The sequence below is a fragment of the Miniopterus natalensis genome, chromosome 9, assembly GCF_054644295.1.
Source record: "Miniopterus natalensis isolate mMinNat1 chromosome 9, mMinNat1.hap1, whole genome shotgun sequence".
Taxonomy (NCBI): domain Eukaryota; kingdom Metazoa; phylum Chordata; class Mammalia; order Chiroptera; family Miniopteridae; genus Miniopterus; species Miniopterus natalensis.
Genome location: NC_142089.1, coordinates 9,325,766 through 9,376,422, shown reverse-complemented (window position 1 = coordinate 9,376,422; position 50,657 = coordinate 9,325,766). Strand labels below are relative to the sequence as shown.

General features: G+C 57.3%; 1 protein-coding gene across 1 annotated transcript; it reads left to right on the top strand.

Moving 5' to 3' along the window:
• The first annotated feature begins 17,788 nt into the window (after positions 1 to 17,788).
• EPHA8 (EPH receptor A8) lies at positions 17,789 to 47,986 on the top strand. Its single transcript, XM_087820799.1, has 17 exons — positions 17,789 to 17,882; positions 23,100 to 23,164; positions 27,957 to 28,620; positions 35,368 to 35,523; positions 36,963 to 37,298; positions 41,689 to 41,813; positions 41,886 to 42,048; positions 42,898 to 42,991; positions 44,093 to 44,160; positions 44,998 to 45,162; positions 45,358 to 45,543; positions 45,797 to 45,858; positions 46,395 to 46,604; positions 46,846 to 46,995; positions 47,085 to 47,275; positions 47,559 to 47,732; positions 47,872 to 47,986. Exons 1-17 carry the CDS (start codon positions 17,789 to 17,791, stop codon positions 47,984 to 47,986), a joined length of 3,018 nt encoding a protein of 1,005 aa, XP_087676925.1.
• Positions 47,987 to 50,657: the final 2,671 nt, after the last annotated feature.

Here is a 50,657-nt window from a genome sequence, read left to right as displayed (position 1 = left end):
ACCAGGTACCAGGTATCCATTTGGTATCTGGTTTCTGTCCTGACCGGGTCTGTTGGAGCAGAGAGCCCTCCCCCACCACCAGTGGAGCAGGGCTCTCAGCAAGGGGAGCACAGAAAGGAGAGGTGGTGACAAGTACTCGGCCCACATTGGCCTCCCTCACCTCCCCGTTTAGGTTCTGGTAACCACAGTCCCACAAGCCTTACTCTTGAGTACCACTCTGCTATTTCCAGATCACTGTCATCTACATTATTGATCCCCACGGTAACATGAAAGTTTAGAGTATTACCTTCGCTGTTACCTCTTTCAGAGTGAAGGACTTCAGACGCGGCCTCCTCTGTGGACTTAAAGGTCCTCCGCTCATGAGAGGTTGATAGCGGCCCAGCTTTCCATCAGCAGATGCATGCTCTTCCCTCCGCTCCGTGCCAGCCCTGTGGTCCCCATATTTCAGAGCACTTTTAATCGTTTACTTGCTTGACTCTGGCAGCAATGTTCTGAGGCTAGAGGAGTGTGAATTGTTATTTTGCAAATAAAGAAGCTGAGGTTCCAGGAGGCAGCACCACTCAGTCACATGAGGAGTCAGTAGCTGAATCGCAGTCAGAGCAACTGGCCCCAGCATTACGGCCACTTCACAAGGAAAAGCACAACTCAGGCCAGGATAGCCTGAAGGCTGAGAGTCGGGGCTATAGAGTTGCTCGGACTAATGTCAACTGCGACTGCCCAGTGCTCTGGCTCTGGGCAAGCCATTTAGCCCCTCTGAGCCCTACTTTCCTTACCTATGACACGCAGAGGATAGCAGTATTCACCTGCCTCTGGATTATAGACTAATACCCACGAAGGTGCCCACGTGACGCAGGCAGAAAAGGGACTCAGTCGGGTTAGTATTAGCTTCCCTGGGCCTGACCCCAGGAAGGCCAGCTGTTGCAGGAGGAGGCTGTGCTTCGAGTCTGGGCTCTGGTGCCACAAGGCACTAGAAGGAGGTAGTCTGTGTAAGGGTTCCCCTCCTGACCTGTTGAGGCTGTCACCTCAGAACTAACAGGGAGAGTCAGGGCCTGAGGCTGCTGCTTCTGTGACCAGAGTCTCCCAGGTTAGGCCTGGCTGGGTGATCAAGACCAGAACCCCAGGTTTGTGGGGGCTTCCTCAACCCACCACTCAGGAAGCCTGAGGAGAGAGGGTCCCCTGGTTACCATGGGCTGCCCCGTATTTTCTGATCAGAAGCTTTTTCTCAAGGCTTCCTAGGGCTCGGATCCAGGCTGCCAGGGGCGATGGGGAGGTGACAAGGCCAAAAGATTCCCAATGAGATCCTGTGGACCCCAGCCAAGCGCACCTACCCAGGGGCCAAACTTCCCTGTCAGCCTTGGCCCGTCCCATCCTCCCCCTGCCCTCTGCACATGCCCTCTGCACGTGCCCTCTACACGTGCCCTCTGCACGTGCCCTCTGCATGTGCTCTCCCCCCCCCCCCCCCGGCTTCTCCCCATCCTCCAGGGCCCAGCCCAAAGGTCTCTCGCTCCAGGGAGTTGCCACAATCTCTCGCTCTTGTGGGTGCCATTGACAAGCAGAACACGTGTTGAGGAGATGGGCTCGGGGGCAGCTGGAGGCCCTGGAGGCCCCAAGCTAGAAAAGGAAGGCCCAAGGGGCTCTAGAGCTGTCTTCACAGACCTTCCAACTGTCAGAGGGCTCTGCTGAGGATGCGGATCCAACTGCATCATGCCCTGGCTGCAACCCCCACGGCACCGAGGTGAAGTCCTGGCGGCTTAGTTGGCCAGGCAGGGCCCTCCAAGATCTGACCTCTGCCTTCTCCTCGGCCTCATCACTCACGGCCCCCGGCCTCATACCTCACTCTCCGGGTTAGCAAGCTGCTGGGAGCTCCCACACTCTGCCTGGCCTTACCTCTTACCTCTGGGCCAGGAAGGAAGAGCGCTGCCTGCTGCCTGAGCCTCTGATGGTGCTGTCCCCAAGGCCTGTCCTTCCCGTTTTCCCCGGCAACAACTGCTTATGCTTGAAGACATCTTGAACTTCGACTCAGATGCCACCTTTTTCAGGAAGTGCTTCTGCTAAATTCCCCATCCTGGGATTTGGTGACACAGCAGCTGTCTGTGTCGGCCTCGCCAGCACAGGGCCGGGTCAGAGTCGGCATCTGTTGGGGACCGACTGCCCGGCTGGCCCTCACAGTGGGGCCAGAGCAGCCTCGTGCATTATCATCACCACTATACAAGTGAAGAAATGGGGTCTCGGAGAAGTAAAGGCACTTACGGGGGTCACGCAGCTGTAGGAGACAGACCTGGGACGGAAGCCTGGAGTCGGCTGTCAGCCACAGCTGTGCGGGAAGGCTCGCCAGTGCGGGACAGGGAGGTGGAGGGCTGAGATCGGTGGCCTCTGTAGACCCTCCCACACCAAGATTCTCGGATTCTACCAACATTCGTAACAGTTCAGACGTCACCTTCTCGGAGAGCCTTCCCTGTCCTTGCCACTCTCCATCCTTTTGCTCTCAATTTTTTCCTGCACTCATGGTCTAAATAAATTACTCACTGGTCCGTCTCCTCACCTGCGCCATCAGCGCTGTAGGGCGGGGACCCGGCCTGTCTGGTTTGCAGTTGGAGCCCCAGAGCCCAGCAGCAAATGTTTGCAGAGCCCATGGTACTTCCCACGTGCCCAGCAGGGGCTGAGCACGTCACGTCTGCCCCCAGCCCCACCCCCACCATCCTTCAGAGGAGGAAGTGTGGCCCCAGAGAGGTTAACTGGCCCAGGATCCCTGATAAGTGGCAGCCCGGTGGTTCCAAAGCCTGCACTCAGACACTGAGCCACAGACGAAGCTGGCACCCAGAGAGGCTACCGACTGGCCCAAGGTCACCCAGCCAGCTTCAGCCCAAGACAGGGGCTTTGTTCTTCCTTCACAGGGCGCTCTGCCGGTCCCTGAGGGCCTCAGGTGAGGAGCGGGTCAGTTTCAGAATTCCGCTCTGCCCTTCGTTCAGCACGTAAGGACTGCGGCCTTCATTATTGTCCAGTTGAGCTCGGCTTTTTTTTTTTCTTTTTAAATGAGCACACTCTTCAGTGGCTGCGGCATCATTAATTCTCTGGCCCCCGTCACTGTTGAGGGCTTTAGGCCAAGGTCAGGATCCTCCAACAGCCCTGGCAGGAGCCTTTCAAGCTCCTAACCCACCTCGCCGTTGTTTGAACTCTCAGAAACGATGCCTTCTCACCTGTTTGTCTCCCCAGCCTGTCCCTGAGACCTAGTTCACATTTCCCGACACTTTCTAGCTGTGTGACCTGGAACAAGTCCCCTCTGGGCCTCAGTCTCCCCACCTGTACAAGGGGGGGTTCAGAGTCCTGAATGTATTATGGCTCTAGAACAGCAAAGTCTGATTAGAAATATAAGATGAGCCCTGGCTGGTGTGGCTCAGTTGGTTGGGCGTCATCTCGAGCACCAAAAGGTAGGGGGTTCACTTCCTGGTGAGGGCACATGCCTGGGCTGTGGGCTCAGTCCCCAGTGAGGGGCAGGTAGGAGGCAGCCGGTCAATGTTTCTCTCTCTCCCCTTCTCAAAAAAAAACACTTTTTAATAAAGTATAATGAGCCACATGTGTAATTTTAAATATTCTAATATCCACATTAAAAGGGTAAAAGGTGAAATTAATATAGTAATATGTTGTACTTAATCCATTACATCCAAGCTATTTTCATTTTCACTTGCAATCGGTATAAATACTAATGAAATATTCACATTTTTAATACGACGTCACCTCAGTTCAGACGACCTGCATTTCATGTGCTCAACAGCCACACGCTACACTGGGCTGCAGTTTTCATCTTGTCCTACCCCAGCCTTCACTCCCGCATCCGGGAGAGCCCAGGCCCAGAGTCACCTCTCCCCCAACCCCTGCCACCTGGCTGAGTGCCAGTCTGCGCCACAGCTACAGGGCCTGTGACACCAAGGGTTCGCTCCCAGGCTGGTGGAGTCCTGCGTGGCCTTGAAGGTACACGCAGCCGGGTAAGGCTTCCCTCCCTGTCAGCTGGGGAGGAGACGGAGGGGAGAAGGCGCCGCCTTCCCCTTCCCCTTCCCCTTCCCCTTCCCCTTCCCCTCCCCCTCCCCTTCCCCTCCCCCAGCAGGGCGATGTGGGGAAGGGCGTGGGGGGAACAGGTGTCAGAACCCAGCTGCATTTTATCGGGTGGGTGTCCCTTCAGCTCAGATTCAACTGAGCCAGGTGCTGGGCTCAGCCCGTTACACGGTCAGCCCTTTTTATCTCCCAGGAGCCAGGTAAGATGTGTGATATTCTGCTCCTGGTTTTTTACAGAGGAGGAAACAGGCTCAGAGAGAGGAAGTGACTTCTCCTTGCTCCTAGGTCCCTCTTTCACGCTGTCTCCCCTCTCCTGTCGCCATCCCAGCCTCATCGCCTGCATGTGCGTGCGTGTGTGTGCGTGGTGAATGAGCTACACGGGAATGAGTCCCCTTCCCGCACACAGCTCTGGGGTTGAGCATGAAGCTCCTGTTGCAAACTGTCCCATTGCTGGGGGTCGGGGCAGGACTCAGATCGGGGAGACTCGGGACTTTACCCCTCACCCTGGGACAGCCCTATCAAGGTGGGAGGGAGCTGCGGGAGGGGGCTGGGGCTGGAAACAGAACTCCCTTCTCCCGCCCCACCCAGTGCGCTGAGCCCAGGCCTCTCCACGGCCCTTGGAACAGGCCTGTCCTGTTCCCCGCTGGGCCCCCGCCCCCCCAGGCCTGGCATCGGGTAGGTGCTTGGTAAATGTGGGTGGACCGTCTTTCTTGGGGTCTCCTCACCCCTCTCCCTCAGTGTGTGCCTGTCCTCCCACCCTCCCCATCCCCACCGTCTTTTCCTGCCTTCCTCTGTCTCACTGAGTCCCTGTCTCCACCCCTGTCCTTCGTTCTTAGCGGTCCCTCTGTCTGTCTGGTCTCTCCTGCTCCCTCCCTCAGTCTGGCCTTTGGCCTGTCAGTCTCTGCCTCTCTTTCTGCCCTGCCTTGTCCCCTCTGGGTCTTCTTACGGTTCCCCTCCTGTCCCTGTTGTTCTCGGTGGCTCTGTCTCTCCCCAAGGCCCCTAACCTCACCTCATTCTCTGACTCTTTCCCTTCTCCAGTCGCTCCCCCTCCCTCCCTCTCTGTTTCTGTCTCTGCTCTGGGCCCCCTCCCTTGTCCCCCCCTCTCTCCCTGTCACTTGTTCATGCCTCTCCTCCCTGAGCTTCAGTGGAGGCCCGGCTCCCCTCAGCCTCCCATCTCCTCCTCGGGAAGGCAGGCGGTGTGAGGCCCCACTGGATGACAGCCGAGCCCGAGCATCCCTCGGAGCTGTCACCGAGGACATCACACACCAGCGCCTGAAATTCAAATTAGAGTTTTGCTGAAGCTGCTAAAACTCATCAAATACTATCTTTGAAGTTCCCGAGCAAGCTGGTCACTGCTTTTAAACGAGTCCCTGTTGGAAATGAGATGGTGGGCAGAGGGTTTGGGCGGATCACCATCCCAGGGCCTGGGAATGGAGGCCCCTCCCTCCATACTCCCCTCCCGCTGACCTGCCCGGCCACCAACGGTCACCGATGGCTCCCTCAGAGCCCGCTCACTGGATCAGCACCTGCCTCACCAGGCCGACATCCGCTCCCCCCACCTCTGCCCAGCAGAACTGGGGACTTAGAAACAGACGCCTGGGTGGGTGGAGAGCCTGAGGCCCGGGGAGAGGCCTGACTGTCCCTGCCCTGTCCCTCTGCTGCTCCCTAGCCGTGTGACCAGAAGCCCTGTCCTCAGGCCTCCTCTGGAAGCCCCAGTGAGGGTACTTACCCACAGGCTATGGGAGGATTCAGTGAGCTACTGTTCCTGCTCGGTAAGCAATCGCCGTTACTATAATAGTAACAATAGCAAAGGCCTGTGTGCAGTCAGTCACCACCACAGCTAATCCGCATCAGGCACGGCTCTCAGGCTGCATCTGTGTCCAATCACGTCATCCCCAGAACAGCCCTATGGAAATGCTACCAGCATCGTCCCCCCCATTTTACAGATGGAAATGGGGCCAGAGAAGTAAAGCAGCTTGCTCACAGCTCCTCCCCACAGACGGTCTTTCCCACCCTCCAAACCCGGGGTCTGGAGTTTGTCCTGAGCCTGCCCTTTGCCATATGCTCGCACTTAAATTTCTCCTGGCAACACTGCCCACCGTCCTGGCAGTCCCTTCTGGCGGAGGGAGGTGGCTTGACCCGCAAGGGCCCGCGGGGCCGTCACTATTCCCCCTGCCTGCCTGGAGTCACCTGTACTTGCAGCAAGGCCTGCCTGCTTTTCCACCATTGCCTGTCCCCTCCCCCCAAAGGTGCCCTCTGACATTCCCCACCACAGATAAATCCTTCAGGGTTTGGTCTTGCTACAAACTGCCACTGGGCAAGTACAGTTTTCCGCTCAGGTTCTTTAAAATAAAAGTCCTGGGCACCTGTTTCCTGTTGTCAACCCTTGGAAAGGGCAAAAGTAACAGAGACGCGGATGGAAAGATTGAGCCTGAGGCCCTTAGGAAAGGGAGAGAGGGGCCTGCTGGCTTTGGGAAAGGTGCCCAGGAGAGCATAATGGCCTTTGTCAAGCTGGCCCTGTGCCTGGCGCTTTAGAAGGATGGTCCCAGCTGAGCGTGCCTGTGGCACAATGGGCAACGCCCACTGTGTGAGAGCAGCGGCCCTGGGCTCTCCAGGATGGGCAGCCCAGCGGGGGCTCTGGGCCCCAGAAGTGGCTGTGTGTGGTAGGTCCTCAGGCGCCTGCAGAGCCAGGAGGGTGCTGAAATCATGATGGGAACCAGTGGGAGCCACAGGATGGGCCTCAGAACCTGCCAGCCCTTAGCAGCCCTCGGACCATCCATTCATTCAGCAAGTCCTCGTGGATGCCCACTGTGTGCTGAGCAGCTGAGGACACACCCAGTGCTGACACGGAGAACCAGGGAAATCTTTCCAGAGACCTGAAGTTTAAGTAATTTGAAGGTGAGTTCACCGGACAAAGGGATAGGGCAAGGGGCAGAGGAGTGTGCCAGCCGAGGGACTGACAGAGGGAAGCCAGAGACCCACTGGGGAAACTGGAAGTCAAGAGTGGTTACAGCTTAGAGTGGGGACATAGGAGTGGTGAGATCCGCAGCTGAAGAGGTAAGCAAGAGCCAGGACACAGAACTCTCCGTGGGGAAATGACCCAGAAGGGATTTCTGAATGCTTCCTGAAAATTCACACTTACAGGAGTTGACAAGTCCAAACCAAGCTTCCTACTATGTGAGCACCTACTACATGCCTTGTGCTTAGTGCTGTGTGAAAAAATATGATGCCCACAAAGGAAGGACTCCTAACAGAGCCTCTCAGCCCTGAGTGCTCAGCAGGCTCTGAGCTCCCACAGCTGCCAGGCCACCATCCCCACCAGGCTGCAGGGACCCCAGACGGGCCAGCATTCACCAAGCGATTCAGACAAACCCCACGGGCTGCTCTGGTAACTAGGGCAGGGCAGGGGCTTTTCAGATAATGACACTGACACCAAAGAAGGGGGGCCTTGCTCACACAGGAGGCGAAGGTCACACAGGAGTTAGTGCCAAGGCCAGAACTCAGAGCCCAGGCTCCCCAGCCGGGGCTTTGAATTCCACCAAGTAGGCCTCAGACAAAGCACAGGGTCTCACCTGGGAGCCTTCCTTGATGGCTGATGCAGCTGAGTGTATTCGGTGACCACACAGCTCTGGTGCCTGCTGTGTGCCAGGCACCGAACCACATGTTTGAGGCTGTGCTGGGGGACAAGGGGCCGGGCAGATATTAAATAGGACCTGACCCTCATCAAAGCCATTTCAGAAGGATGCAGGGGACGGGTGAGTGCTCTGCAAATAGAACATGCAATCTGAGACGGGAAGGCCCTGAGGGATGCGGACTTCAAGGGAGCCTGGGGCCCCCACCCTGGATCCCAGTCCCCCATCCTCAGGCCAAGGGAACTGCTGGAACCACCCCCCGGGGTCCCTATCCCACCCCTCTGTGCTGCTCACTGAGCTTGGGTGTGCGTGCTCACGTTTACAGGCGTGTGCACGGCCCGCATGTGCATGCGTGATGAGCAGCAGCTGCTGACAAGTGCCCCAGGTGTATTTCGGGGGCCGTTAAAGCTCCGTGCTTAATGGCTGGAGCCGCAGTGGTCACGGCTGTCAGGGGTGATTTCATGGGCTCGTTTACATCTTTAGCTTCCTTCTTCGGAGATGACTTCATCATCCCCAGCCCCCCAGCCCTCAGCCCCTCAGCAGTGGTGGGGAGAGGAGGTGGGGCTGGAGTGCTGAGCTCACATGTTAGGGTTCAAAGCTCGGATGGGAGGACAGGCTGACAGGAGAAGCCCAAGCCCAGATTGAGGACCAGGGCAGGGCCTCAGGTGGGGTCCAGGGTCGCCCACCACCACATGGAGCCAGCAAGCTGGAGGCGGGTGGGGCCAAGAGGCTGCTCTGAAGTGTGGAGATGGGCATCCGGGGACTGTCGGGGGGTGAGATCCAGGAGCCAGGGGGACAGGACTGGGGAAGGTCAGGAACTCGAGAAGTTGAAGACAGTTCTAGCAGCTCTAGCCGAACCCTGAGCAGCCCCCAGAAGCCGAGGTACCGAGGGCGGGATGTGGGATGGAGTGGGGGTAGTCAGGAGCCCTGAATCCTTGGCTCATACCAGCCACACACCTGCTGGTACCTTTGAGCACATGGCTCCCCCTTCATAAAGTGGGTGACCATAGGGCATCCCCTGGTGGGTGAGATGGACACAAGCATTCACCACACTCTGGCCAGTGCCAGGGTGGAATGAGGCAACATGGGCACAATACTTAGCACATGCCCCGCATGCCTTCAGAGTCTATCACAGCGAGCTGTGGGGGTCGTGAGGATGACCCAAGGGTGAGTTCTGGGGGCACCCAACACAGCCTGCACGGCTTTAGCCTAGGGAAGGCTTCCCAGAGGAGGTGACTTCCAAGCTGAGACCTGTGGGAGAAGTGGCAGGTGAGGGGAGGGTGCCAGGAGCAAGGAGTGGCACGTGCAAAGGCCCCAAGCAGAGAAACGAGCACCAGGTACAGCCTCAGAGAGAAGCAGAGCCAGACTATGAAGGTCTTCGCTCCTCAGGACGAGAAGCTGGGCTTTCTCCTGGGACAGTGGGGTCACTGCAGGTGGTGAGCAGGGTGTGTCGTGCTTTAGAAAGATCATCCTGGCTAGGGGTGAAGGTGGGGTTGGAGGTAGGGCACTGGAGGCAGGGAGGCCCCCCCGAGGCTGTGGCCAGGAGAGAGGGAGGCGAGAGAGTTAAAGAGGGGACGGATTCCGTTCTATGGATGGCGGTGAGCTGGTTTCTCAGGGGGAGGCAGAGAAGCTGAGCCCCTGCCCTTCGCTACCTCCAGGCTGGGGCCCGGCTGTCTGCACCTCATCAGCACTCCCTCCGCAGCCCCGGGCCTGTCACCAGCAGCCCCAGGAAACATCCCCTCTGAGAGGCAGAGGCGAGGGCCTGATGGACCTGTCACCACAGTGCCGTCCAGCCCCGCCAGCCCCCTCGCAGGGTAATCTGCTTTCCCCAGGAACACTGTCCTTCAGCCTCCCCAGCTCCCAGCCCCGAGCAGGGCGGGCGGGGTGCGCAGGGCTGAGCAGCTGCCTTTCTTCCCCAACAAACGACCTTGGGCCAGGCCCGAACAGCTTGGCCGGAATTCAAACCTCCCGGCCCGCAGCCCTGGGCTCTCGGCCCCAATTCCACTCTCATCCCAGGGAGTAAATCTGCATTTGGGACGATTCCAAATTCAATTGGACTGTTGGGAGCTCCTTCTAGGTGACACTGGTCCACTGAAGGGTCTCCAGCTTCCGAGTTACACTCTGTCTCCTTTCGAAGAACACGCCCGGCCGAGGGGGACACACATGGTTTGAGAGTCAGATATCCTTGGGTTCACATCTCAGTTCGCTGGGTGACCTTGGGGAGACCACCTGCCCTCCCTAGGCCGCGATGACTCCCCTCCTCCCCACGTGCACACATCGCCACCCTGTTTGGCTCTCCCTCCTTTGGCCCTGCAGTAGCTTGGGTGTTCCCACCCGCTGCCGTGAGATGATCTACTCTAGGCCTGTCTGTACCATCAGACTAGCAGCTCCTGGAGGGCAGGTGACGTGTCCCTGGACCCAGCGCAGCCCTCCATCCCGACTGCTGGGCCTCAGAGAACGTGGGTGGATGGCATGGGATGGGGGTGGGACAGGGACTCTTCTTTCCCACACGTTGGAGGAACAAATGGGCCAAGAGGCAAGGCAGGGGGGTTGCCCGAGTGGAGCCCAGGGGTGGCAGCCCTCAGCCTGCGGCGACAGTGACTGAGGCGGCTCCATGAGCAAGGTGGCCTAACACGGGACCAGGGCGCCCTCCGTGCTGTGGAGACTGGTGATGGGAATGGCGGGAAGGGGGCTGCAGAGGTGCGGTGGGCATGGCCTCGGAGCTGGTTGAGACCCTGGCTCTGGCTCCTGCGACAGACCTTCCAGGCGGTGATGGAGCCACCACCCCTCCCATCACACCCTCTGCCTCCGCGCTTTTAATGAAAAGCAGACAGAGATCTAGAGAGCTGCTTAGCATTTCAATACATTCGATATTGGATATTACCAAGTCACCCTCCTGAAACTACTCCCCTGCTCGGGAGAGGTGCCATCACCACCCACCCACCCACCTTCCCACCCATACACACCCCCACCCCCGGCGAGTCACTGTCACTCAGCTCTCCCTCTCCTACACACACACTCACTGTCTCTCCCTGCCTCCCTTCCTCCCTGCATCTCTGTCTGTCTGTCTGTCTCCTGCAAACATGGAGCTGCTCCCCATCTGTCAGGATGCTGGGGGCTCATCTCCAACAAGGTAGAATGACAATAAGGTTATTTTTTAATATCAGGGATATTAATGCTCCTCTTTCTGATAATGAGCCACTGCCTGATCTCTCCTGCTCTCTGAGGAAGGTCTCGGGGCTGGGTGGGGAGAGCTGGGACACATAGGGCCTACCATGTGCCAGGCACCCTTTTAATCACCAAAACCCTAAAGAACAGGTGGTGGTGTCCCCATTTTACAGACCAGACACCGAGGCTCCGAGAGGTAAAGTGACCTCCCAGAGACACAGCACACAGGCAGGGTCAGGCCTGGGATTTGAACCAGGTCTGACTTTGGAGCCCAAGGTCTTTGCTGCCTCCCAACGAATCTAGAGACTTTCCCCCAACTGCCACCCAGAAGCCCAGTCCCCTGACACTCCCGAGGGAGGGCCCCTGCTCTCTCCCATGGTCAAGGTGAGAGGTAGAGCCCAACTCTGGCTCAATAATATAGCCAAGGGCCAGGCAAGTCCTTGAAGACCCTGGACTTGGCAGACCCTCCCTACACTATCCCCTGCTGTAGCCCAGTGGTGGTCTGTCCTTGGGGCCCCGAGCTCCTTTACCTCCCCCCCCCCAGGAGTCTGAGGGGCTCAGAGAGGGTCAGCACACCCACTAACCCGCAAATCAATGGCTCGCTGTGGCACCTGCTCTCTCCCTTGCCTCTGACCAACCCGGAGTCCCAGGCTTCCCACTCCTCTGAGCGCTCAGGGCTCTCCCCCCTCCCGGCCGCCACAGGGGTGCTAGAACCACAGATCTGAGTTTGAATCCCAAGCGGGTCACTTCAATAGCTGTGGCATCTTGGACAAATCATGTCGCTCCACCTGGTTCCCCTCATTTATGAAATGTAGATAATAACAGAACTTGCTTCAAAAAGCTGTTATTGAGATTAATAAGAATAGTTGGTATTCTACCATATTATCCTAGATGCTGAGAGCCCTAGAGGCCTTCCCTGCCCTGAGCAGCGCCCCGGACAGGTAATGACGTTTGTCTGGAGTCACTCAGGCAGGTCGTGGCAAAGAGAATCTAGCCCTGGTTCCAGGTCTGGGCCAGGCCTCAAAGGGAGCCCTGGCCAAGGCAAAAGTCCTATGGAGGGAGAGTCGCCCACATGCAGACGGGGGGTGGGGGGAGTGGGAACTGGTGCCCAGCAAGAGCAGAGGCTGTCCGGCTCTCACAGGAAGGTGTGATTCAGGTGTGAGTCAAGGATTCACACACAAGCAGGTGGGGTTCCACGTGGAGCCCAGGGTGCAGAGAGGGGGCAGGCAGTGACTGGAGGGTGGCAGGGTCCAGACCACTTGGACAGGGACTTGCAGCATGGTAAGGATTCAGACCTTTATCCAGAGAGAACAGGAGGCGGCTCTGGGGGTCAGGGGAGGGGAGGGCCCTGGCAGGAGCTAACCATGGCCTTTCCCACTGAACGGGCTTTCTGGCTGCTGTGCGCTGGGTGACCGAAGGACCCGAGAGTGTGCAGGGGGGCCCGCGATGTGGCCGGCGCAGTTGCCCCAGTGAGAGGTGATGGGGACCCAGAGCAGGCTGGGGGCCGTAGCAAGGAGTGCATACATTCAATATAGGCTGTGGTGGTCAAATCAAAGGACTTGGGGTGTCCCAGATACACAGCTGGTGGAGAAGGGACAGGGACAAGCTTCCTGACATACAGCTGGGTGGAGGGCGGTGCCCAGTGAGGACCAGGCGTGGGACAGAAAATCATGGAGTGGGGTTGGGGTTGGTGGTGTTTAAGGGACTGTGGAGGTGATGGTGCAGGAGGGGAGGCTGAGAGAGAAGGGAGCCCATGAGGAGAGCCGGTTCTTGAGAAGGCAGTAGGCAAGGGGGAAGGCGCAGAAAGGGGTAGTTTGTTTTTTCCAGGACAGAAAAGACTTGAGCATGAATGACGGTGGGGCAGCCAGACCTCTGAGGCCCGTGGCATCTAGTCCTGTTCTCCCTCCACCCTGCTGCTCACCGGGGGTTCCAACCTGTGGAAGTGATTGATTAAATGTAAACCGGAGGAAGCAATTAGTCTGTGCATGCCCGGCCATTAATAAGCCTCTTATGTATTTATAACAACACCTCACTTACCCTCCAACCGGAGAACAGATATCCTGAGGCCAGCCAGGAATACGCAGAGGGGACCTCTGGGCGGCCACGATCTGACCCTAACCTCACGTTCCTTAGTCCTGGGGAAGCCCCCCACCTGGAACCCACTGACTCTCAGTGTACCGACTACTCTAACAAGCACGCGTTTTGTACAGTCTGCAAGGGCTTAGCATCAGCACCTTAGGAGGCAGCGGGGGCTGTCAGAGCAGGAGCCCTGCAGTGGAGAGGAGGCAGCTGGCAGCTTCAGAGTGAGGGGAGACAGGTGCACTATTAAAGCAGAGAAGCCCAGGGTCCTTTAGATGACAAGATCCGCCCGCTTCTAGGGCCCTGAAGGCAAGCCTGGCTCATCCTGTCCCCCTCGCAGTGGTTTGGACTGGCGCATCTCTCGGTCCTCTCCCATATCAAGAATCAATGACTCTTTGTTCACAGTGATGACTCCAAGCCACCGAGAAAGAGCTAAATTACATTTGGTATTTCCTGCTTAAAGAGGACTTTATATAAAAAATATTTTGAAGTGTAAATTTTATTATAAGCTTCGGTGTTTACAGTCTTTGAAATATCCCCTTATGTGGAGGGGGCTTTTGTCATCACCTGTTTAATGGTCCGCTTCCCGTTAGGCTGGGGCTCTGTGGGACCAGGACCGCACCTGTGTGGTTCCACCGCCTCATGGCCCGCACCTGGCACCCCGCCACAGGGGCTCGGTGCGGAGTTGTGGAATTACTGAATGGTTAATAAATTAATCGTACATGCCAGGCAACATTCACGCAAAAGCTATATTGTTCCATTTAATTTCACCTATTTCTTTTTACTTTTTTAATGTGGCTACTAGAAAAAATCGAACATTTCCTCTGTGGCGCACACTGAATTCCCATCAGCCAGGGCTGCCTTCGACATTCCTGCCCTGGCTCTGCGGTGACCTGCAGTTTTAACACAGTTTTGACCTGTGGTCCAAGTGAATCTCTTCTAAGGAACAGAAGCTACTTCCTTACTCGATTCTGGGGTTGCCTCCCCTCCATCCTTGAAGCGCTTCTCGAGAAGGTTCATATCTTGTTACCTGGGATCCCCAGCACCCACCCAGTGGCGTGCCAGCGCCACTCCCTTCATGCCCCTTGTAGCACAGGACAACAGGCGGAGTGGGCCCAGTACAGATGGGAAAACCGAGGCCGTAACTGAGGGAGCCGCATGGGCCTCATGTTAGCAACCTGGCTCTTGCTCAGATCTCCAATGGCTCTGTCCCCCAGCCGGGGAAGGAGAGGTTTCTATACAAATGTGAGGGCCGCCTGCCCCCTCCAGTCCCCTCACAGAGAACCAAGCAGAGAGTGAGAAGAGGCTGGGGTGGGGGTCCACTGTAAGAGTCTGGGCTCTGCTGAGTGGGATCGCTTGGGGCAATGAGGCGTTCAGGGCAGGGTTAGGGTGGCTGAAGGATGAGTGGGCTTCACCACTACCCACTGCCCCACCCCGCACACGCACACACACCCATCTCTCCCACCAGAGCCGTCTCTTCTGCCAAACTGGCACCCTGCAGAGTCCACCCGTTGTGGTGCAGCGCTGCCCAGCTGCACCTCCTCCTGTAGACTACAGCAATGCCCTCCAACCCTCCCCCTCTGCCCCGGTTCCCAAGCCTGTCTGCACCTGCGAATTGACGTGAGCTTCACAGCAACTCTTTGAGTTGGTGGCATAGCCTCACTTTCATAGTTCAGGAAACTGAGGCTCAGCGTCAGGTGAGAAGAAACACTCCTGGGAGGGTCCATATGTAATATGGGCTCGTCTGATGTTCCCTGCAACTCCCCTTCCCACGCCAAGGAGGGAAAGACGAGGGCCGGGGGAGGGGCCCTGAGGTGGGGAAGGACTGGCTCAGAGGCTGCCCTGCTTGGCCAAGCCCAGCCCTGCCCACCCCACCTCCCCCTTGCCTGTTCCCTACAGCGAGGTCCCATCGTGCCAATGTGCTGATGGGGGAGGGGGAGCGCTGTTCAGCTTCAGCCCTGGGAGAGCGGGAGTCAAGGCCACTTAGTAGGTCTGGCCAGCACACCTGTGTGGCAATCAGGCCACAGGCCTCTTGGAAGTCTGCTCATCCATTCACCCTGCCGTTCAGCAAATGTTCCCAGGACACCTCTGGGTGCCAGGAGGACTGAGCATGATCCAGCCGGGACCCTGCCATTGACATTGCCCTCAAGAGGCTCGGAATCCACTTGGGGAGAGGAGACAAGCTAAATACAGGCACCACAGATCCCGCTCCCGCTTCCCACTGCATCGGCCAGTCCTTACAAGTCTCAGTCTCTGTGTCTTTAAAATGGGGGAAAGCCCTGCATTGCAGGGATTCAATGAGAGAAGGGATGGAGAGTCCAGCACTGATGGGGAAACTGGGGAAGCCTCGCCTCTGGACCCCCACCCGTACATCCCCCCCATTGCCCTGCTGCTGCCTGACCAATCAGGAGACAAGGGGAGGCACCATCTCCCCAAAGGTCCTGGTAACATGCCCATTGCCCCAGAAGCAGGGTCTAAGGGCTTCTTCCTTCCCGTTGGCAGATTGGCAAGTTGCCACTTTGAAACATGGGCCAGGCAGAAGGGAACAGGCGAGACCCGGGGAGAGGGCACACCTGGGCTGCGGCATCCTGGGAGTTTCAGAGGGTGCAGGGAGCCACCTTAAAGCAAGCTGCCTTTATCCTGGGGAAAGTTTGGTGAAATGAAGCTCTTATTTTGCTAAGTATTTGGAATTTGGAGCAGACCCCTAACGGAGAACCGCTCCTGGTGCTCATCAAGTCCTTCAAGGAGCCCCAGCTCCAGAAGGCTAGCTGTCTTCAGTTTCCTCACCTGCAAAATGGGCAAAGCCAGCTGTGGCTGGCTCCACTAGGGATACAGAACCCCAGCCCCAGGTAAAGCCTCTCCTTCTGGGAGCCCTGGCAGGGCAGGGAATGCCCATGAGTGCTGATGACTGCGTCCTGACTGTCTGCACTTTCTGCCCTGTCTTGCCCATGCCCCCAAAGCCCCAGGAGTGAGGTGCCAGCCATGGACTCTTCTATCTGAGGAGCCCTGAAGGACAGTCTGGAGTCCTAAGAGCTGTGGCCGCTCCACCCACTGTAGTGTTATTACAATGTTTGCATTAGCTGCCAACTTGAACTATCAGGAGACACCACATAAAAAATCCAAATATACAACTTCTCCCGAAAACAGAAAATTGGGCTCCCATCCCCATGGCAATGTTGTCTGGAGCTGGGAACACTCCCCAAGCAGGTTTCGTCAGAGTGCCTGCCTGTCTCCTGTGGGCATTTGTGTTTGCCTCTCTGGGTCTAGTCTGGTCTGCTCCCCTTTCCCCCCACCCCCTTCACGGCATCCCTGAACGGTCTCTACCTTGTGTCTACTTGAATGCCACTGGTAACAGGAGGCTTACTACATCTTTGAGACCGTTGATCTGAGCTGTTGGGAAAGGGCTCCTCATTTGAGCTGTCTCCCCCTTCTGTAACAAAGACTCACAGGAGGGAGTGAGCTTTAGAGTCCAGTGGATCTGGATCTGAGCACCTCTCTAGCATTTCACCAGCTCTGCGATCTAAGGCAAATGATGGCCTTTCTGCGCTTCAGTTTCCTCAGCTGCACCTCCCCGCAGGGCTGTGTGATGCTTAAAGTAGAGCAAGTTTATAAAGCTCCTGAAGCAGGGTCTGGCGCATGGCACACGCTCCCCAAATAGCCTTTATCATTCTATGTAACCTCCAGCCATGGGTCCAACTCTTCCCCGGTGAGCTCAGGAGCTGGGAGTGCAGTCAGAGGGCCCTGAGCAATAGTCTGTGCCCATCAGAAGTTAGAGGCAGTGTCAGGACTTGTCCCCATTGGGCACCCACACTGGAGGGCCAGCCCCTGGGAGCTGCAGGCCTCTTTATCTGCTGCCAGGCCAACTTGGCCCACCAGAGGCTCATGGGGCTTAAGTGTGGTGGGTCCACACCTGGAGGGATCCCCATGTCCCTGCCCTCCCCCCACAGCTTTCTCAGGATGAGATTCCTACTCCTGGGAATGGGACTAAAGGTGGAGAAAGTCAAGGGAGGAAAAAGCAGGGAGTCTTAATCCCCACCCTCAAGGACAGCTGCCATTACCAGCCACCTTGAATACAATTCTCACAACAGCCCTGGGACATTGATACCACTGTCCTTTTACAGACTTGGAAGTAGAGGCTCAGAGAGGTTAAGAAACTTGCCTAAGGCCACACAGTCAGGATTTAACCACTTGGCTGTCGGGTCCCAGAGCGTGAGCGAGCTCATGACCACTGCACTCTAGGACTGGGGTGGCCCCTTCATGCCCAGTCATGGGGTGGGGGAGGGGAGAGAGTTTTCGCCTTGAAGTGCTTCCTGAGCTAGTCTTTAAGCAGGTCTCGGAGCCTCTGTTCGAGACCTAGTGTGTGCGCGTCCGAGGGTGTCACGGCGCGAGGCACTTCGCGTGGGCGCAGGAGTCTGAGTCTGAGCTCCCTTGCGTGTGCACACGGGGGCTTCTCCCGGGGGGTCTGCGTGTCCTGGTGTTGAGGGGCGTCCTGACCATGGCACCTGGGGCGCTGGCTCTGAGTCCAGGTGCGACCGTGGGGCGCGGGGGGCGCGCTACCCCCGAAGGTGCGGGCGGGCGAGCGGAGCGTGCGCACGTGCCCCGGCGGTGTCCGCGGGCCCGGGGGCCGCCGCGCGGGCTCCGTGCCCCCCACCCCCTCGCCTCGGTGCTGATTGGCTCGGCGCCGTCACGGGCCGGCCCCCGCCCGGGGCGGCGGCGGCAGCGGCGGGCGCGGGTGCCCGCGTGCGCTGGGAGCCGGCGTGTGCGCCCGGCCGCCGGGTGTGCGGAGAGCAGGGAGCGCGCAGACGCGCGGGCCGCCGGCGCCGAGCCCGGGGGCGAGCGGCGCCCCCGCCCTCCCGGCCATGGCCCCCGCCCGGGGACGCCTGCCCCCTGCGCTCTGGGTCGTCACGGCCGCGGCGGCGGCGGCCACCTGCGTGTCCGCGGCGCGCGGCGAAGGTGAGCGGCGGCGGCGGCGGCGGCGGCGGGGTGGGGGCGGCGGAGGGGCCGGGGCCGCGGCGCGCGCTGCCCGGGGCTCAACTTCGTTCTCCTCGACCCTGAGCGCCAACGGGACTGGCATCCTGGGCTTGGGGGCACGGGGACGGCACCGCGGGAGAGACCCCGGGGCCAAGGGACAGAGAGACGGAGAAGGGGACAGGACTGGGGACAGCGGCCCGAGAGCTTGAGGATGAGGGTCGGGGCACGGGGTGCTGGGGGACAGGGCTGAGGGACTAGGAGCTGGGGACAGAACTGGAGATCAGACACTGGGGACGAGGGACAGGATGGGGAACAGAAGACAAGAGGCATAGAGGAGAGGGGACAGAGAGGGCAGGGGACAAAGGTGGGGACAGGACAGCGTGACAGAGGGACACAAAGATGCGGGATGAGATTCAGAGGGCTGAAGAGAAGGGGGCATGGGATGCCGTTGAGAGATGGGAACAAGAGCTGGGAATGAGGTCCAGAGAGAACAGGACAGGGTTTGGGGGAAGACGGAGACGAGGGGTAGGGAGTGAGAGTCTGGGAAGTGGCCGGGCTGGAGGGCTGGGGAGGAGGGACTGCGGCCAGGGAGCAATAGCTGGACTGGAGGCAGCTTGGGTGGGCAGGAAGGGGCGGCCTTGGGAGGGAGGGCCAGTGAGTCGAGGACTGAGGGGTTGGTGAGGAACTAAAGCACCCAAGGCCCTGGAGATCAGGGTCTTTTTCAGGGCCAAGGCTGGGGCAGTCTGGTCACTCAGGGGACATGGGAGAGAGGCTGGAGCAGAGGTTGTGCACTGAACAGTCAGGACCAAGAGTCTGGTAGGTGACCTCCTGGTGATGGGAGGAGACAAGGAAAGCTGGGAGGAGGCATCCATCAGGCTCCCCCAACACCCAGGCAGGGCCTTACACCTGCGTGCACACAGGATGCTGCCCTGGGTTCTGCTCCCAGCCCCCACCCCAGCACCTGACCTCCTCTGCTGCCCAGAGGAAGCTGGACCTAGTGTTCTCTGCAGGATCCGGGGCTGACCTCCTGGGTCCAGAGCTGGTCTCACCCTGGCAGAATGAACTTCCAGATTCGAGGGAGCTCCACAGCCAGTGTTTCTCACCCATGCTCAGATACACCACAGGTCCAACCCCTCCACACACACACACACACACACACACACGAACAGCTTGCAGAGATACACCATACCCTCAAGCACACATGCACACTCAGACACACAGCCGGATTCACACACATAGACCCAGGCCTGTAGAGACTCATGTGCCTGGACAGCCCCCATCTGCCCACTGTCAGATGCACAGAAATGCAGATAGTACATGTGTGCACACACATACGTGTACAGATGCATACATTTGAAAACATGCACATTCATGGGCAGACACCACATATATATAAGGAGGTTCTCAAACTTGCATCGTGTCCATGGCAATGCGTGTGCACAGAATAAATGCACACAGACATTGGTAAACTCATAGTCTCCAGTGACACAGGTCACACAGGGAGCAGGGCCCATAGCAGGGCAGCTGAGAGGTAAAATGGCAGGAGGAACAGCCCAGCTGCGGTGGGTAGTGATGAGGTGCAGGTTCCTGAGACACCAGGAGAGTCGGGAGGGGGCGGTCAGTGACTCTCAGAGCTGTGGGCTGAGAAGCAGTTTTCCCAGAGTTGGATACAGGGAAGGGGGCAGCTTTTTCACCCAGCAGGATTCTCAAGGGACCCACATCAAGATTCTGGGCGTTGGGTGGTGCACCCTCAACTCCTTGATTCAACTCTCTCCTCAGGGAGGAGCCGGCACCCTCCAGAATTGCAGTGGCAAACACCAGAGTCCCCGAGGGAGGGGAAGATAGACCATTGGCCTGAGAGAGAGGACATGTCTGTGTCAGGGGAGGGACAGCAGTTGAGAAAGAGGCAAGATCCATAAAGAGAGGTAGGAGGAAAATCTGCAGGGTGGAGGGACGCATTGTCCACACCTATCTGGTCAGTGCAGCAGGGTACCTACCCATAGCCGGGCATGGGTTACCCTTGCAGGTCAGAAAGCTGGTCTCCATGGGTGGACACCTAGGGGATGGGTTCCACATGGGACAGCCAGGAGTCCTTTCTAGCTCAGGTGGCGCAGAGCCAGAACCAGCCAGGAAGACTGTTGGAACTTGAGGAGGAGGCTCTGTTCCCAGCTGGGATCCCAAAGGTGAGAGTGCCCCAGGCTGGTCAAGTGCCCCTATGACAGGTCCCTCCCTGAACCTGCAGAGATTACGACGCCCCCCCCCCCCAGCCCCATTAAGCTTGCAGGCCTTTAGCACTCTGGTGGGGATTACCAACCACTTTGGGGTGATCTCGGAGGTATTCACATCCTGGCTGACATCCCCTGGCCACCCCGAATTCTCCAGCCTCACCAACATGCACTGTGTCCTCAGGGAATGTAAATCAATTTAAGTATTAGTCTCAGCAAAATGGAATGGGGGAAGGTGACGGTGCTGGAGAAAAAAAGGAATCACATAATGCCTTCCACAGTCGAACAGGAAAGGCTTAGGAGTTATCTGTGATTCTCAGAGCAGGAGAGGGACCCGTGTGATCCCCCAGAACAGCCGGGACAGGGAGGCCCAGAGGGATGCTTATGGACATCTGGCAGATGAGGAAACTGAGGCCCAGAGGGGTTAAGTGATTTGCTTCATTGCAGGCCCTAGGAGACCATCTAGTCCAACCCTTATATTCGCAAGTGGGGAGACAGGTCCAGAGAGGGGAACTGACATCACGGGGGAGACACAGACTCACAGTCCAGCAGCGAAGAGGCAGGAGAGAGCCGGTGACCAGAGGGTTGTGAATCTCCTTGGGGACTCAGGCCCCGGCCAGGTGGGCCTAATGCTGGAGCCCTCCCCAGCCCTGATGAAACCCCGTGTGGCCCTAGAGCCGCCTGCTTCTGTAGAAGACACTCTGTGTTCCCCCCATAGGAGGGGACGTGAGGTGGGGAAGAGGGGTATGGAGGGAGAAGAGGAGGGGAGGGGCAGAGAAGGGTCTGGAAGGAATTAGAACAAGCAGCCCTGGAATCCTGTAGCTCTTCCCGAATCCGGTAGAATCGACTTTTGACTTATCTTTGGATTATCTGAGCCCCCTGGCTGGCTGATCAGGAGTCTGCTGCAAATGTGCTGGGACTTCCCAGGGGAGGGGAGGGCCTAAAAATGGAGCCTGCAGCCGGCTGCCCAAGAGTCAGGGGCTTTCAGGGGGAGGAGTCTATGCATGGGACATTCATTCAGATACCCCTTCATAGGGGCAGGTCTGAGCTGCTTGGAGAAGGGGTGGGGGAGGTTGGGGGAGCCCACAGGTCTCTCTCCCCAAACTAGGCCCGGCTGGTCTGGGGGAAACTGCAGTGCGGCCCCCTCTCCCTCCCACCAGGCAGCAGGAGAGAGCTGCCTGACCCAGTTTTCTTTCCATTGCCTGAGAGGGAGGGAGGGAGGCGGAAAGACTTCTCTGCCTGAGCCCCTGGAGTGGGGCTGTGGGGCCAGGGAGGGGAGATCCGCCCCCTGATCCTACCTGGCCCCTGGGGACCCAGGGAGGAGCACAGAGGCCCCTCCCTGTCTGCCAGCCCTCTCTCTCCAGCCCGCCTCCTCTGACCCCCACCCCCACCAATGCGGTGGAAGGAGGAAGATCAGCCAACGAGAGATTCCTCACTCCCACATTTCCTGAGGACACTTGTCTCCATCTTTGAGGGGCAGGCATCAAGCTATGCAAATCTCAGGCAGAAGAGCACCCAGCCTTCCTGCAGAAAGTGCCAGGGGGGCCCTGCTTTAACCCTCTGACCTGCCCAAGCCTGCCCATTGGCTTAGCTGGAAACCCCTGATTGCTGGCTGGGACAGGGGCTACATGGAAGAGAGTGAAATGGAAAGCCCTGGGGGACCAAAGGCTGTCTCAGACAACTATCATCAGCTACAGCAAAGGAAGCAGGGGCCCAGAGAGGCAAAGGAATTTACCCAAGGACACACAGCAGTTAGAGACAGAGCTGGGATTCAAGCCCTGATTTCTTTAGCACCAAAAAGTGCATGGGTGGGTCTGAGGCCCAGGAGAGAGGCAGGAAGGGCAGGACTTAGGGACGGGAAACTGGCTTTGGTAGGGTGTTGACTCCAGGCTTTACAGGTTACCCTTGCCCACTTCAATATTATTATCCCCATTTTACAGATGAGGATGCTGAGATTCAAAGAACCTCCTGCTATCAAGTAGGTGTATTGAGATGTAGCTCAGAGATGCCTGACTCCAGTTATGGGCTCTTTTCCCTACAGTGAGGGTCTGGATTAAAATAGACTTGCTCTCCAGCCAGCGCTCCTTCCCCACCATGGGCCCGGGCTGCCAGGGCTGGTGGCATTGTCTGTGATTGCCACAGCAGGCGCTCTGAATGCCAGCCCTGCTGGCTATACCTGTGGTGCTCCAGGCATGTTCCTGAACTTCCCTGAGACTCAATGTTTTTATCTATAAAATGGAGATAAGAATGGCTACCTCTTGGGATGGTTGTGTGGGTCACAGATGAGGCACCTCAAGCTCTCCTTCCAGAGGCCAGCACATAGTAGGTGCTCACCGAGAGGCAGCTCTATTGCCCTAAATCCCCCCATATCAAATGTGCACAGAGGACCTACTAGTTACAGGGTATCTCCTGGGGGGACACTGATGATTATAAAGCTGGGGCCAGTCCTCCGGGGGAGGTATGACCTTGCAGTGTGAACTTTGGTGGTAACTGTGAATGCCATTACGTCCTATGAGTAGGCAAGGGTCAAGTCATCCTCACAGCCCCCTGTGAGACAGGAGCCACTGTCACCCCATTTACAGAGGAGGAAGCTGAGGCTCAGAAAGGGGAAGGGACTTGCTGAGGGACACACAGCTCCTAAGTGGCAGAGACAGGGTTGTGACCCAGGCCACCCGGACTCCTGAGCCAGTCTCAGCCATCTGTCTGCCCCACTAAGCCTGACACTCAGGGCAGCTTGTATTCTGGGAGTTCAGAAGATCGTGTGTTGGCTGAGATGGTAGAGGAAGGTTTTGGGGAAGAGCGAGAAGAACTGAGCCTTGATGGACTGGGCAAGGCAGAAAGGACATAAAAATTCAGACCTGGCGGCGTGTTGGGGGCTGAGAGCTGACCAGTGTGGCTGGGTCGGGCTGCTCTTGTGGGACTAGGGAAGGCAGTCCCAGGGGTCTGATGTGCTCGTCTCCTTCCTGTTTTGCAGTGAACTTGCTGGACACTTCAACCATTCACGGGGACTGGGGCTGGCTCACGTATCCGGCTCATGGGGTAAGTGATCAGCTTTGGGGCCAGTGTCATCCCTCTGTGAGCAGAGAGAGGCTGCCACTCACAGTCTTACCAGATAGATCAAGAAGAAGCAGAGGCCCAGAGAGGTGAAGGGACTTACTCAAGGACACACAGCAATTAGAGACAGAGCTGCTGATTTCTTAAGTTTAGTGCATGCAGGCCTTTCATGGCTTTGGGATTGGTCCCCTCCCTCACAGCTGTTCTGCCCTCACCAGGGGCTGCCAGGAACCTGGGTTCCCTGCTTGCTTCTCTTTTCCATCAGAGCCACCCGGTGGCATTGCCAGCCTGCCCCCACCCCCACCCCGTGACCAAGCCCCCAGGCCCATCTGGCCTCCATGGCAACCCTGGGCTCAGCCCATCAGGTCCCTGTGAGTCATGTGCTCCTGGGGGACACCCCCACCCACCCTCCTGGGGAGTAACTCCAGGGACAAAGCTGTACTGCCCCGTCCCTCCGCTTCTCTCATCCAAATCCCAGGAGGCAGGGCAGGAAAGCCAGGCGAGCCCACGAGCCTGGCGGGGTCCTGGCTCTGCCATCGACAAGCTGGGTGGCCCTGCGTTACCACGTCACCTCCCTGAGTCTCCGTTTCCCGTCTCTAGAAAGGGATGAGCATGTGATGGCCTTGTGGGATTTGCTGCGGGGGTGAGGGAAGATGACACGTGATCTTGGCACTGCGCCTGGCACCTGCTGAGCCTTCACTAAATGTATTGTTGTCACCGTTGTTATTAGTATATATTATGGTTGTATCTCACATACATTTCCTCCTACAAATATGCTGAGAAACACACACACACACAAACACACACACACACACATCCCTGCTATAGACACGAGCGCATCATGTACACACAACTTCTTTCAAGAACACTGTGGCTTCCGTGGCTCCAGGGACAGAGGGATAATAATATTAATCATAATAGCAGTGATAATGACACCAAGAGTTAATATTTGTGAAGGGAACGTTATTTTGAGGTAGGGTTTTCATCCAGGCCATGTGTGGCCTGTGGCCTGTGGCTGAAGTCGGAACAGACCCTGCCCCTTTCTCTGAGAGGTTAAGCAGCTCTGCTAAGGTCAGGGGAAGTCTGGCCCCAGCGCCCGCGCTTTTAACCGGGCTGTGCCCTCCCTTCGCACCCCTCCCTCCGCGCGGTGGGTGGGCTTCACCTCTAGTAAACTACAGCTGCCTTGGATGAGAGGACACGTTCCTTTCCTTTGTCTCACTTGACCCTCGCCAGCCCTGGAGTAGATGGAATGGGCGGGCTTTAGCTCCCTCATTGTACACATGAGAAGCCTGAGGCCCAGAGAGGGGGTGTGATATACCCAGGGCTGCACAGCTGGCTCACTGCATCCAGTTCTGGGAACGGGACAGAGTTCCAGAGCAGTGATGGGGTTGAGGGAGGAGTGTGCCAGGGCTGGCGAGGCAGCTGGGGTGGGAGTGGCACCCAGCACAGGATGGGGTGCCCCAGGTGGAGAACAGGGCTGATTCTGCCTTTGTGCCAGCCTCCAGGAATTCGTGCCACTCTGGGCATCTGCAGCAGCCCTGGGGCTGGCAGGGCCAGGTCAGGCCATTGGCATTGGTGGGGCAGCTGGAGCGGACTCGAATAGAGCTGATTAATTTATCCCGGTCCCTGGCAGGAAACAGACAAGGAGCAGCTGGTTTGCTCTTTGGTGCTTTATTAATTGTGACAATGGCTTTAGCCCCAGATGTGGCTGACACAGCACTGCCTAGAGGCCCCAGCTGCTATTTGGGGTGCAGGGCAGGGGTCCTCATGGGGTGGAGAGTGCAGGAAGCACGATCTCTTTCAGGGGAGGCTGGCACACCCTGGATCCCCTCCCCAGGGGTCCCTGAGGCAGGCACAGGCGGGCTGGGAAGGTGCTCAGCACCGTATCAGTCCCGTTCCTCGGGTGCCTCTCTGTGCCAGGCCCAAGCTGGGCATTGCAGGTGGGCCCAGCTGAGCTCTGTTTCACAGTGGGTGCTGAGGGTCCAGACCACACGGCTGGCCAAGGTGAGGTGAAACAGAGGGGCCTTGTCAGGCAGGAAGGACTTGAGATGCCCGTGGTTCTCACTCTAGCACCTGTGGAGCAGCTCAGAGCCCCACGATTCTCAGGGGACCACAAGGAGTGCAGTTTTGTTTGTTTGTTTTTTACCTTCAGTCCTCTTTTACCTCTGACTCTATTTAAAAAAAAATTTTCTATTACAGTTGACATTTAATATTGTTTTATATTAGTTTCAGGTGTGCAGCACAGTGGTTAGACATTTATATAATTTATGAAGTGGCCCCCTCGCATAAGTCCAGAACCCACCTGGCACTATACACCGGTATCACAGTATTACTGACTGTATCCCCCAGGCTGTGCCCACATCGCCGAGACTATTTTGTGCCCATAATACTTCTTACTCTCTTCACCTGTTTCCCCCGCTCCCCTTCCATCTGGCAACCCTTAGTCTGTTCTCTGTGTCTGTGGGTCTGTTTCTTTTATTTGTTCATTTATATTGTTCTCTGGGTTCCACATATGAGTGAAATCAGATGGTCCCCATACTTCTCTGTCTGACTTTTTTCACAAGGATGGTCTTTACCTCTCCCCCACCCCCGCTTAAGTAATAGGATCTCTAGTTCAAGGGTAATTGCTCATAAAGACCCAAGAGGGAAGGTGAAGTCACTGCAGCTCTGGTGGAGCTGGGACAGGGACCCAGAGCTTGTCCCCTCCATCTGCCCTCGGCCCCCAGCCCCTCCTCAGAGCCCTCAGGAGTCCACTGAATTGAGCCCACCAATGACTGCTCCTTGCCAACCAGCATTCTGCAGTTGAGGAAACTGGGGCGGAGAGAGGAGCAGCGACTTTCCCGAGGTCACACAGCAGGTCAACACTGCATCTTCGACGTGACCCTTATGTGTCCAAACTGGGCTGTTTGGTACTCGCCCAGCGTTGCTTAACACTCCCAGCCTGGCCGGGGCTCTTCCCTCCCATCCCTGCCAGAGGCCCTGCTTCAGCCCCACGGAAGGTTTTGCCCCCTACCCCCTGGATGCCCACTCTCTTTGGTGTGTCACCCAACACCATGTTGTCTGTGAGGTGGACGGTGAGGCACTTGAGGGCAGGAAGTATTTCTGGTATATTTCTTTCTTTAAATTGTGGTAAAATAACATAAAATTTACCGTTTTTATCTTAACCATTTTTTAAGTGTACAGTTCAGTGGCATTGAGTCGAATCATATTCTTGTATGACCATCAGCACCATCTAGCACCAGAACTTTTTCGCCTTCCCAGATTGAAACTTCTGTACCCATTAAACTATGGCTCCCCATTTCCCTCTCCCAGCCCCTGCAACCTCCATTCCACTCTCTGTCTCTCTGAATCTGACTGTTCTAAGCACCGTATATAAGGGGAGTCACGCTGTATTTGTCCCTTTGTGTCCGGTCTATTTTACTTTGTGCAGTGTCCTTAAGGTTGCAGCCTGTGTCAGCTTTCATTTCCCTTTAGGCTGAATATTATCCCATTATGTGGACAGACCACATTTTGTTTATTCAGCCATCCACTGATGAACACTTGTTTCCCCTCCTGGCTGCTGTGAATATGGGCGTGTGGATACCTGCTGAAGTCCCTGCTTTCATTTCCTTAGCGCGTATCCCCGGAAGTGGATTTGCTGGACCATCGGGTAATTCTGTGTTAATTTTTTGAGAAAAAAATTACTGCTTGGTGCAGTGGCTGCACCGTTTTACATTCCCACCAGCAGCGCTCAGGGTTTGCGGTTTCTCCACATCTTCGCCATCACTTGTTTTCTCCTGCCGCTCTGATAACAGCTGACGTGTGCAAAGTGGCGCTGCATTGTGCTTTCGATTCAAACTTCCCTGATGGTTAGTGCTGCTGAGCATCACTCCACGTGCTGCTTACCCGACTGTATATCTTCTCTGGAGAAATGTCTGTTCATATCCTTTGCTCATTTTTAACTAGGGCTCTTTGTATTTTTGTTATTGAGTTGTCAGAGTTCTTTATATATTCTGTATCTATTCATTCCTTATCTGATGCACGATTTGCAGAGATTTGCCGCCGTTTCGCTCCGATGATGGGGTCTGGTGGATTTCTGAATTAGCGATGCCTGGCCGGCACCTGGCACAGAAGCAGCCACACTCCCTTTCCCATATCCTCGTATTCTCTTGAGTGGAACCAAGGCTAGCCCTTGAGCCCCAGTCCTATGTGCGGCCCGAGGGACCATCACCAGCTGCAGGGCAGACAGGGTCCCTCCGTCGGTCACTGAACTAGTGCCAGTCCATGGGGCGCTGCTGAAGGATTTGAGGTGGGGGCGCGACGTGGTCAGATTCAGGCATTAGAAAGATTCCTCTGGCAGCTGATATGGAAACTGGCCCGGGGCCTTGCTGACTTTCCCCAGCGAGTCCCCTCACTCTAGGAGTGATAGGAGTAGCCACAGAAACAAGGCCAGAGCTTTGCAGCTTTGGTACCGGTTCCAGTCCTGGCTCCGTCCTTCACTAGTTATGAGTCTCAGGCATGGGGCTCACATGCCTGAGCCTCTATTTGCTCATCTGTAAACAGGCAGTAAATAACCCTTCCCCAGAAGGATATGGCACTCGGTAAGCCTCATCTGTAGGGTGCTTGCTGTCTAGCAGCTGTGACAATGTCCCAGAAAAGGTCAGCTCCTCCAGGCTGGAGAATGTCCCGTCTTCTTCCCCAGGGCGCCCCCAGCACAGTGCACATGGCATGTGGCAGGGGTGACGGGCACAGAGGGCCAAGTGCTGAGTCTCAGCGGGCTGTGCTCTCTTACCCGCAGTGGGACTCCATCAACGAGGTGGACGAGTCCTTCCGGCCCATCCACACGTACCAGGTGTGCAACGTCATGAGCCCCAACCAGAACAACTGGCTGCGCACCAGCTGGGTGCCCCGCGACGGCGCCCGGCGCGTCTACGCCGAGATCAAGTTTACCCTGCGCGACTGCAACAGCATGCCCGGCGTGCTGGGCACCTGCAAGGAGACCTTCAACCTCTACTACCTGGAGTCGGACCGCGACCTGGGCGCCAGCACGCAGGAAAGCCAGTTCCTCAAAATCGACACCATTGCAGCCGACGAGAGCTTCACGGGCGCTGACCTGGGCGTGCGGCGCCTCAAGCTCAACACGGAGGTGCGCGGGGTGGGCCCGCTCAGCAAACGCGGCTTCTACCTGGCTTTCCAGGACATCGGGGCCTGCCTGGCCATCCTGTCCCTCCGCATCTACTACAAGAAGTGCCCCACCATGGTGCGCAACCTGGCTGCCTTCTCGGAGGCGGTGACGGGGGCCGACTCTTCCTCACTGGTAGAGGTGCGGGGCCAGTGCGTGCGGCACTCAGAGGAGCGTGACACGCCCAAGATGTACTGCAGTGCCGAGGGCGAGTGGCTGGTGCCCATTGGCAAGTGCGTGTGCAGTGCCGGCTATGAGGAACGGCGGGATGCCTGTGTGGGTGAGCGTGCCCCACAGGGGCTGGTTGGCAGGTGGGCTCAGTCTGGGCAGGGCTGCTGGGTGGGGGGGAGTCGCCATAGGTAGCAGGCATCTGGGTGGTGCACACAGCAGCTGGCATAGTGGGTGAACCTCCCGTGTTCCTGTGTCAGCAAATACACAGGCCACCTGTGTGTGTTGGGAGGGCAGGGAAGGGACGCATCACAGCCAGGCGGTACCCTCTGTGGCACTGTGGACTTAGGTCAGCATTGTTCTAAGCACCTTTCACATACTAACTCACTTAATCCCCACAGCTACCCTATGAAATAGCAACTATTATCCTGGTTTTATAGATGAGGAGACTGAGGCACAGAGAGGTGAAGCAACTGACCCAAGGTCACACAGCCAGGAAGTAACAGAGCTATGATTTGAACCCAGAAGTCTGGCTCTAGAGTCCATGCTCAAAACCACTAAACTTCTAACCTGTGGGGTGGAGGGAAGTGGCCCCGAGCCCTAGGTGAGTGAGTGCAGTGTGGGGCCACTGTGAAGGTATGCAGGCAGGGCACCCAGGGGTACTGTCTATATGGGGTCTGTCACTGGGACACTGAAGCAGCCTGCCAGTGTTCAGGAGGATCTTACACGGACCTATGGGAGAGGACAACCAAGGTCCTTGAGAAGGAGGATAGCTGAGAGCACCTGGCTCATGAATAGCATGGCACCTGTTCCCAGGGGTGTTCTGCTGGGGTTCCCATGTCAGAGACAGACCTCAGGCTGTGTCTGTGTGTGTGTGTACACGTGGTCAGCGGACCCCCATGTGGGGGCAGTGCAGCTGAGCATCCTGAGAGCCTGGGAACACTGGGAGAGCAGTTGTGACCAGACAGCTGGTACTACAGCTGTTACTGGCCTCAGCCTGGTTGCCCTCTGCCCTCCCTTGGCCTCCCTGGGGGCTGGACACATGGCAGCTCAGCCACTCAGAGCACAGTGAAGCCTGCTGTGGGGACCAAGGTCATTCTCTGGGACTAGGATCTTCCATCCAGCTACCAGGCCCTTTCCAGACCCTCTCGGAGGCTCTCTGGTTTCCTTAAGAAATCTTACTTCACACTCCCAGCTATTACGAGTCTTCACCTCTCCTGGACCCTATACCTCAAAGCACCTTCTGTGACATCTGCCTCTTTCTGGATTTGTTCTACCCTTGGCCTAGTGTGCCAGGCTCCCCAGGTCTGCAGCCTCTCTTAGTTCCTAGCACAGACATCCCTGTATTTCTCAACTTCCCCCTAGGTAATAATAACAACAGGCATCCCTGTTGCCTTGACAGCTTGCAAGGGGATTCCTCACATCAGTTCATTTGCTCATTGTAGCAAGGCAGGTATTATAATTCCATTTTATAGATGGGAAAACCAAGGCTCAGGATGTAGTGTCACCTACTGAGGTCTCACAGCTGGTAGAAGGTGGAGCTGGGACCTAGGTCTGTCTTGCCCTGAGCCAGGGGTAGGCTTTTAACCTATGCCTGGCCCACTCCAACACCCCCTCATTCTGATGGGGATAATAAAGTCCTTTAGCAACAATTTTTTGAGCTTTTGTTATGTGGCAGGCACTTAATAAGTGACTCTTACACATCATGTCAGTCAGTCACTCTGTCGAGCATCTTTCTGTGTCTGAGGCACCGGGGATACAGGTACAGGGAGTCCCTGCCTTCGGGGAGTTCATGAAGTTTCTCATTCATACAGTAGTTCCCGAAGCTAAGTATTATGTCCCCATCTTACAGATGCAAGACATTGAGCCCCCTCAGCCTCGGTCGTACAGGAGGGATCTGATCTCAGGTGTCTCACTCCAGAGCACCAGCTGCTTTCTCTGTCCACGAAGCGCTGCTTCCCTCCTCCCTGGGTAACATTCACACAGTCACTGGCTCACCGGCCGTGGGTATCTGCTCAAGGTCAGCCGCTGCCCTCCCTCTGGATTTGGCCCTTGAGCACAGGAAGTCACTTGCTCGTCCTGTGTCCCCTGAGATGCGCTTGCCTGTAGGAGGGAGGCTAGTCCTCCTGACTTCAGGGCTGAGGCCTCGCTCAGAGTTCTCGGGTACTGCTCCTGCCTCCTTATTTGACAGAGGCAGAAAGTGGAGCCCAGAGGGGGAATGCATCTTGCCCAAGGTCCCACAGCATGTCAAGGGCAGGGCTCGTGGTGGAAACCCCACATCCTGAGCAGCAGGACCTCCCGGGGCCAGGAGAGACCAAGGCCACTCCCACTTCCTGGCGCTGCTGGCGCATCAATAAAAAATAAAGAGATGGCAAAGCAGGGTCAGGGAATTGCTGCATATTTTGAATTTTACATTTAAATCACAATACAACATAATTATGCCAGTTGCAAGATAATTACAGGTTTTATAAAAATATTTATTCATAGTGCACTGCGGGCAGTGAGGTTTAAGGACAGAATGCCAGTTTTAAGTGGCAGGAGGAGACTTTCCTCAGCTGCCGGTGGGCTTCTGTGCTTGTCTGTGTAACCCCCTTTGAAGCAGCACGGGACCAACACTGAGGCCCGGCCCATGTCCCCCATCCCTTCCCCCTCCTCGGGGTAGCCTGAGAGTGGGGAGATGGGGATAGATGAGCTGGGAACAGATGGAGGTGCGTGTCCTGGGCTACTTGAGGGGGTTCTCTCAGAGCTGTGGCCCCTCTACCCAACCTGAGTGGGACCCCTTGAGGTCATGGGGCCCCTGGCCTTCTGCGTTGGGTGGTTCTCTCTGAGCAGTGAGGAGAGGAAGGGCTGGAGCTTGCTAAGAATGGACCTACCTGGTCACGGAGCTCTTTAGAGACCTTACTGAGATTGCCCTCAGGCCACAGAAGGATGTCAGCCATGCAGCACTAATCCAGGTTACCAGTGAGGGAATGGAGGCCCAGAAAGGTGAGGTGACTGGCCCAAGGACACACAGCTAGGAGCTGTGATTATCAGCTCCCCGACCAGAAAGCTCCTTGGGCCTCACAGTTCCTGACCCAGTGACCTCTCCCAACACCTGCTGCTCTCCCCTCCTACCCCCCTTCTAGGAAGGGGAAGGACCTCTGAGAACATCCAGTGGAGCAGCAGCCCTGAGTCTGAAGTCCCAGTTGCTGTCCTTCCTGTCACCTGGACACAGACTATAAATCACCCTCCGTGGCCCTAATCATCTTTCTATAAATACCAGAGCCTCATTTTGGAGGGGGGAGCATGAACGTGGAGCTCTTTTGCCTCCTGTGTTTAAAATCTGATTTAGAATTAATTTCCTTTGGTCGTCCACCGGCAGACACCTTATTTGTCAAATCTCGAGCTCATCGCAGGGGAGAAGAGAGAGGTGGCCGGGGCCTCGGGCACCTGCTGGCCTGACAGGCGGCCTGGGCAAGGTGCCCTCGGCAGGGGCAGGAGCCCCTCCTGGCCCGCGGCCCACACGGGCCAGGCGCACGCGGGCTCCGGAAGCGCCCTGGGTCGCCGGGCAGGGCCGGGCCCCAGCCCAGAGCTGCTCCATCTGTCTCGGCCATTCATTCTCGGCTCTGCTTCCAGGTCTCTGGGCTCCCTGAGGCCTGGTGATTAGTATTCTTATTAAAGATTATTTTATTTCATTGCGCGGATTAATCTGGCCTTGACATGTTTGAGCCATATGGGTATTAGTGGTGCGCGTGAGAACCGCCCACTGGTGAGCGGCAGAGTGGCGGGGCCATCTCGAAGGCCAGGGACGGCGCCTGAGGCTCCCCGACCTGGGTTTGCCTTCTGGATGCGGGGGTTGGGGGACTTAGGATGAGGCACTCAAGCTCTCCGAGCCTCTGTTTCCTGTCTGCCAAATGGATGTATTAATACCGACTGCATAGAATCTTAATAATAGGTGCCAGGCTCACCCTAGCATGAATTCACATGTATGCGGTCATATCATCTTCACAACAGCCTTAGGAGCCCCGTTTTACAGATGAGGAAACTGAGGCCCAGCAACATGCCCAATGTCACTTAGCCTAGAGGTTAGACAAGAAAAGGAACCCGGGCAGCCTGCACCCACGGTCCTTATCTTAACTAACGAAGATTAGATAAATTCCAAATGGTCAGGGACTCAGGGACTGAGGCTGTCACGTGCTTCCTTCGTGCCACCCATCACACCAGGATGTCACCACACGTGTCCTTGTCTGCCCCTCACTGCGAGGCTCCTTGAGAACTGGACTAGCTCCTGCTTAGCTCGGGTCCATAGCAGCTCGGTGGATTTGGGCGCAGGGATAACTGAGGGACAGAATACGCACACAGCCCCTGAGATGCTAATCAGCGAGGACCCGATGATTACAGCGAGGATTACTGTCATTTGGCTCAACAACATTCAACAAACATTTACTGACCGCGTGCAAAGCCTGCTTCCTGGGCTCAGAAGGAAGCTCTTGGGCTGTGCCCAGGACTGGGCCTCCTGGGGGCTTCTGGGAAGAGGAGGTGAGGTCACAGGGTGTCAAGTAGGAGCCCCCACATTTCCAAGCTCTCAGCCTCCATCAGGCTTGAGCCCCCTCGGGGCCTCCCCAAGAGGAGTAGGGAAGATAACTGGGGCACAGACCGGCTGGTGTGGCTCAGCGGTTGAGCATCGACCTAGGATCCAGGAGATCGCGGTTTGATTCCTGGTCAGGGCACATGCCCGGGTTGCGGGCTCGATCCCCAGCAGGGGGCGTGCAGGAGGCAGCTGATCAATGACTCTCATCATTGATGTTTCTATCTCTCTCCCTTCCTCTCTCTAAAATCAATAAAAATATTTTTTAAAAACGAACAAAAAAACCTGGGCGCATTTCCCTCAACTTCCCAGCCTAGAAGCTCCTTCTAGCTCCACGGCCTCTGGGTCTCTGAAGCAATTTAAGGACATTATCCTTTCTCTAGATTTCAGGTTTTCTCTCAAGTTAGTAGAATTTTACAAATTAACTTGATTTAATCTATTATAATAAAGAGAGATGATTTTTTTAAACTGACGTAATGTGTTTTCAAGTGGAGCTCCTCTCAAGCCCTGAGTTTTCCAGAACAGGGCTTAGTGGAAAGAGATCCCCGAGAGCTTCCTGGTGGCCCCTGTTGCAGGGGAGCTCAGTTCCATGGATGGAGCTGGGAGCTCCCTGGCCAGGCGGCATCTGCTCCTCCTGCACCCCTGGGGTCTCTGCCCAGAGCAGATGATGGTGGGATTAGCTCACTTTGAAAAATCCCACGAGCACTGGCAGCTCCTGGACCAGATGCTAGGAACTTTGAGATGAATGTGACAGTCCTGGGGCCTTAGTTACAAGGATCTGCCCACAGGACCTCCTGGTATAGGAGGAGAGTCAGGCACACAGATAAATCGTAACAGCCATAGTGTTACAGGGGATGAGACTGAGCAGGGACTGTGGAAGTAGAGAGGGCAGTGGTCACTTCTGTGTGTGTGTGTGTGTGTGTGTACATGTGGAGGTGTGGAGAGGTCTGAAAAGGCTTCATCGAAGAGATAGTTAGAATGAATCTTGAAAGAGTTTGACAGGTTGACAGAGGAGAAAAGGCATCCCAGGAAGAAGGCACGACATGTGCAAAGGCCCTGAGGAAGGAAACAACCTGCTGGGTCTGAGGAATGACCAGTCCTTTGGTTCTGCATGAGGGTGACGAGTGAGCGGTGGCACTGAAGGAGGCTGCAGGGAGGGCTCTGAGTGCCAGGCTTTATGGTTTAGGCCATGGGAGCCCCTGAGGATTTGAACTGGCATTGACAGTCAGGTGTCATCATAGGGAGCCCCAGAGTACCCCCAGTCCCTGCACGGCCGATTCATTCTCGTCCTTTAGGCCACAACTCAAATACTATCTCCTGTCTCCATCCTGGGGGAGATAGGTCCCCCCACCATTTACCCTTGGCCAGTGCATCTTCTGTTTCCTTCCTGGAAATATCTCAGCCTGTTCACTGTGTCTTCCCCACCCCAATGCCACTCCTTGAAGGCAGAGACTGTGTGGATCTTGTTCATGGCGTGTCTCCAGCACCCAGATCTGCCTGGCACAGAGCAGGTGCTCTCACATCCTGGAGGGATGAAGAGTGATCACCCTGCCACTGGGATTGGGGGGGTGTGGGCCTGGAGGCCGGGTGTGGAGGCTGCTGAGCGCATCCAGGTGAGAGATGAGGCAGGGGCTGGAGGGAGGGCCGCATAGGAGACAAGGCTGTTGCAGCCACGGTGCCAGTGACATGGTGACAGTGACATGGGATCTGAGAGGGGCTGGGGGCCTACAGTTCCTGAGCAGTCAGCGTCGCATGGGGAGCTTATAAAACACAGACTTCCAGCCCCTCCCGCCCTCACTCTTCTAATTCTTATCACACGTGTCTTTTCCCGTCAGTTCCTTCCCACTCTCACTCCCTGTCCCTCTTTCACACCCAACCCAAGTGACATCCCTGGGGTTTTGGCTCCCCTTTGATTCTTAGCCTCTTGGCCCCTGCCCCTGAGGCTGGCATCTCACTCAAGACCAGTGTCCTGTGAAGGACAGAATCAGGATGGAGACAGGGCCTTGGTGGGAGGGCCTGTCGGAGGAGAGGCTCCTCCCGGTGCCGCCTTTGGGGCTGGGACTTGGGTGTCAGGTCCCAGCCTCAGCTCAGCCTTGTACTTGCTGTGCAACCCTGTGAAGGTCGCAGGTCCTCTCTGTGCGTCAGTCCCTCCCTCACAACGGAGGGTAGGACCTGGGTGATGCTGAAGGTCTGCATCTCTGTCCCCCGAGGAACCCGCCAGGAAGCCCGGGTCAGAGTAAGAGTTGTCCCCGAGACCAGCTGGCTAATCTGTAGTCACCTTCTCCTCCACAGCCTGTGAGCTGGGCTTCTACAAATCAGCCCCTGGGGACCAGCTCTGTGCCCGCTGCCCTCCCCACAGCCACTCTGCCACCCCTGCCACCCAGGCCTGCCGCTGTGACCTCAGCTACTTCCGCGCAGCCCTGGACCCGCCGTCTGCAGCCTGCACCCGTGAGTACCTTCCCTGCGCCCCAGAGCCGTGTGTGTAAGGGGTTCTTCGGGGGCCTGTGCACATGTCTGAGTACCTGTAGGGGCTCCTATCTCAGGGGAGAGCTTGAACAGACACCCCTCGTGAGCTCAGCGTGTGCACTCCTGGCCCTACAGGGGAAGCGTGCCTAGAAGAGCAGGTGTGGTTGTGCGCGTGCTCTGGGCACCCCAGGGGACTCCAGAGGAGCCTGGCGTCACACCTACAGTAGCTATGGGACTGTCTGGACTTTTTGCTGACATGGCTCCTGCATTGCCTCCTGTCCCCTAGCCTGAAGGGGGCCTCTCGCCCTTTCATCCCAGCTGGGGAGGGGCTGCAGCCAGCTCAGCCCCCCCCATTTGCCAATTCTGGGCTCTTGTGGTGGGGGCAGGGGTATTGTTCTGACTGATTTTGCCCCAGAATTTACCCTAACCTGATCCCCATCTTTCCCTTCCCCCACCTCCATCACCACCCAGCCCCAGGATCCTTGCACATGGCAAGTGAAGGCCCAAGTGTATTCGTACCCCCCCCCCCCCACACACACACACACACGCACACAGACCTGTGCATTCACCCATGTGGGACCTGCTGGGGCTGAGTGACGTGGTGACAACTCTGTGCTCTGGGACCAGGTGAGCCCATCTCTGTCTAGGTCATAGACACTTGCCCTCAGCTGGCTGGAGTGAATTTCTCTCCAAATTCACAATCCAGTTTCGAGAAATCTTAAGACTGGGCTTTTAGTATTCCCTACCCTTCAGATCCGAAGGTTCTCCATGATTCTGAGATCCTACGGTTCTGTTTTCTTAAGACCTAAGATCGCCTTCCTAAGAGTTGGAATTCTGAGGCCCAGGCCCTCCTGGCTCAAATGCCCACCCCCAGGGGCCCACCCCAGCTCCACTCTTCTCTCCAAGGCCCTTGTACTGCCCAGACTGGGGCTCTCATCGTGGGGGAGGGAGGGTTGGGGACACTCTCGGGGCTTCCTGGGGCCTCCACTCTATTCTAGGCAAGTGCTCAGCGGCATTTACATTAAATTCGGCATAGGGGGGTTAAGGACTGGAGTGTGGGGCACAAATGACGGGGACTTTTCACACCCAGGGTGGCTGCTGCAGGCACCCCGGGCCTATGCAGTCTCTCTCTGTCTCTGGTTAAAACTTTGGGAAGCACAAACCCCAGGATCCCTGCGGTCTAGTGGAGGAAGGGGGGCCTTAGATTTCTGTGCCCAGACTGTGACATTGGTCCTAGTCCAGTGGCAGGGACACTGCCTCTGCCCTTGGGGAGGTTCCAGAGGATGGAGTAGGTGTGACATTATCCTTAGGGATTCCCAAATATCATGGGGGACCAGAGACCTTCCCTGGTCTGGTGGGAGGGAAACTGGACCACCCCAAATAAATACTCCCCACCCCACCAGTCATTCTCTGCTCCCCAGGGCCGCCCTCAGCACCAGTGAACCTGATCTCCAGCGTGAATGGGACATCTGTGACCCTGGAGTGGGCCCCTCCGCTCGACCCAGGTGGCCGCAGTGACATCACCTACAATGCCGTGTGCCGCCGCTGTCCCTGGGCGTTGGGTCACTGTGAGAAGTGTGGGAGTGGCACCCGCTTCGTGCCCCAGCAGACCAGCCTGGTTCAGGCCAGCCTGCTGGTGGCCAACCTGCTGGCCCACATGAACTACTCCTTCTGGATCGAGGCTGTCAATGGTGTGTCTGACCTGAGCCCCGAGCCCCGCCAGGCCGCAGTCGTCAACATCACCACGAACCAGGCAGGTAGGCGGAGACGCTCCGTGCCCCCAGCTTCCCGGGCCCCTCGCCCTCCCAGGCGTCCGAGCGCTGCCACGGGCTTGCTGTGGTCCTGGGCGAGGCTCTCCCATTCTTCTGGCCCTGCCCACCTCGCCAGGACCTGCAGCTACAGGCTCCCTCAGAAAAGTAGAACGCATCCTATGATCCAGAAAGCACAGAGGCAGGTGATCACGGCCATCATAGGCCTGGGTTCCAGAACTTTCCTTCTGCCTCTGTTTCCTCCCTGGTGCACTGGCATGCATAGTACCTGCCTCAGGTACTGATACGAGGCTTAAATGAAGGAAACGAAAATGCTTAGCCCAGCACCTGGTCCACGGTACGTGCTCAATAAATGTCGTTGAAAGATGCAATCACTCTGATTATCATTTTCCAGAAGAGCCGCCACTCTGCTCGGGATGGATTTGGTCTCTGGTTTGGACAACACCAGCCATTTATCTCTCTGATCCTAGCCAGTTGTTGGGCTGAAGTTAGCTTCTGGAACCTCTTTCTTTCCAAATTCTGGTGGGACCTGCCTGTCCAGTGACAGCCTGGCCTAAGAGCCCACCATGGCAGCCTCCCTGTCAGCAGCCACCCTCACGTGTGGTCTGGACCCTGACAGCTCCCCATCCTGCCTTCCCCTCAACCACGCAGGCCAGCAGACCCCACTCTCACCATGTCACAGAGGAGGAAACTGAGGCGCGAAGTGCCACCCAGTGTCACTGCATAGGAAGCAGGAGTCAGGATTCGAACCCATACCTGTCTCACTCCCAGCTGAGACAGGCCTCCCTTCTCTGAGCCCCAGGCCACCCTCCCTCATGCCAGAGCTTCATGCATTTAAGAGACTCCTGCATTCGACCTGCACTGGTGGAGCACCTACTAAATGCTGAGCTCCGTGCTCTGCGCCGGCCACACAGTGAGGGACAGAGCCCTGTGCCCGGTGCTCGGGGCCCTGCCTTACGCACCTGTGGCTGGGGGACTGGCACAGGTGCTGGCTGTTCGGGGGTAAGGATGGAGCGGAGAACCCACCATTCAACACCCCCATCATTAGCAAGGAAAACCCTGCCCTGAACCCTACTCCCTTCCAGCCCCAGACCGTTTCTCTTCGCGTGAAAACTCCTGGAAAGAGTTTCTGTGCCGCCGTATCTGCGCCCGCTGCCCTCCGCGGGCCTCCTCGAGCAACTCCGGCAGGCGTCTTTCCCAGCTGACCACAGAAACTCAGCACCCCCGGGGCGGGGCACTTGTGTCTCTGCCTCTTTCCTCCTTGGAAGAGACACTCTTCTCCTGCCGGCCTTGCCCTGCCCCCCCATTTTTGGCCACACCACTGGCCTGTCGTCCACCTCTGCCGGCCCCTCTGCCCAGACCCCCCTCTCTTTCCTGTGCACCCAGGTCCATCTCTTCTGAATGACCTTATCAGGGCCTGTGGATTTGAGTCACTATTACCCCAAATCTATGTCACCAGCACAGACCTCTCCCCTGAGGTCTAGCTGCCCACTCCCATCTCCACTCGGATGTGTTTTAGGCCCCCGTCTTAGGCAATGGCACCACCGTTCATGGGGTTACTCAAGCCCGAAACCCCTGACACTCTCTCTTCCATGCCACATCCATCCACCAGCTGGTCTCGCTGGGTCTCCCTTCAACACGACCATCTCCACGGTCCGTCTCCCCACCAGCTCCATCTATCTTAGTCTGCTTGGGCCACCATAACAAAATACGACAGACTGGTGGCTTACACCACAGAAATGCCTCCCAGTTCTAGAGACCAGAAGTCCAAAGTCAAGGCGCTGACAGATTTGGTTCCTGGTGAGAACCCTATTCCTGGCCTGCAGATAGCTGGCTTCTCACTGTGTTTTCACATGGCAGAGAGAGAGAGAGAGAGAGAGGGAGAGAGAGAGGGAGAGAGAGAGAGAAGGGGAGGGAGGGACGGGGAGAGAGGGAGGACTCTCTGGTGTCTTTTCTTATAAAGGCACTAATCCCATCATGAGGCCCCCCCCTCCCATGACCTCATCTAAACCTAATCACCTCCCTAAGGTCCCAGCTCCAATTATCACACTGGGGGTTTGGGCCTCAATATATGAATTTGGCAGGGTAGGGGGACACAGTTACATCCATAGCACCGCCCATGTCCCTATCACGTGTTGCCTGGACAACCATAGGGGCCCCCTTCCACTTCGCCCCATAATTGGTTCTCACACCACATCCTAAGTGAGTTTTAAAAATGTGAGAGTTCCCTTTTCTCCACACCCTATTCAACACTTGTTATTTCTTGTCTCATTGATAATAGTCATTCTAACAGCTGTGAGGCAGTGTCTCGTTGTGGTTTTGGTGCGCATTTCCCGTATAATAGTGATGTTGAGCATCTTTTTGTATATCTGTTGGCCGTCGATCTGTGTTTCCCTTGGAGAATCGTCTATTCAGGTTCTCTGCCCATTTTTGAATCAGACTGTTTGTTTTTGTAGTTGTTGAGTTGCATGAGTTCTTTATATATTTTGGATATTAGCCCCTCATCAGAGGTATGGTTTGCAAATATCCTCCCATTTGGTTGGTTGCCTAAATCTATGTAATGTTATTAATGCGATGCGCCCCTGTCTGCCTCTCCGGCCTCACCCCACCCACTCTCGCCTTTCGGCCACACTGGCCTCCAGTCCCCATCCTTGAAGACACCAAGCCCTTCCCCTCCCTGGGCCTTGGCCTTGCTTTTCCATCGCAGTGACACTCCTCCCTGTGACACCCCCACGGCTGGCTCCTTCAGTCCTCAGCTCAACTGGCATCCCCACCTCAGGGAGGCCTACCCTAGCCAGCCCAGCTGGCGTGGCCCGGTTCCCTCCTGGCCCCTGTGAGAGGTCCTTTCCATCACAGCTCCCTCTTCACGTCTTACATGGCACTTCACCAACCTGTCGTGATACATTGATTTGTTTTCTTATTTACTGTCTCCCTTTGTAAACCTTAGCCCCTTGAAGGCTGTCTTGGGCACTGCAGCCTCCCCAGGTCCTAGCCCAGTGCCCGGCCTGTGGTAGGTGTTCAGGAAATCCTAGGGACACGGGAGAGTCCCCATAGCTCAACAGCCCTGAGCGAATCGTCCAGATTTGTCCTCCGAGGCCACTTGCTCTTCTCCCTGCCCTCACCTCTTCTCCACAACCCCTTTTCCTGCAACCCTCTCTGGTGCCCATTCCCCTCCCACCTTGGAGCTCTGATCTCCCCCTGTGTCTTCCCCACTCACGCCTCTTGTCTTGGAAATTTCTTCCTCTTTAAGACACATTAGTACCCCTGGCCCCGTGAGTCCCTTGCATACAATGGTCTCATCTGATCCTCGCCTCTTCCTGGCAGGGGTGCCCACTGTCTCTAGCTTAACTGCCGTCTGGATGGGAAGCTGCAGCCATGAGACAGTGATGGCCTCAGCCAGCAAGAGAGGGGCCGGGCTGTGAGTCCCAGGCTGTGGGGTCACCTGTGTACCACACCTTCCAACTTAACTCTGGAGTTGCTCCTTAATTTTTCATGTCAAAGTCATCCACAACGTTTATTGGGCACCCACTGTGTGTGGCCCCTGCCTTCAGAGGACTCCCAGGCCTGCCAGGAGACAAGATGCCCAGATATGAGGCAGGTGGGGGATGCAGGAGGTGTGGGGGTGAGCAGAGGGGGAAGAGGCGGCCTGCGAGCCAGAGGGACAGGGAGGAGGGGGTTGGCACTTCCCTGTTTGCCTGTGGCTGGGTCTGTATCTGACACTCTGCAGCAGACCTCCCTCCAGGACAATTGTGCTGGACACGGGGGAGGGAGGGAATGGATGGAGGAGGGAATGGGTGAATCGATCAATGAGTGGGGGGTGAATGGGTATCTGAGTGTGACCGCAAGAATACTTGAGGTCAGATGGGGCGGGCTTGGCTCATGTCCCTTCCCAAAGCATCCAGAGCTGTCCTGTCCGGTCAACCCTCCAAACCTGACAGTGAGGTTACAGTTCCTTCCTTTCATGCCCCCCTCCCCCAGGCCCTCCTGAGAGCCGCCAGGCAGGGGGTTGGGGCTGGGGGAAGGGAGATAGAGACCTCAGGTGACAGCCCCAGGGTGGCTGGAAGCGGCTGCTCGCTGGGGCTGCTGGGGTCCTGCACTCACAGTGGAGGGGCCTGGCCAGAGAGAAGGAGGGTACAGTGAAAGCTGGGGCCCTCAGGCCTTGTCTGGGTCAAGCCCTCAGCATCCCAGACCAGAGGCAGGCTGTGCAGAGCCCAGGTAACTGACCAGGGAGACTGGAGGGGGGTGGCTCTCCTGGGGCAGAGGCATGACAGCCAGCAAGCTGAGCAGGCCCGAGCAGGGCCTGGGAAGGGGTGGGACAGAGGCCAGCCCCAGTGCTCACCCATCTGCCCATCTGATCAAGGCCGGCCTCCCTCCCTAGCCCCGTCCCAGGTGGTGGTGATCCGCCAGGAGTGGGCAGGGCAGACCAGCGTCTCGCTGCTGTGGCAGGAGCCCGAACAGCCCAACGGCATCATACTGGAGTACGAGATCAAGTACTACGAGAAGGTACCAGCCTCTGGGGGGGGGGGGGGGGAGCCGGGCAGGGTACCCTTGGCTGACTGCCCCTCCCGCGGACAGGACAAGGAGATGCAGAGCTACTCCACTCTCAAGGCTGTCACCACCAGGGCCACCGTCTCGGGCCTTAAGCCCGGCACCCGCTACGTGTTCCAGGTCCGAGCCCGCACCTCAGCAGGCTGCGGCCGCTTCAGCCAGGCCATGGAGGTGGAGACCGGGAAACCACGTGAGTGCAGGGAGCTGGGAGGGCAAGGGAGCTGGGCCAGGCCAGAGGAAGGGAATTTGCCCACCTCGTGCCTGTGCTGAGTTGGCATTTTCACAGCTGAAAACAACTGAGGCTCAGAAAAGGAAAGTGACTTGCCCAAGGCAACCAAGCTCGCAACAGCCACAAATACTGGCTTTTACTGAAGATCAGTGTGACTTGCAGGCACCATGATGCCCTTTGCTAGCAGGACAATCTTCTCATGTCCCAGGGACCCTCTAGGGAGTTGGCATTATCCACACCCCCATTTTACAGACAAGGGGAACGAGGGTCAGAGCAGTCAAGTGATTTGCCCAAACTTACCCGGCAAAGCAGGATTTTAACATGGTCCTTTTGGGGACAAATTCTGTGCCCCTTCCCCAGTATCTTCCCGCCTCCAGAACAGTGGTTCCCACAGTGTGGTCTGGGACCAGCAGCATCAGCAGCACCTGGGAGCTGCCAGAAATGCTGAGTCACTGAATCAGAAGCCCTGAGGGTGGGGGCCCATCGATGTGGGTTTCATCAAGCCGGCATAGTCAGCCTTGAGCACCCCTGCCCCATCTCCAGGCAATCGGGCACCCTCCAGGGAGAAGTCTAGCAACTCCCCCTTGGTCACACAGCCCCAGGAAGTGGAAGCCCGGAGGTGGGAAGCCTGCAGCAGCAGGGTCTTGAAGGAGAAGCTAGGTAGAGGGGAGGTGGAGTCAGAGGAGGAGACCTGCATCCTGACTCTGGGCTGAGGAGACTGAGGAGGCTGCCCACCAGGTGCAGGGAGAGCCACCAGAGCCCTGGGCCCGAGGCCAAGGCTGAGAGCCCCGCACCCCGGTTTCCCTGCAGGGCCCCACTATGACACCCGGACCATCGTTTGGATCTGCCTGACACTCATCTCGGGCCTGGTCGTGCTCCTGCTCCTGCTCATCTGCAAGAAAAGGTGGGTGGTCCTGGGCCCAAGGCCCTCCCTGGAGCGCTGGGTTTCCTGCCAGGGCCTGGGGCGGGGCTCTTTCCTCCTACTTGGAAGGGACACTTTTCTCTTGCCTTCCCTGCCCACCCACCCCCTAGTTTTGCCCACATCTGGCCTGCCCTCTATCTCTGCCAGCCCCTCCTCTCCAAACAACCTATAAAGACTGGAGGACCCTGGGCTTGTCCCCGGTCCTTCTCTCTTTCCCATTTATCTAGGTCCATCTTTCCTGAGTGACCTTATCAGGGCCCTTGGCTTTGAATTCCACTTTCAGGCTGACATCCCCAAGTTTATGTCACCAGCACAGACCTCTCCCCCGAGGTGAGGCTGCCCACTCCCATCTCCACTCGGATGTGCTTTAGACAAATAGCCCCCCAAACCTGCACCCCCGCAGGCTTCCCCATCTTAGGACATGGCACCATTGTTCATGGGGCTACTCAAGCCCTTCAACAGCCACCTTCATCTCATTTGATCCTGATGATACCCCAGTGAGGTTGAGATTCTGACCTCATTTTGCAGATGAGTACATTGGAGATCAGAGAGGTTAGGCCACTTGCCAAATAGAGGCCAGAACTGGGACTTGAACCCAGGTCTGTCAGCACGAAACACCATGCTCTTGGTCTCTCTCCTGTCTCCCGCTCCATTCCAGAGGAGGTGGGGGCGGGGCACAGTGCTCATGTGGACTTGGGATCCCAGACAGCGAGAATCAGAGGCTTGTCCAAAAGATGGAAAAACAGACCCAGGGAAGGGAAGGGGCCTGCTGAGGTCATCTTTCAACCCCTCCACCAGGGACAGTTTCCTATAAAACGGAGCTAATAACCCACAGAATTTGCTGGGAGGGCCAAGTGGACTCACCTGTGTAAATTACAAAGGGTTTATAAATGTCAAGGACATCACAGTTAAGCCAAGCTGAGAGCCCGAGAGTGGGGACTATCCCGAGCAGGGCCAAGGGCCGGGCTGTCAGGTGTTGCCCTGAAAGGGGAAGGGGAGTCCTGACTTGTCCCTGATTGGGGTCGGGTCCGGGCTGGGACTAGGGAGGTATGGCCTCGGCAGAGCCATGCCCACCCTCCACAGGCACTGTGGCTACAGCAAGGCCTTCCAGGACTCAGATGAGGAGAAGATGCACTATCAGAACGGGCAGGGTGAGTGCAGGGGCCCCGGGACCTGAGGGCAAAGAGGAGGTCACGGTGGGAAGGAGAAAGGTGTTCATAGAAAATGACCAGAGCCCCAGAGGTAGACGGTAGGACATCACAGAGAGCTGAGACCCATAGGTGCAGTGCTGTTCACCTTTTGTGGGCTCACAGACCCCGCCCCGGATGCCAGAGTCCCTCTCCCCAGGGAAGTGCACACATGCGTGCGCTCACACACAGTTTTGTGCACAAGCTCAGGGAGGTTCATATATTCTTGGACAAGAACCCCTACAAGCGAGAGTTTTTTCAGGACCCTGCAGAGACCCCAGAAAAACAAGGCAAATTTGGGGAAATCTTCCTCCACACCCCACTTTCGTGCCCATGTAGACATTTATATCAGTCATGGTACTGATTCCCATTCAGCCTGAATGCAGCCTTGGAATCCTTCTTAACGCAGGGCCAAGGGCCGGGCTGTCAGGTGTTGCCCTGAAAGGGGAAGGGGAGTTGTCAAGAGAACCACTTTAATCTAAATTGGCACTTGTGATGTAATCTTTTTGCCACATTCCTGCCCCAGAACAATTTAGAAAGACCTCAGGACTCTAGAAGTGACCCCAGAAAATGACAGACATGCTCCAAACTCACTGGAGACCCCAAAGGCCCCTAGAGACTCCAGAGCTACTCCATAGAGACCCTACTTGCACTTGGCAAGCATTTATTGGGCACCTAGTGTTTGCCACCGCATCCTGAGAGTCTCAGAGACACTCCTCACCCGACCCTCAGACCCATGGGATACTGGGAGGGGAAGGCCCCCCGGGCCCCACTGAAGGCCCTTCTGCCCTGGCCCCTCAGCACCTCCACCTGTCTTCCTGCCCCTGCACCACCCCCGGGGGAAGATCCCGGAGCCCCAGTTCTATGCAGAACCCCACACCTATGAGGAACCGGGCCGGGCAGGCCGAAATTTCACCCGAGAGATCGAGGCCTCCAGGATCCACATTGAGAAAATCATCGGCTCCGGTGAGCCTCAGGGACTGTGAGGGGAGGGACAGTGTGGAGGGGCACCCAGGGCAGAGGGAGAGGGGAGCTGAGGAGCCTGATATGGCCAGTCCACGGGGGCACTCCCGTGTGTGGGGCTGGGGGAGTGCGGGGGCCCGGGCTGAGGGAGCAGGGTCCCACTGCCCTCTCCCTGCCTGCCCCACTTGGGGTCCACAGGAGAGTCAGGGGAAGTCTGCTATGGGCGGCTGCGGGTGCCAGGGCAGCGGGACATGCCTGTGGCCATCAAGGCCCTCAAAGCCGGCTACACAGAGAGACAGCGGCGGGACTTTCTCAGTGAGGCGTCCATTATGGGTCAGTTTGACCATCCCAATATCATCCGCCTCGAAGGTGTCGTTACGCGTGGTAGGTACCAGGGGCAGGCAGCCTCACCCTGCAGGGCCCCTATTGCCTGGGACAGGGCTCTGGGTCCATCCGCACACCACCCCGATGACTCCATCCAGAAGGGAATCCAGTGCCTGGGACCCCAGGGGGAACCCTAGGCTCCCCGGACCCTCAGTGCTGGCCCTGCTCCTGGTGAGGGACATGCCCTAGAGTCTCTGATCAGCAGCCCTGATTCCTCCACCAAGAGCCACTGCTTCCCCATCCCCTTCCCCAGGCCGCCTGGCAATGATCGTGACCGAGTACATGGAGAACGGCTCTCTGGACGCCTTCCTGAGGGTGCGTGCCCCACTGCACCTTTTGTGTGGGCTGGGAGAGGGAAGTTCAGTCTGGGTGTTGGGAGATAATGTAAGGCCTCCAAGTACCCCTGGGAGCTTGGACCCAACAGCCCTGGGGAAGGGGGAGCCAAGTACAGGGTCTTAATGGTCAGCCAGTCAAACTGCCTTTTAGCCCCATCACATGAGAGCCCCGTGTCGCATGAGGCCCTGCTGCCCTGCCTGGCACAGGCCAAGAAGGGTGCCTCTGTGGAGACCCAGGCCCCACCCAGATGGGAGGCATGGAAGTCCCTAGATTCCCAGCCCTCCCTGCCCTTCATTTGCTGGGTACTCTTAGGCACAGGGCTTAGCCTCTCTGGGCCTTCAGTTCTTATGCAAAGTGGATAAACTGTCCTCGCTGCCCCACCCACCTCTCAGAGTTGCTGTGAATATGAACGAGACCCTGGGAATAAACCTTAACCCGGCACAGGCTTCCTAGGCAGTGAAGCGCTTTGCAAACTGCAAAGAGCCTTCCTGCAGCCCAAGCCGTGTCCTCTGCAGACTCACGACAGCCAGTTCACCATCACGCAGCTGGTGGGCATGCTCAGAGGGGTGGGCGCCGGCATGCGCTACCTCTCAGACCTGGGCTATGTCCACCGCGACCTGGCCGCCCGCAACGTCCTCGTTGACGGCAACCTGGTCTGCAAGGTGTCCGACTTCGGGCTCTCGAGGGTACTGGAGGACGACCCCGATGCCGCCTACACCACCACGGTGCGTGGCCCACTCCCCTTTCCGATAGGCCCAGGGAGGGGCAGGGTGGCACAGAGGGTGACCCCCCCACCTGTCATTCAGTGAAGTTGGCAATTTCTGGGTTGCCTTTTACCTGAGGCAAGTCCTGCCCCTTCTCTGCACTGAACTGCCTAGCAGGACCCCAGTGGGAAACAGGACCCCAGCGTTCAGCTCCCTGGCTCGGCCTAAGGAGAAGCCCTCAACTTTCCTGTGTCCATCACAGGGAGGGAAGATCCCCATCCGCTGGACAGCCCCCGAGGCCATCGCCTTCCGGACCTTCTCCTCGGCCAGTGACGTGTGGAGTTTTGGTGTGGTCATGTGGGAGGTGCTAGCCTACGGGGAGAGGCCCTACTGGAACATGACCAACCGGGACGTGAGTGTGGGACCCTCGCCCGGCAGAGGCAGCTGGAGCCTTGGGGGGCAGGACAGACTCGAGCCCAGCGCTGTGCTCCCCCTCCCCAGGTCATCAGCTCCGTGGAGGAGGGGTACCGCCTGCCGGCACCCATGGGCTGTCCCCAAGCCCTGCACCAGCTCATGCTTGACTGTTGGCACAAGGACCGGGCTCAGCGGCCTCGCTTTTCCCAGATTGTCAGCATCCTTGATGCGCTGATCCGAAATCCTGAGAGTCTCAGGGCCACAGCCACTGTCAGCAGGTGCCTGGTGCCCACCCCAGCTCCACCCAGCCTGCTGCCCTCCCAGCATTGCCCTGACTTAGTCCCAACCTTGGGACAGCCCTGCCCTGACTGTTGGCCCAGGGCCCTGACCCCTGTTCCACCTGAGCCTTCCTCAGCCCTCTCCTTCCAAGCCTGGGGTCTAGCCCCTCAAACTCTTTGCCCGCTGCTGAGCCTGGGTGGAGGCTGAGGGTGGCTAATACCAGGGCCCTTGAGAAAGGCAGAGGCCCTGGCAGGCCACTTACCAAGGGCCCCTGTGCCTCAGGTGCCCGGCCCCCGCCTTTGCCCGGAGCTGCTTTGACCTACGCGGGGGCGGGGGTGGCAGTGGGGGCCTCACTGTGGGGGACTGGCTGGACTCCATCCGCATGGGCCGCTACCGGGACCACTTTGCCGCTGGTGGTTACTCCTCTCTGGGCATGGTGCTGCAGATGAACTCCCAGTAAGTGGTGGTCTCCCGGGGGCAGGGGCAAAGGGAAAGGGCAGGGGGCCAGAGGCAGCTCCAGGGAATGAGTATGTCCCTGTCTCCATGGCTCCCAGCCTCCCAGGCCCACCTGACCAGCACCACCCTTCCTTCACAGGGATGTGCGTGCCCTGGGCATCACCCTTATGGGCCACCAGAAGAAGATTCTGGGCAGCATCCAGACCATGAGGGCCCAGCTGACCAGCACCCAGGGGCCCCACCGGCACCTCTGAACCAAACCACAGTGGCCCCAGGTCGTGCCAGCTGTCAGAGGACTTGCAGGGTCGGCCAGCGGTCAGGGCAGCCCCAGGCTTCTGTCCCTCTTCCTTCTGCCTTCCTGCCAGGCACCAGTGAGGCCGAGAGCTCCACCGCAGGACCTGGAGTTATGAGGGGTCAGGACACCTGGAAAGGGACCTTTGATACCCAGCACCGCTGGGACACCTGTCCCCAGGGCAGAGGGCCTTCTCTTTCCCAGATGCTGGGACCTCAACGCCACTGAGCCCAAAAGAGCCGTCGATCACCTGCCTCTGTGTGAGTGTATGAGTGTGTGTGTGTGAGTGAGTGTGTGTGTATGCACACATGTGCTCCTGTGCTGTATGGGATGTGTTCTCACAAGGTCACAGACCATGTGTGTACCCACCGGCCAGGTCCCAGCATGGCTGTGTGCCAGCGCACACGTGCTATTCATTGAGACTGGAGCACATGTCCACGTGACTGTGGGTGGCGTGCTATGAATGCAGATGAGTGTCACAAGCCTGTGAGCAGGAAACTCGGTGTGATATTCCCATCGAATCTGGGCCCAGGTCCCAGCACCTACAGGGACCGGAGAGGGGCTCACACCCACCTCCCGCAGGCCTGGAGGCCGGAGCAAGGGGCCACTTCTGAACCACACCAGCACCAGGCCCACCCTTGTCTCCTCCCGGGTGAGCCCACTCCCAGCTCTATCTCAGGTCCGAGCCCTCCCTCTAGCTGGTGGGGGGCCACCTGCAGCCTCCACCTGGCTTCCGCCGCTGCTTCAACGGGAAAACAGGGTTCCTGGCCAGCCCCTCTGGTCACCTCTATATAGGCGTCACCACAGGGTACATGATATGCCCTCAGCTGGACTTGGCTGTCTGGCTAGGGGCCAGGAGCCACCAAGTTCCTTCTAGTCTCTGATGCCCCTCCACAGCCCAGGGCTCCTCACTTGGAAGTCCCTCTACCAACCTCACTGCCCCCCAGCCCCCTGCCTGGAATCAGGGACCATAAGATTCTAGCTTTTCAGCCCCAAGTCCACTGCTCCTGCACCAACTGGACAGACCAAGGGAGTGTGTCTTGTCCAAGGTCACACAGCAGCCAAGTTCGGAGCTGAGCCTCTTCCCAGGGCTTTCCCCTGCTTCATTCCACACAGGATGAGAAGGGGTTTGGGAAGCCCCCCTCGCCCCCGAGACTGACCCTCTTCTTTACGGCCCACCAGGGTATGTAAATACATTTTTCTACCATGTCAGAATATTTTTTCCTCACTCCTGACAATGCAAAAATGGTCTTCAAAGCACATAAAAAGCACCCAGGGTGAGAAAGGTCCACCCCCGGGGAAGCTGGCAGGGCCCAAGGAACCCCACGAGGCAGGATGCCAGGTACCCCCTGCTGGGCCCAAGGGAGGGGCAAGCCCAGCCCCCACCTCCTGCCCAGCTCTCCTGTAGCCAGCACAGCTATTCCGCGGAAACACCAGCATTGAGCCCCCTCTCCCTCCTGCAATAATTCGGGGAGTCTCAGCCCTACCCTGGTGCCGCGGCCAGCTCTCTACACCTCTATATGTTACTATATAGCCGAGCTGTTCTTCCTTCCTATGGAAGTTGGAAACATGGTCAGGACACGATCTGGGGAGGACCCTGTCTTCCACCCCCACCCCACTCTGACCCAGCTCCTGGACTCTGGATCCCCACAGTCGGGGGGACACAGTGGGGCTGGCACCTGCCCTGGGCGTAAAGTGCCCTCCAGGGTCCCAGGGATCTGTCCCTGTGGCTTCCATCGTGAGTCTTGAACTTGCCCACAATGAGAATAAAGTCTGCCTCATCTTTGCCTGTGTCCCCCTTTTGTTTCATTCCTACAACCTTGACATCTGGTAAGGAAGGGCAGCCTTATGCTGGGCACCTACCTTCTACATCCCATGGCGTTTCTTCCCTTCTGGTCTTCTTGTCTCCCAGGAGGTAAGATTCATGTACCCACTTTATATATGGAGAGGCTGAGTCTTAGAGAGGCCAACTTGCCTAACATCAAGTTCTGAATCAGAGCCCAGGTTTGTCCAACTCGAGCTCATGCTCCACCAGGAAGCACCCCCATCAGCCCAGTGGTCTCTCTCCCAAGATGCGCAGATGGTGCTCACCACGCGAGCGCAGTCCCCTGCAGCTGGACATTGCCTTTGCCGTGGGCTCTCCTGGGGAAGGAATACGCCCCCGGAGGAGGCACACAGGAGGAGAAGCATTTCATGGGAACGACTTCCTCAGGACCAAGGGGTCCATTGAGAGACATGGGTGCTAGAGGGCAAGGAAGGGGAGATGGGGTGCAAGCATATCCCATAGTTACCTCAGGGGACTTGGGGCCCACCTCTGCTCCAGGAGAGAGGGCCCAGCAGCAGGAGCCAGGGTGGTGGCATCAGAGGCTGGGCAGGGGACCAGGGCAGAGCAGAGTCCAACTGTGTCCATTTGAGTCAATGGCTTGGACACTCGGGGAAGATGCCCCTGGGGTCTCACTGACGAGCAAGTAAATAATCTGAGGGCAGAATCTTTATTCTGGGCCTCCCTCAAAGTGGGAAAGTGAACAGGCAGAAAACTCCTTTAGTGTGTTCCTATAATCTCAGTAATAATCACAATGGCCCTATGAGATTGGTAATATTGTCTCCAGCTTGCAGATGGGCACAAGCATGCT

What these genes read in the sequence shown, in the direction of transcription:
- EPHA8 (XM_087820799.1), top strand. Translation starts at nt 17,789, where the DNA reads ATGGCCCCCGCCCGGGGACGCCTGCCCCCTGCGCTCTGGGTCGTCACG. An exon ending in TGAGAAAATCATCGGCTCCG is followed by an intron (nt 45,163 to 45,357) that starts GTGAGCCTCAGG and finishes TGGGGTCCACAG; the next exon opens with GAGAGTCAGGGGAAGTCTGC. An exon ending in GCCACAGCCACTGTCAGCAG is followed by an intron (nt 47,276 to 47,558) that starts GTGCCTGGTGCC and finishes CCTGTGCCTCAG; the next exon opens with GTGCCCGGCCCCCGCCTTTG.